At 50.5% G+C, this 71,563-nt stretch overlaps 1 protein-coding gene across 1 annotated transcript; it reads right to left on the reverse strand.

Annotated features, from left to right (window-relative positions):
* Positions 1 to 6,466: 6,466 nt before the first annotated feature.
* On the reverse strand, positions 6,467 to 58,393 carry TCERG1L (transcription elongation regulator 1 like; the record flags this gene model as incomplete). The annotated part of the gene is made up of 13 exons (XM_083866759.1): positions 6,467 to 7,343; positions 8,762 to 8,880; positions 11,319 to 11,408; positions 15,144 to 15,273; positions 15,751 to 15,820; positions 18,989 to 19,143; positions 21,362 to 21,450; positions 22,569 to 22,663; positions 27,627 to 27,752; positions 45,351 to 45,515; positions 55,511 to 55,691; positions 56,499 to 56,645; positions 58,115 to 58,393. 13 exons carry the CDS (start codon positions 58,391 to 58,393, stop codon positions 7,187 to 7,189), a joined length of 1,803 nt encoding a protein of 600 aa, XP_083722885.1. The 3' UTR covers positions 6,467 to 7,186.
* Positions 58,394 to 71,563: the final 13,170 nt, after the last annotated feature.

Here is a 71,563-nt window from a genome sequence, read left to right on the forward strand (position 1 = left end):
GGGACGGGTTTGGGATGAGCTGTGGGACACAGGGAGCTGCTGCAGGTTCAGCACAGCCCCACAGATGCTTTGGCACTGTTTGGAGTGCCAGCTAAAGGTGGCTCAGCTCATCATTACCTGTTAAATTTGGGAGTGATGTCACTGCATCCAAACATTCCTGGGATTTAGGGATTCCACTGGGTACAAACCCAGCACGGGGCTGGGGTGGTTCCCTTCCCAGCCCATTCCATAAAATCCATGCATTTAGCACAGCCAGGATAAAGGCTTGTTTATAGAAATAGGAGTAAAAGCCACGTACCAAAACATCTGCTGGTGTCACCACTGTCACAGGGGCTGTGACTCCCAGACTGCCAACGCACAATTCCCCAGGGCAGCAGAGTCACCACAGGAATTCCCCAGGGCAGCAGAGTCACCACAGGAATTCCCCAGGGCAGCAGAGTCACCACAGGAATTCCCAGGGGCAGCAGAGTCACCACAGGAATTCCCGAGGGCAGGACCCACCACAGGAATTCCCGGGGGCAGCTCGGGCTCCCCAGCAGGGTCTGTTTTCCTTGGCTCTCCCCCAGCCGGGAAGCAGCCCGGAGCTGAGCAGGATCGCTGCCGGTCCCCTCGGGCTGGGAGCAGCTGCAGGTTTCCCTGGCAACCCGCGGGATGCTCACATGGAAGTTTGGCCCTGGGTACCCCACCCGGGGCTGATCCCACAGTATGTCCCAGCCAAGGAATACTCTGACTTTTCTTGTTCCCTAAGATCCAGCTCCCATTGCTGGGAGAAGTCTGCTAAATACACGTCAAGGAGGAAAGAGAGGAGATTAGGAATGTAAAGCCTCGTGTTCCTGAGTGGAGGAACACTCCCCGCCTTGTCTGCTGCTTCAAAATCATCACATCAGAGAAAACCCCTCATCCTGCCCAGCCCCAGCAAGCTCCGGGTGGAAAACACCAAGGATTTATCAGCATCCAGGTTTTATCATGCACAGATAATCAGCAGCTCCTTGCACAGCCCAAGCTGCAGCTGACAGCTCCGAGAGGGAAAGGAAATCCTCCCTCCTGCCAGAACAAGCCTCACAACCTGGAATTCTGCCTCCAGCCCTGGGATCTCCAGCGCAGGAGGGACCTGGAGCTGCTGGGCCAGGCCAGAGGAGGCACCAAATGATCAGAGGATGGAGCAGCTCTGCTGGGAGAGCTGGGGGTGCTCACCTGCAGAGGAGAAGTTTGGGGTGACCTCATTGTGGCCTCACAGGGCCTGAAGGAGCCACAGGAAAAAGATGGAGAGACTTGGGACAAGGGATGGAGGGACAGGACATAAGGCATGGCTTCATAACCAGGATGAAAGGCATGGAGGAAGGTGGGCAGAGCTCTGGGAACAGGGGATTCAGGCAGTGGGAATCCCCCCAGAGCCCCCAGGGATGTGTGAGGGGCTCTGGCAGGAGCAGGAGGAGCCGGGTTTGTGGCTGGTGCTGGATGGGAACCCAGCACTCCCTGTCTGGGCTCTCTGCTGGCACTGTGCATCATCTCCCCGGCCATGCCCAGGGGATGAAGTAAACACCCTCACAGCTCTCCTTGGTTTGCTTTTGCCCAGGATCTCCCCTCAGGCAAAACTTTTCTCCAAGCAGAGGACAAGTGTGGAATATTTACACACAGAGAGAAAAGTGTTGGCCACATCCTTCTGATGTTGAACCCCAGTTCTGGAGCCACCACTCCCAATAAACAGAACAATTTCCAGAAAAGCCTGCCTCGTGCAGCTCATGGAAGCAGTCACCAGGAGAGCCCTGCTCTTCATTTCTGCACTGGAATTTGTACTTTCCTTTATTATTTTTAAATTAAAAGCCAAAGTGGATTTTTCCCCCTTTTTTTCCAAAAACTGCCCAAAGCAAAGACTTTAATTTTTAAGCACTTCACTGCTCTGCTTTCCCCAAAGCATCCCAGGGCAATGGAGTTCTTGGTGTAGCAATTTCAGAAGCTGACATGGAGCAAAATCTCTCTGTTCACTGCTGAGACCTCAGCAACAGAAAGCAGTGAGAGTGATTGGAAAGATTTACTCATTTTTAATTAGTGAGAAGGCAAAAGTCCATCAGTGCCTCACCTGGACTTCTCTCCTGTCAGTGCCAGAGAACAGAGACCATCAGTTCTGCAGTGCTGAGACCTTTCCTGGCTCTTCAACCACAGCCACTGACCACTGACTGAGCCAACACCCACCCAGGGACTGCAGCACCCAGAAATTCCCTTTATTTCCAGGAATTCCTTTTATTTCCAGAAATTCCCTTTATTTCCAGGGCAGCAGCCCCTTATCCATTTGGTGACCATTTTGGGCCTACCTTTGGTGCAGCCCTGGCCAGGCTCTTGTTCTTGACCTGGAACAGAGACTGGACAGAGCTAAGAGAATAAAGTAGAAATTTATTAAAAGGCCTTTAAGGACACATCTTGGGCAGGACAAGAACCTGGCCAGAGCTACACCCAAGGTGGACCCAAAATGGTCACGAAGTGGACACAAAATGAACACAAAAATGGATGGTCAGTCACAAGGTCTCACATTTTTATAAGTTTTGGTCCATTTGCGTATTGGGGTTTAATTGTCCAATTCCAGCTGCAGGTTGTGAGGTCCCATCCTTCTTGTTCCTCCCTTCAGCCACCCTTGTTTGTGCTTTTGGGCCTGAAAGTTGTCCTTGGTGTGCAGCAGGAAAAGGATTTGTTTTGTGTCCCTGCTCTGTGCAGAGCTGAGTGACACTGACTGTGAGCTCAGAGCTGCAGCCCTGGGCAGCACAGAACCTGAAATACAGGAAAGATAAAGCTTAAGGCATCACTTAAAGGCCTTTTAATAAATCTCTCCTTTATTCTGCAGCTCTGCCCAGTCTCTGTTCCAGGTTCAGCCTTCCAAGGCATCACCACAGCCCCAGGGATGGGCATTGCTCCCTGCACTCTCTGTGCTTATGCCCCTCTCTGGGAATCTCCCTCAGCTCTGCAGGAAGAGAATTCCCCCTGTGTTTGTAACATCTCAGCTCCACTGGATATTTTGGGGAATACAGGAGCAGCTTTTTTTCCACAATAAAACCATAAAAACACACAGCTGCAATTTGTGAGATCTGTGCAAGAAGATCCAGACACATCAACCTCCAGCTGACTGTGTCTGAATTATTAAATCAATATTTTATTCTTTTAGGAGGGAGAAAACAACACATCTGAGGGGGAAATTATTTTTAATACAAACAAAACACGGGCCTTGAAAGTCTGAGCCTACCGTGCCTACAATCACAGCCCCTCAGATGGAGAAGGTCTTTATTAAAAATGCTCTTTAAAGTTAAATATATTCTTGTTTTGCAGTCAGTGTCTGTTCCAAGCAGAAGCACAGCTTTTCTGTGATTCCAGGGAAGGGCTTTTCTCTTCAAAGGAAAAAAAAAAGGAGAAATATATTGAAAAAAAGATATTTTGTTTCATGGGGTAAAGCCTGGTCTAAGAACTGTCTGGTTTGGGATGGGAGGGAGCTCAAAGCCCATCCAGTGCCACCTCTGCCATGGCAGGGACACCTTCCCCTGTCCCAGGGTGCCCCTTGGACACTTCCAAGGATCCAGGGGCAGCCAGAGCTGCTCTGGGAATTTTGGTGGTCAATCCCCAGCTGGTGTCATTGGTTCAAACCAATGATGGCCAAACTGATTCCAACAGGTAAATGTGGAAAAATTAACTTGGAAAAGTTTCAGTGAGTTTTTCCAGCTCAGAAACTTCCCAGAAGAACTGGAGACTCCAGTGCCCTTGAAAAGCTGCCTGAAATGAGCACCTCAAACCAGCAGGAGAATTTACAAGGGTTTTTTTCTCTAAAGAAATAACAAGGTGAGAAAGAAGAGGAGTGTTTAGAGAATGTTCAGTGAACTGGGAAAGATTTCCTTGCCTTTTTTTATCAAACCCTTCATTTTTACCAGCAGCTAACTCCGAAATGATCAGCTACGGAAGGCACTGGGGGGAAGGAGATGATCTTTAAGGTCCCTTCCAAGCCAGACCATTCAATGATTTACCTTGAAAATTACCCTCAGAACTAAAGATTGCCAAATGATTCACTTATATTAAAAAAGGAGAAGGAAAAGGGATGTGATTGTGGTTTGCAGTGAAGGTGAGAGGACAGGATCAGCTCTGTAAAAAAAAAAAAAAAAGAAAAAAAACTAAAGCTTTGATTGTCTGCCAAAGCCAAATCCTGCTGAGCACCTGGATAAGGAAATACAAGGGATCAAAAAGCAGCTGTGGGCTCCTCCCTCCCTCACGGGAGAGGAGGGGAAATAAGTTCAATTTAGAGCAATTTTGACAAATGGGAAGCATCCAGGCAAGGCTGGACCCAGTTCACTGTCTGAGAGGAACTTCTCACAAACTCCTGAAAGGCTCCAAGGTCTCTCTCTGCAGAAAGGGGAAAACCCCATCCCCTTTGCAGGGAAAAAGATCATCTCTGCATTCCAGTTTCTCCCATTTCCCTTCTCAGTGTGGAGACTTTAAAAACAACAACCCCAAGACAAGCAAATGGAAGAAACCCACGGAAAACTGCCTGGAGCCAGGAGAGCTCCGAGAAAAGTGAATCCAGTGGGAAGAGCCAGGGGAGAGGCAACAATTCCCAGAGTCACCAGCAGTGCCGAGGAAATGCAATGTATGGACATTCCATTGACTCTGCGAGCATAAATCAGGTGAAATTGCTCACAGCAGCAAACCCAAAGCAGCTCGCTGTGAATCCAGGAGAGTCAATTCGGAGTCTCCTGGGAACTTTGCCATCATTTGTTTTCATTTCTCTGACTTCCCCTCATTTCTGCTCAGGATTAGCTCTCCCAGCAATGATCACAGCAATAGGGAAACCTGCTCCCAGGGCAGTGGGATGAAAGCAATATTTACCAAAGTAAACCCAAGCAAAGAAATCAAAATATGAAGAACTAAGTTTAAAAAAAAAAAAGTCACAAAGTACTTCAAAAAGAGAACCAAAATGGCTTTAACTCTTGCTCAACCACTAAAGAATCTGTAGCCTTTCTGGGAGGCTGAAAAGCAGAGACAAAAAAACATCCCAAATTCGCCAAAACCTCCCAAAATCATCTTTTGCACATCTTCACATTGCCCACATTGAGCACAATTTGTTCCCTAAAGATTTTGTATTTTACCTAAGTAAAGAAAAGCCACATGACATTATCACCTTTGATTTTTCCTCCTATTTATCTTGGGTTCAGACCAATATAATCCAGCCAAGGATATCAGCACACAAATTGCTGCTCACATTATCCCAGCAAAGTCATTATTAGCATTTTATTGGCACGTGAAGCCAAAATGAACCAGCTCAAGCCCTTGGCAGCCCATTCCACCTTAATTTAGCTTTTAATTACAACTCTCCTAATTTCCAGTGTCTTGTTCCTGGGGGAGACAAACCCCAAGCTCCATCTGGGCTCATTCTCCTCCCCAGTGATCCAACCAACCCCAAATGAAGCTGCTCTCCGTGTCCTGGCCTGGGTATCTGGGGAGGGTTCACGGCTGTCTCTCAATGCTCTTGGTTGAATTGAAAACCATTAAAAACATTCCACTCCTTGCAATGTTTTTCCACCTTGAAAACTGAAAAAAATGCAGATATCCAAAAGCCCCAGGGCACTTACCTGAGCAGGAGCACACCCAGGAGATCCCTCAGAGATGTGAAACCATGGAGCAGCTGATGGCAAACACGGAGCAGCTGCAGACTCCAGGGAAAGCAGCACCTGGACATGGCCTGGGTCAGCCCTTTTCCTTGTCCCTCCCCACCTCCACAGCCAGGAATTCCTTCCCAATATCCCACTAAATCTGCCCTCTGTCAATGGAAACCATTCCCCTTGTTCTGATACTCTGAATGATTCTCAGCTCATTTTTTCCAAGGCAGCAGAAAGTTCCTTTAACTCCTTGATGATAAAAATATCCAGCACGCACCTAAATAAAAATTACTGTGAGTTAGGGAAAGTATCCCACTCACTCCAAGCAAACAAAAATCTATGGATTTAAGGAGAAATAACTTAAAATTTGGGTCTCCTGAGGAAAAAAAATACAATCAGAGCATCTTTGGAGCAGCACAAAGACAGAGATGTCCTGACACTCCTCCACCCACAACATCCTACCTGTCTAGCCAGGGTGACTCTTTTGTTCCCAATAACCTCAGATTTCTCATGGATCTCACTAGAATTTACACACAAATCACGACTGGCAGGAGCCCCCTCTGGTTTCCCATTTCTCCAGTAAAACTCACCAGCTCTGTGATATTTTCCCCTTTGTCTTCTGGAATCCCAGAGTCTCCTGAGCTGGAAGGGACCCACAAGGATCAGTCCAACCCTTGCACAGACTCCCCAACAACCCCCAGCCCATCCCTGACAGCATTTTCCACTTGAGTTCTGGCAAAAAAAGGCTCTTCAAAAAGTTTTGTCCCCAAAATCCCCCTGGACACAGGCTTGAAATGCTCCTTAATTACAAAAGTTAAATATTTATTTATACAAATACGGTGAGAAAAATCTCATGCAGACTCTTCACACACAGGAACAGAACCCAAATCCGACTTGGGGCATGGCTTCACCACAGAACTGGGGTGGGAAGGTCAGGGGGACCCCGGCCACGGGGAGTTCTGGATTGGAGAGTTCTCCTATGGAACACGTGCCAAGATTTTCACACTCTTCACCAAGATTAACAATTAATAGCTGATTACTACTACTCAGAGGACTGGACAGAGACGGATGAGCAGCGGGAGCGGATCCTGCAGACCACCAGACCCCACACACTTGGTGGAAATGCAGAGTTCCTAAAATGTTGCTGGAGATAATTCCCCTAAAATGATGGAAATGCCTTGAGATTGCTCTGGATGGCATCTGCTTCTGCTTAATTATAAATCTGCATCGGAGTCATAACTTGTGTATATTACAAGTAATTTGCATAATTAAAACAATTAAGGGATCGACACATCATGGCAATTAGAAATGCATCAAACTGGGGATGTCGTACAAAAGAGAGCTTCAATATGAAACATTAATTCTTTGAGAACAAAATATCCTTCCCATTCCTGCAGAACAGCCTTCCCAAATCCTCTGGATGCTCCACAAGCTCCATTCAGAGGCAGTTTTCCCTCAGGATCTCCCACTCCTGGTGGTGCTGTTGGACCTCGAACGTTTTACCCTTCCTTGAAATCCCTTTCCTGGCCCCGTGTCCTTATTGCCAGTTGCAGCTGCTTTTATCTCATTTTCCGTAGCCTTATCCTGTTTTCTTTGTCCCTCTTCTTGAGAATAAGAATGAACTGGTTGAAGAAATGCTCCTGGTCCTTCTTTTTCTGGACGAGGCGGAAGCGCTGGTCCCGGCCGTACTTCTCCGCGAATTCCTTGAAGGTTGTCCTGTGGAAAAGGAGACATTGGGAGGCTGGGGCTGTGCCAAGCCACCCCCAGGCTCCTGGACCCACACCAAAAATCAGGGGATCTGGGAAGGTTTGACAGGAATGGGATGGAAAATGGCTCTGGGCACCTGGAGCAGCCTGCAATGAGCAAGGATTAACTCTGGGATTTAGACATGGATTGATGGTTGGCAGGAGGCTGCTCAGCCATTAACACAACGTTCACGACCAATGACAAGGAGTTTTTATTCGAACTCCTGCATACTTTGTATTTCCAAGGCAAGCACTCTCCTGGCATGGTTTTCTACCTTCATTGCCTTTCAGGCTGCACGCCCAGCTCCTTTCCCCAAGGTGACTCTTTGCTTTTTATTGGAAATATTTGGGATTTATTTCTCTCATTGTGTGCCTAAATCAAGGCAGGGAAAAGAGCTTCCTCAGTGCTTTGGTGTCACAGTCAGCTCCCAAAACCCTTCAGGAGTGAAATGCTCCTGGCCTCAGGGCCAGCACAGCTTTTCCCTTGGGGACTGGGAATGGCAATGCTGGAAGCAGAGTTTGGGTGGCACATCAGCCCAGAATATTCCTAATTTTGTTGTAAAATGTCTCTTGTAATTACAATTATTACAACCCCACGTGCTGTTTGGATCCATGTGCCTACACAGGTCATGCTGAATAATTATCTGCATATTTTATCAGAGAAAACAGTCATTTCTTTGTTCCAGCAATTTAACAATTTTTACAACATAAACCCCCTTATTTTCATGTATTTTACAAATGAGGAAGCACTGCCCTAAGCACTGCCACTGTGTGAGCCTGGATCCGTCACTTGAAAAACAAAGTTAAACATAAATTGTGCCTTGTGTGCTGTATTTTAATTTAATCACAGAATTGTAGAGTCACAGAAGGGTTTGGACTGGGAGAGAACTCACAGATCATCTTGTTCCAACCCCCTGCCACGGGCAGAGACACATTCCATGAATTTAATGGTGTGGCATTAACAGGAACTTGGTGAAATTATATTTCCCTTCCACCAAACACCAAGACTAAATACGGTTTCTGAGTAATTACACCTGCATGTGTAATATAGATGAGATTGAACACTGTGGTACTGATTTTCCATAAGTAATGTGTGTGCTATAATCACAGCATATACAGGAATAGAAAATAAATGTTCTGTGCAAAGTATTGCACATTCTGAGGGAAAGAGGGAGAGGGGAAGGGACAGAGAGAAGGAGAGATGGAGGGAGAGATGGAATATTTCCTCTCCCAGGAATACAACAAAAAAAAAATGGAAAATATCAGGGAAGAAATGCTATCCCAGCATTGGAACAGGGATCTTCCACTTGCTAGGAAGAATTCTGGGCTGAAAAGCTCAGCCTAAATGACAAAGCCAAGCTTTCCAGCCCTTCCTAAGGCAATGCCCACCTTGGGGATAACTTGGATTCTTCCAGAAGCTTCTTGAATTCTTCCTTGGCCAATAGCAACTTGTTCTTCTTCTCTTTGTACTCCTCCCTGACCCGGGTCTTGACAAACTGCTCGAAAATCTGGCCAGGGAAAGGGATACAGGACAAGGAGTTATTGACAAAGCCTTTGGGAACCTGCAGTCCTCATCTGCCCTCCCCACATGTCAAGGAGTTTTTATTCCATCACCTCCAAGGACTGGCCCTCTGTCCCGGCTGTAATTGGGTGTTTAATTAAAGGGTAGCAATGTTTTTATTAATCCCAGACTGGTTTGGGTTGGAAGGACCTTAAAGCTCAGCCAGTCCCACCTCTGCCATGGCCCACGGGCCCAGGTTGCTCCAAGGATGATAAAATGAGATTCCATAATTCCAAGAAATGTGTCTTGATTGACTCCTCATGGTCCAGGTGTTGTCCTTGCCCGTGCCCTGAAATAAATCCCAAACTCCCTGCTCAGGCTCTTTAGCAGCACTTTCCATCCTGGCAGCTCCTCATACATTTTCATTCCTGTATTTCCTTATTATTTTGTTTCACTTTTTTTTTTTTCCTTAGGAGGTGAAGTATTGGAAAGGGAGTAAATGAAGATGTATGTGCCCAGTCCTCTGGTAAATACCTACAGGAAGCTCTCTGGAGAACCAGGGGACAATATGGAATAAGTTCATTTTTCATCCTGTTTATTTAAAAAATGGACAATTCCATATTCAAAATGATTCCTTCTGCAGGACGACAAAAGACTTTTAAGGGAGAGAAATAACCATGGAACAGCAGCGTTCACCTTCTCTGCAAGATCCCTGCATCTCTCCTGCATTTTGTAGGCTCATCTGCAGACTTTGGTGGAAATTAATGCCCAAATTATCAAGGCAGCAGAACTCCACATCCCTTTGGAGCTCCCCAGGAAAAGCCAACCCTTGCAGAGAGCGCCCAGCCAGGCCCCAGGGCTCTGTCCAGTGGGGTCAGCACCAAATCCTGCCAGACTCCTGGGAAATGTCCCACACAATGAAAATCCAGCAGTGTCTCTAGAATACCCCCGTAATTCAGGGTAGACTTATGGCCATTTCCCTCCCTGCAGCCAGGTCTCCCAGGCTCAGGAGCTGTTCCTGCATCCCAAGGGATGGGAGCCTGTCCCTGTGATCAAACCTTGGAGCACTTGCTTCTCCAAGTGCTACATTATTAAGCACCAAATTAAGGAAGAGCCTAAAATTTTCATCTTCCTCTTAGAATTCTGTGGAAACTTTGAAACTTCCAGAAGAATATCCAGATTATGTTTTGACTTTGAACCACAGAATATCCTGAGTGGGAAGGCACCAACTCCCAGAGCCCCCCAAACCCCACCCTGTGCCTGGTGAGCATCACCCCCGAGGGGCAGAGCCAAACATGGGAGTCTCCACAGGGAAATCCTGATCTGGTGGAATTTTTTTCTCCTGCCAGGAGAACCTCTCCAGGATCCTGGTGAGTTTGGGAGGTGTTTACAGCCAGGGCCGGGCTTGGGGCACAGGTCACTCACTGGTGCAGTGCACCCCACACATTAACAAGTGTTCCCTTATTAGGGAAGAGTTTAAGCTTTATAAGGAAAAGGAACCAGAAACTTCGATGCTCTTCTCACCATAACTGGCCCAGTGCCAGCACAAAAGGGACCTGTTGGACCCTGGAAATGTAACTCCAGACCTGTAGCTATTTCTATTGGGCAGCAAGCCAAAAACCCCTCCTGGATCATTACAGACTTAAAAGAGAGCACAGAGTCTCTCAGGGCATTTTTGGGGTGTCTTGGCAGGTGCAAGGTGTGGGAAATATTAAAAGTGAGAAGGCTTTCAGAAAGCTGTGAGTGCAGTCCTCAGAAACAGAAAGAGCAGAAGAATTTAGAATTAGCTGTAACTGCAAAGTTTGAAAATAGGAAAAGTTACAACAGTACAGCAAGCAAGGACATAAAACAATAATCTGAGTTTTAGGCCAGGCTAGGATAGACCTTAAAGCTGCAGAGAAATACGCTCAGCAAGACAGTAAAAAGTTTTAAGCTTAATAATGGAATATTATTTATTGTTAATAGAAAGCATCCAAGCAAGCATTGTTTGAAGCAGGTGTCCCTGTGCTTTCAGTGACTGGCCAGAACAATGGTCTGTAAGCTTTAGTAATATGTTATTGGCTGGAAAACTTTTAAAATGCTCTGTAACAAAGAGATCTTTGGCTGCTGCTGGCAGACATGAGCTGTTGCCATCCCTCAGTTGTGTAAAACCCTGTTATGAGGCTGATGCTGCAGTAAAAACTCGAGGAATACCCAGCAGTAGTCCTGTCCTGTTCATGTCCAAACACCTCCCTGCACTCTGCACAGCTTTTATTCTTTTGTTTTGTACAATTTGTTTTTTTCGCTTTAATTAAAATCTTTTTGCTTTCCCAAACACCTCCGATCACACCATCTCGTTAATTTTTCATCAGCCATTTCTGAGAGGCTGCTGGCAACCCTCAGAGCGTGATGCACCTTCGTGGGGCTAAAACCACTCTGGCCTCACACAGAAACTCCTCCACTCACCTGCTTCCTCTCCTCGGGGTTGAGCAGGAGGTAGCGCGGGTCAAACACGATCTTGTGCAGCTCCTTCTCCCAGGTGGAGAACGCCGACACCTGGGGGCACAGGGGTCATCAGGATGGGGAAGGAGCTCATGTTCCCAGCAGTTCAGGGAGCTGAGGGACCCTGGGCAGGATTCCTGGGGTGGCTGAAGGTGGGTTTGAATCTCTGGCAGAGCTCTGGTGGCCCCCACACCACCACGATTGATTTGTTACTCTGGGAGATGCTCGCTCCCCATCCATGGTGGAAGGAACCTGCAGCAGGCAGGAAATGCCAATTTGTGGTGCTGTTTGTGCAGCAGAGGCAGCAATTCCCACGAGAGGGACAATTCTATCTCCAGAGCTGGAATTGTGGCCCAGCTGAGGCACACAGGGAAACCTGGCAGGGAACATCCTTAAAGCACCACATTCCCACAGCCACTAGGATGGGAACATCACACCCTGCAGGGCTCAATTGACAGGGAGTCATGGAATTGATGCCTTAAGCTTTAGTTTTCCTGTATTTCAGGTTCTGTGCTGCCCAGGGGGGCAGTTCTGAGCTCACAGTCAGTGTCACTCAGCTCTGCACAGAGCAGGGACACAAAACAAAGCATTTTCCTGCTGCACACCAAGGACAACTTTCAGGCCCAAAAGCACAAACAAGGGTGGCTGAAGGGAGGAACAAGAAGGATGGGACCTCACAACCTGCAGCTGGAATTGGACAATTAAACCCCAAGATGCAAATGGACCAAAACTTATAAAAGTGTGAGACCTCATGACCGGCCAACCATTTTGGATCCATTTTGGGTCCACCTTGGGTGTAGCCCTGGCCAGGCTCTTGTCCTGCCCAAGGTGTATCCTAAAGGCCTTTCAATAAATCTCTACTTTATTCTCCAGCTCTGTCCAGTCTCTCCAGGTCACCCTTCCCAAGGCTGATCAGAATCATGGAGCACTTTGGGTTGGAAGAGACCTCAAAGGCCACCCAGATCCATCTCCTGCCTGGGCAGGGACAATTCTCGTATTTCAGGACCTTCTAAACACGCCTGGTAATTTGTTGGCTACAGAAAAATCTGAGGGAAATAAAATATTCCAATCACTCCAACTAATTACAATAGAGTGAATTCACTAAAAAAAAACAAGGATGTGAAGTATAATTAAACAGTAATTAACACTCCAGCAGGAAAGCTCTGATGAAACAAAGTGGCTTTAAGTGGACTCATTTTCCTCTCAGAGGGGTTTGAGATTGGAAAATCCAAAGCTCAGGCTGCCTTTGGGGACTTGAGGCCATTGGAAAATCCAAAGCTCAGGCTGCCTTTGGGGATCTGAGGCCATTGGAAAATCCAAAGTTCAGGCTCCCTTTGGTGATCTGAGGCCATGTCCCCCCAACATCCCCTTCCCACATCCTGAGGTCCCCTCCCTGTGCCCCCCTTGTCCTGAGCTCTGTGATTTCCAGCTCCAGGAATCCTCTTTTCTCAGTGTCTGTGACACTCTCCTGGACATCAGCTTTGTTCCCAGCACAGAGCCCACTCTGAGCTCAAAGCTAATTAAGTTCAGACTAATTCATCACATAATCATTCCAGGTGATGATTTTGTGCTCAGCAATTATTACATGGCACATTTGGCAAGCATCACCTAAAATAACCTGGTATTTCTGGTTTAATTCCAGTTACTCACACACAAATCCCCCTCTCTCTCTCTAGGATTAAGAAAGGAAAACCCTGAGAAAAAACCACTCTGTGGAATCCTTTCAGAAATCCTGAGTGCAGCCCAGCAGGGAGAAGACTTTGCTGTAAATGCCACCTTAGAACGTGGATATTTTGAAGCTGGGTGGGAGAGGGAGCCAGGAAGAACCTTGAATGTTCCTCTTTCTCTTAGAATTTGGTGGAAACTTTGAAATTTTCAGAAGAATATCCAGATTACATTTTGACTCAGGAAAACTCACCCCAGACTTCAGAATAAAGAGTGCCTGTGTCTTGGAGCTCCCCCAACCCCCCTCTATTTTTAAAATGTTACAATAAATACTCTTCTGTTGACATAATTTCTGTAGGAAGCTGCAGAACTCCACTGGCAAACTCCATCTGCTTCGAGCTCTTTGTGATTCCATCTGGCAACTCCTTGAAGAGGAAAGGGCAGGGGATGGTCACTAAATAATCAGATTTAAATGGCATTAATGGTCTCCCTGTGCTTCAGCCGTGCCAAGCAGCTGCTGCTGAGCTGGACAGTTCAAAAATGCTCAGGGTAAAAGCAAAGTAACCTCTTCTCTTCCCATTTTTAAACATTAGCATATCCAAACAGTGAATTTCCCAAATTTCTTAATTTTAGGAGCAAATCTTACATAGAAACACCTGAGAATCCTGTTCTAGAACATCCTTAATCCTCCCAAATATTGACTTATTGCCCCCCGAGTTCCAATCTGCCAGCAAAGTCTTCACTCAGGGCTCATTTATGGCCCTTCTGCATTTCTGCAGCATAAATAACAAGCTGTATTAATAAAGCAGCTCTGGCGTGGGGATAATTCAATGCTAAGCTGCTGAAGCTCTAATTATCCCCCTTTAAAGTCTGCTGATTACTGGGATAAATTTTACAGGCTTTAGTGCCTGACAACAGCCACCTTGGGCTGTATTTCCTGCAGGAATGACATTCCCTTTATGGGATACACGTGGCAGTGTGGGGGGAGGCAGAAAATCTGCACCCACTGCTCATTTCACACCTCCCTGTCCCCACTGAGCCCAAACCTGGAGCGTTCCCTGCTCCTGCAGCCCAGCACTGCTGGAACCATCTCCAGAACATCCTTTCCCAAGGATCTGGACAAGCATTAAAGGCTCTATGCTGCCAGAGGGCAGGAATGGATGGGATTTTGGGCACCTGGGAGGGTGGGGAGGGGCTGGGATGGAATTCCCAGAACAGCTGTGGCTGCCCCTGGATCCCTGGCAGTGCCCAAGGCCAGGTTGGACACTGGGGCTTGGAGCAGCCTGGGACAGTGGGAGGTCCCTGCCATGGCAGGGGTGACACTGGGTGGGCTTTGAAATCCTTTCCAACCCAGCCCATCCCATGATTCCGTGATTTTGGGTGGCCAGTAAGTGAAATTGGCTCCCCAGTGCTGGAAGCCCTGGAGTTGGTGGTGATGGACACTCAGGAGCTCACCAGGACAAGCCTGAGGTGTGAGGTGCTGGCCAGGATACATCCCCTGCCCTTTGGGGTTCCTGGGATGGCTGTGCCCACAGCCCCACATCCTGCTGAGCCACCAACCCTGCTGGAAGAGCTTCTGGATATCCCTGGCTGTGTCTCTGGGAATTTGTCTGGAAAGGGCTCCCAGTTCCTACAGGGGCAGCAGGGAAATGCCACCAGCAGTGTTCCCAACCCCAGGGGGACACCAGCAATGTCCCCAACCCCAAGGGGACACCAGCAGTGTCCCCCAACTCTGGGGCTCAGGGACACCCACCCCAGCACTTATCCCATGTGGACCCAGTATCTTCTGAGCCTGAGAATTGCTGAGCTCTTCCCAAGGGAAACTTTTCAACAGTTTTCTTTTTTTCCCAAAACAACCTTGTGTAAACAATATTCCTTTCCCATAACAACAGGTGTTGTTTGCTATTTCTGTTACTGAGCCAATGGGAGAGGTGTCAGTCCTATGGACCAATAATGTGCCTTTAGCACAGTGTGTTATAAAAGGGCTGAATGAATTGTAAATTCATTCTGATTTCTACTGCCTCCTGACTGGAGTCAAGCATCTTTATTTTGTGTCCAATTGCAGCAATCCTGAGCCAGGGACAGCGGCAGAGTGTGCTGTGCCCTGGGAAGGGCCTTCCTTACCCCCCTCTCCAGCAGCATGTCCCTGAAGTGGGTGATCCTCTCCTCCAGGGGTGGTGAGATCCGGCTGGCCGAGCCTTCCTCCCCTCCCTGCTCCTCCTCAGCACCACCCTGGGCCTGGCACTCCTCTGTCCTGTGCAGGGCAAGACAGACAAGGGGTCAGCAATGCTGGGGGGATTTAATCCTTTAAATCCTCCCTGGGACATGCCAGGACAATATGACATCAATATGGACAATTTTGTATTTAAAATTATTCCTTCTGCAGGATGACAAAAGAATGAGAAGCATACATGGTGATAAAGGTCAGTAACAGCAGCACCCGGGGCTGGTTCTGCAAACCTGAGAGCAGGAAAAAATCTGCTGTGCTTCAGTGAGGAGAACCTTTTATCCAATGCCTTTGGAATAACCCTGGCAGCCTTGTTTGTAACCATGTCATAAAGGAAGAGTTCCCCAGATAAAAATGGGTGGGAAACAGAGGCTACAGAGAATCCTGGCTATGGTGAGGACTGGACACCTGGAGAATGGCCCCCATCCTTTACCCACCCAGAACAAAAACTGCATTGCCCTTCTTCCAACCATTAAATACAGAGAAGTAAACTTTAGTACTCACTTATTTCTCTTAGTCTTGATGCTCAGATCATCATTTTCATCCCCTGGACAAGAGCTAACACACTTGTCTGCTGAAAAGAAAGAAGTGATTATCAGATCTGAGTGAGATGAATGGGAATACAAATTCCTCAGATTGGCTTCTCTTCCCTCATCTTTGCTGCTCAGGTATTTCCTGGCTTCCACCTCCCACAGAGAGTGTTAAAAATAACAAGTATTTTATAAAATCTTCAGAATTGCCTTCATCCGAATGGAAGCGACAGCAATAAAGTGACCATTTCCAGTCAGCAAAATTCCCCATTTTTCATTCATGACATGATTGCTTTAAATCTTATTATTGTTCCACCTGATCCTCCCTTCCCTTCCAAATGCAACTGAAGACATTCCTGCAAAACCATTTCAGTGCTGACAGCCTGAAGTGTTCACTGGAGGTAATTCCCACCAGAGCTCCCCTCCTTCCCCATTTCTCCTCCTGGGATCAGTCAATCTCAGGGTGCTTTCCCAGGAATTCCAGCAGCACCTGGCACAGGAAATCCAACCACCTCTACCCTCCTGAGGCTGCAGAGCAGCTCCAAGGCCAGGTCACCCTGCTCTGGCCTGGGCACGGCTCCTTGAGGGACTCAGAGTTTGGATTTTCACTCACAGACTGAGACAAGGGGAGCAAATCCTGAATTATGAAATATTTTCTCTTCCCCTCTGCCAGCTGCAGTTCTCATCAAACCCCAAAGGACAGAGCACCAGAAGTCACATCCCTGCAGTATCTGCACTGGAGGGTCCCTAGCACACAGACTGGGAATATTCATGTGTTTCTGGGGGTGGGCTTCAGACTCTTGGCTGAGCCAAAGGGTCCAAAATACCTGTGGGAATTGAGTAAATTACATCATCCCTGGTTTCGGTAGGAATTCTACCAACTGCACCCAAAGCCAGGTTGGACATTGGGGCTTGGAGCAGCCTGGGACAGGGGAAGGTGTCCCTGTCATGGCAGGAGTGGCACTGGGTGGGATTTAAGGTCCCTTCCCACCCAACCATTCCGTGATTTGGTGACTCCATAATGTCAATTTTCTATTAATTAGCTGAAAAAGCTTCCTCAGCCTGAACACCCAGACAGACCCTGGAGCAATGAAGGAGGAGATCAGAGAAGATAAATGGCTCTGGGCCCTGGGAGGAGCTGCCCGTCCTCTCCAACCCCATGGAATGGCCTGATGGAAACCCATTAGGGAAGAGCCACAGCAATCTCCTGGAACAAACACTTGGTGGAGGAGGAGTAATTGAGAAATGAGTAATTTTCCATTTATGTCCAGATTTAAAAAGCACTTGATCCTGCAGCAGAGACAACCCAGAGCATCCCGTGGATAACTTTGCTTGACATCTCTTCTTTTTTTATTTATTTATTTTTAAGATGTTTGATTTGAAAATCCTAATTAAAACTCAGCAGCAGCCAGTCAGCTAAATAAATGTGGGAAGCATTGTTGGGAACACTCAGCTCGTTTGTGTTATTTATTTACTGGAGATTACAAGCTAAGAGAAGAGGTGACAAATAATCCCCCTCACCTCAGAGCTAATCTACACTAATTATAAGCTGCTCCAACACTGAGCAACCACAGGGCCCAATTATAGCAGGGAAGATTAAGACTGTTTAACAACAATGAAAGTCATAGCCATAAAAAAAAAAACAAAAACAGGAGCATGAATCAAATCTTTGTGGTCGAGAGAATAAATTAAAAGGATGGAACACAGCAAAAAAATATATTTTTCAAGTGGCACCTATCAGCCCGGACTTTAGACTCTTCTGTTAATTAATTACAGAGCAGGAACAATGATAGAGACCATGAACAATGACCCTCAGCTTTGTCTCTGGCCACCCCTTGGCAGGAATTCACTGAGCTTTCAATACATCCTGCAATTAAAAGCTCTGTTTTCCTCCTGAAGGATGAATTTCAGCAGATAGGCTTTGGAGAAATTAGATCCACAGCTAAAGTTCTTCAAATTATACAGAAATATAAATATACAAGCACCTGCTATGGAAATTCATGGAGAAAAATGTAATTACAGGCTGTGGTGATAAGGGGGACACAGACAGAGAACCCTCCCTGGAGCTGCCTTTTGCTGGCAGGAAAACTGATAATGGCTCACTTTTATCACCCTGCAGGCATGGGGGGTGGGGGTGGTTATTTGGGGCTTGCAGCAGCTATTTGGGGTTTGCAGTGGTTCATTAGGGGGCTTGCAGGGGTTCATTGGGGTTTGCAGGGGTTCACTGGGGTTTTGCAGTGGTTATCTGGGGGTTTGCAGTGGTTATCTGGGGTTTTGCAGTGGTTATCTGGGGGTTTGCAGTGGTTATTTTCTATTAATTAGCTGGAAAGGCTAATTTGGGGTTTGCAATGGTTATTTGGGGGTTTGCAGTGGTTAATTGAGGGTTTGCTTTGGTTAATTAGGGGTTAGCAGGGGTTCACTGGCAGCTGTCCCCGTGGATCAAGGCAGTGCCCATCCCTGCTGGCCTGGGGGGACAGGGCAGCCTGGCAGTGCCACCACCATGACCTAGCTATAAAACACAGCACTGGAAACAATCACAAAATCTCCCTTCTTCCCCCCTCGCCTTTCCTCCCTCCCCACTAAGGAACAAGCTGAAGGATGGTGGCTGTTCTTTCACCACCAAAACCAGAATATTAAGAATTCCAAGCAGCCAGCCAAGGCCAGGAGCAGCTCCCATGGCTGATGTCCCCAGTAAGGGACAGCACTCCTGGTAAAGGCAGTGTGAAGCCTCAGGAGCACTGGCAGGGGACAGAGCAACTCCCAGGAGCAGGGGAGCCTTTGCCCCAAAGCTCTCAGTGCCCACTGGAGATTCCCTGCTGGAATTTGCCCTCCTGCTCAACTTGGCTGGGTGATCCTCAGCCACGGCTCTGTGCTTCGGGAGCAGCTGAGTGATGCAGCAATGCATTCCTAATGTACACCCTGAACTCGGGCAATAAACCACACTGAGAGAGGTTTATCCATCACAGACCCATCTCCTGTGGGAAGCCACCTGCTCCTTCACAGCCAGAAAAGGAGGGGGCTCAATCCCCCAGCTCAGCATTCCAGGCAAAACCAGGATTTTGCAACCAACACCGATTTTTCCCTTCGTCACAAATCTCCCCAGGACACCCACTCTGATTCGAGACCTCAAACCTCCCCCGAGCATGCCCAGCTCCAGGTTCCAGGGGCTGCTGGAGTTCAGGGGGAGGGGAACAAGGCCAGGCTTTAGTTACTTGCTGCAGCCTCCAGCTTGCGCTTGTGCGGGGGGTCCTCGAGCAGCCGCTTGATGTCCCCGCGGTGCCTCAGGTCCAGCGGCCGCTCCCACACTGACAGCTGCATGGTGGGGTTGAAGAAGAACACCCGGTCATCTCCAGTCCAGACTACACACCTGCTCCAAGCGACAAAGCAGCCTCAGAGCCTGGCCAGCCACCAGGCACTGCAGCCCTGAGGGACACCCCAGGGACACCGCGGGGACACCCCAGCCTGGCCCTGCCCCGCCAGCCCTCCCCGGCACCCCAGGCAGGGAACTCTGTCCTCACCCCACACAGGGGCACAGGAAGGGCTGGAACAGCCCCAGAAAGCAGCAGGTGAAATATTCCATCAGGGAAGGGTGAAAGGAGCAGGTGAGCTCATGGTGCTCCCAGCAGGAACAGCTTCAGGAAAAGCCATTGTATGTTCTGTGCCTGGGAGCAGCAGGGGCAGGAGATGTGGGGCTGTGTGAGCCCTGCCCTGATGGCACAGGCTGGCACATGGCCTTGGGAGCCTCACTTGCTGTGCTGGGGGGAAAGGTGCAACCACAGCTTCCCTGTGCCACCCCCATGGCATCCCCACAGCATCCCTGTGCCAATCCCATGGGATCCCAAACACCATCCCAAAGACATTCCTGTGCCATCCCCATGCCATCCCAAATGCTATCCAATGACATCCCTATGGCATCCCCATAGCATCCTAATGGCATTCCTAATGATATCCCTGTGCCATCCCCATTGCATCCCAGCCATCCCCCACCTCCTGCCAAGTCCCCCCAGCCCAGCTCCCCACCCCACATCTTTAGGATGGAATTAGGGCTCTGTTCGGGATTTGCCAAACGTGGCCAAGCTCTGCAGCACCAGGCACAGCCCCTGGGCTTGGCCAGGGAAAATATGCAGGGCAGCAGCTCAGCTCCTTGTCCTGACATTCATTCGGAATCAGCAAAAATAATATGAAAATAACTACTGCACCACCCTTAATAGACATTCAAAAACCTGGAGGTGTATGTCCCTAAATTTATATGTAAATAAAACCCCAGAATTTCCATCTCAGGCCAGTGCCTCCTGAATCCCAATGAGAGCTGAACCCACTCTGACTGAGATACACACACACTGCTGGGAGGAAAATGTTGCTCTCTGAAGCAAAAATACCTGGAAGGAACAAATCTTGTAATTACAAGCTCAGGTGCTTAATTGTTATTAAAAGCAGGGAGTAAAGCTGGGTTTAAAAGGGTCTGGTCCAAGTAAAGAACTGGAAATAGGAAAAGTACTCCCTCACTGCAGAGTGTTGCCATAAAATAACCCAACACGCCCCGTGTAGGACAGGTAAGGGCCCATAAAATTGGCTGTACAAACCCATGGAAGTTTGGGCATCCTGGATTCAGTGACATGCTGAATGTCACTGACATATATCATGATGATAAATATCTTTAATAACCTTCCTAACTCATTATCTATGCAACTCTATATAATATATAGCACACATACTATAAATACTTCATGTTTCTTTTCATGAGAGGTTTTTTCTCTGAACTGGAATGATTTGGAAGGCTTATGGGATTGTGGGAAGCTCTGTTCTCCCAGAAACCCCAATCCAGCAGGCCCAAGCCCCTTCTGGAGAACATCACAGGATGGACAGGAACAGTCCCAAAACAAAGCTCCAGAAATACCACAGCTCTTCCAGAAGGAAGGGAAATCCAGGCACTTAGGTAAAGAGAAAGACAGACTTGGCTGGCAGGGTTAGATGGGATCCCTGGAAGTGTCCAAGGCCGGGCTGGATGGGGCTTGCAGCAAAGATCCCATGGGTGTCAGCCCCTAGGTACGAATTAATTATTATAGGGGGAAAGGTGATAAGATTCCTTCTGTCAACCACTCAGGCCAGAAAGCGCAGAAAGGTTTCTCTCTTTAATAAGCCACAAGAGCTTGACCCAGCTCCTGTTGTCACCTGCCTGGGAATGTGCTCAAGGCATGAGTACCATGAGCTACAAGCTGTGTCAGACACACCAGAAACAGCCCTGCAAGGCAGGCAGAGTCACTGAAAGAGACAGGATCTGGCCCTGGAAAGCAGCACCATTTCTTACAAATGCTGCTTCTCCTCTCTGCTCAAGCCAGGCACCACAGGAGCTGAGACACAGCAAGGCAGAGTCCACCCTGCAGACCCCCGGGCTCTGCTCCTGCTCGTGCCTCCCTCCCACATTCTCTCTCAGGCTGTGACTAACGAGGAGAAGCTCTGCCAGAAGCTGCAGCAGGGATCCAGCCATGCTGCTGAGCCCCCTGACAGTGCTTTCCCCATGTCCCAGCCCAGGAAGGCACTTTGGGCAAGGGGTGGCACTGGGGAAGGGCTCCTCAGTTCCTCACCATGGGGATCCTGGCACTGGGGTGGATGCCACAGGCTTGTTCCCACTGGAAGCGCTGTCAGCCTCACTCACGAGCTTGAAGGAGTGATCCTGGAGAGACACACAGAGGGATGAGTTAGCAAATAAAGCAGGTGCACAGAGCTGTTCATGGTGTACAGATCTTCCCTTAGCCTGGAAGGGGTCACCCTATGGCCAGAATTCCAGGAGAGGCTTTATGGACAGCCAGCTGCCTCTGGAACAGCCCAGAGAAGTGGGAATTATAGAAATGCCTCCCCACATAGAGCAGCATAAATGAAAAAGCAGCCAACACGTTCTGTCCACGCCAAGAGCTCCCATGGGAGAGTGGGGTGAGGGATAAATCCAAGTGTGGCACCACCCAGGGGAGGAATGAGCCTGGGAGCAGTGGGTGCTCCCCGAGCCCAGGGAGGCCCTGTGCCAGCACTGCTCCTTCAGCAGCTCCTCTGGGACTGCTCAGGGACATCCCCACTGCAGCACTGACTGATTGTCCCCCAGCTGCTCCTCTGTCCCCATCACACAGCAAAAAAATGTTTGGAGCTGCTGGAGAGAGTCCAGAGGAGGCACCAAATGATCCCAGGGCTGGAGCCCCTCTGGAGCCAGGCTGGGACACCTGGGGGTGCTCACCTGCAGAGGAGAAGCTCCAGGGAAAGCTCAGAGCCCCTGCCAGGGCCTAAGGGGGCTCCAGGAGAGCTGAAGAGGGACTGGGGACAAGGGATGGAGGGACAGGACACAGGGAATGGCTTCCCACTGCCAGAGGGCAGGGATGGATGGGATCTTGGGCAGGAATTGTTCCCTGGGAGGGTGGGCAGGCCCTGGCACAGGGTGCCCAGAGCAGCTGTGGCTGCCCCTGGATCCCTGGCAGTGCCCAAGGCCAGGTTGGACACTGGGGCTTGGAGCAGCCTGGGACAGTGGGAGGTGTCCCTGCCATGGCAGGGATGGCACTGGGTGGGCTTTCAGCTCCCTTCCAACCCAAAGTGCTCTGGGGTTCCATGGGGAGCAATCCAGCCCTTAGTGTCCCCCATATGCTCTGACAGTGCCACAGCTCCTGCACAGCTCCAAGATAAATTAAATTCATGGCTCTTTAAATTCCACAGCAGGGAAGGATCCTGAGTGTCCAGCACAGCTCTGGCCAGGCCAGTCCTGCCCTGGATTTGTGCAGCCTAGAGGTTCCAAGAGGCTCCAGGACAGACCTTGTCACTGTCACTGCCCGTGGAGACACTCTTCCTCTCCGTGTGCAGAATCAGCGTCGGGGGGCAGGAGGCTCTGCTCGATTCCTTGCCACGATCTGTGAGGGGAAAGGAGCTCTTTTAATGTGAAACAAACTCACAACAAGCCAAAACTACTGAAGAAATGCCAAACTGCTGCCTGTGGCTCTGAGCCTCCTCCTGCCACCTCCTCCTCCTTTATTCACTCATCCCCCTTGTGCCCAGGATGCAAACACCACATTTTAGTGGAACACATTCCTAGATCTCTTCATTGCACTGAGTGTGGTGCAGCAGCCCTTGTATTAGAGGGTAGAAATGAACTGAGATACAGATTCCTTGTTAAACACAGCAAAAATAGGTCCTGGTTTATTCCTCTTCATGACTTGGTCATCTTAACTCCCACCATTCACTGACTCTGGCTGCACCAAGCTCCTGCTGGAGGTTTCCCTTGCAGCCTCTGACTGCTGGTTATTTCCTGCTGAACTCTGACTGCAGGGATTGGTGTGCAGACTGTGACTGAAGGGATTGGGGTATTGGTGTGCAGACTGACTGCAGGCTTTACCCAGCCACACTGTGGCTGCAGGTTCCAACAACAGGCTCTGACTGCAGCCCCAGACTGACCTCACAGCACGGATTCTTTCTCCCCAGGATCCTTCTTCTTCATGATTCCTCCTCACCAGCTCACCCTCCCCTTTTATCTGACTCATCCTTATTGTATATAACTGTTACTCATCAGGGGCCAGGCTGTATTGGGTAATTAACAGGGCTGTTACTGATCAGGGGTGAGGTCACCTGTATTCCCTTCTCCTATGGGGTGTGGTGTCCTGCCTTCCCTGAGCTCCCATGGGACATCCCCAGGGACACATCCTTAGGAATATGGGCAGTGGTGGCAGGGCAGGGGTGGGTTCATGGCTGCTCTCCAGGATCTCAGAGGATTTTCCCAACCTAAAGCATTCCCAGATTATCTGATCCCCTTCCCCCTGGGTACTCCCAGCCACAACATTGTTCCCAGCCTGCAATCCTGCTGTGCTTGGGTAACCTCTGTGGGAATCCCCAGGGAATGCTGCATTGATTTCCACTGAAAGCAGGGAAATAACATTTCCCTCCTCTTCACAGACAGCTGTCTCCATCCTGAAATCCTAAACCCTGAAATGTCTGCTGCCTACAAAAAGCTTGTGTGGATGGCAGAGAGGCCTCAAGGGACAGCAGGGAAAGGCAAAAAGGACCAGGAGTGAGACAGAGACACAACCACCCCAACAAAGGAGGGTGCACAGAAGATGTTAAGAAATATGGAATTGTCTTAATTTGGGTTGGTTTTTTTTTTGTCTCCTTGTCCTCTTCAAACACAGATTTGGGGTGGGAGCCAAGGTGAGCTGGCCCATCCCTCCTGCAGCAGCGAGGACAAGGTGTGACTCCTCTGTACAATCCCCAGTACTGGAGGTGTCCCCAGTCCCTCCCACATGTCCTTGGCTGCCCTGGATCCTTGGCAGTGCCTCAGGCCAAGGCTTGGAGCAGCCAGGGACAGTGGAAGGTGTCCTTGCCCATGGCAGGGGGGAATGGGATGAGCTTCCAGCCCAAACCAGTCTGGATTCTGTGGTTCTGTGTGGCAGATTCTCCTCTAAATTCTACTCCAATTATTTAAAAATTACTCCGGGTACAGAGCAGGCCCCCATTTGACTCTACTTCCCTTGGAATATCTCAGAATAATAAAACATTAAATCCATGGCATTTTGCTCAGAAGATGGCTTTATAGGGAGCAAAAAAAGAAGATTTACAAACCAGAGCCATTAATTTCCACATTAAAGGAGCCAGGAGCAGGGAGCTGCTGATACACATCAAAAGGGGCTTGAAATTAATCTTCCTTCCCTGGCTGTCTGGTAATTTGGGAATCAAAGCTTTCCCAGGCACTTTGGTCCTCTGGCACTGTGAGGTCACAGTAGGCAGTGCCCACCTTGGCCTCCTCCTGCCTGGGTGCTGAGAAGGGAAGGACACAGGGCCAGCAGTGCCCCAGGAAGACCCTGAGAGGGCACAAGCAATGGCCAGAGGTGATGTTGGTGCTTTTATAGTCACCATTGGCTGTGGATTTGAGATGTATTTCATCTGAGTATGGGCATGGGGCACAAGGGCTTGAGAGACAGGAAAACATTCCCTGGCTTTGGAAGCTTTAATTCAAATCCTGGAATGGGTCAGATTGGAAGGGACACTAAAGCTCATCTCATCCCACCCCTGCCATGGCAGGGACACCTCCCACTGTCCCAGGCTGCTCCAAGCCCCAGTGTCCAACCTGGCTCTGGGCACTGCCAGGGATCCAGGGGCAGCCACAGCTGCTCTGGGCACCCTGTGCCAGGGCCTGCCCACAATCCCAGCCAGGAATACACAGATATCAGCTGGCAGATGGAAACTGAAATAGTAGACTCCAAACCACACTCTGGGAGCTCTGGTTTGTGTAAAGGAAAGTCCAACCCAGAGTAATTGCCTTGGTCATTAATCAATGAGGATGAGGTTGAGGCTCAGAGCAGGAAGGTGCTGGTGTGGGAACAGAGCCACTGCTCCTGAACCTCCCCCAGCTCCTGAGGGAAACACTCTGGGCTGCAACAGCCCAGGCAGGCTCTGTTTCTCTCCTAGAAAATCTCTTTCTCCTTTTCCCTCCTGGGAAATTTCTCTCTCCTTTTCCCTCCTGGGAAATCTCCCTCTCCTTTTCCCTCCTAGGAAACCTCCCTCTCAGCACCCTTCCAGCACAGCCAAGGCCCCAGGGAGACCCCTGGGTGCTGCATCCATGGGTGAGCTCCTGCTCAGGCAGCTCCTCAGGCATTCCCACATGGAATATGCTGCCACAGCATTCTGGGAAGTCAGCACATGGAAAAGAAGATGGAAATAAAAACTAAAAAAATAAAATTAAAAAAACCCAACAACGCAAAAAAAACCTCCCTCACGAAACCAACAAACAATAAAATAAAACAACAAAGGGAAGCCCTGGAAGCCCCTGTGCACTGCAGGAGCCATTCAGTTTTACACCTGCAGTTGAGCACTGAGTGTCTGCCCTAAGTGCAATGTAAAGAGGAATATAACCCGAGGTTGTTTCTCCCTCCCCAGGCTCAGGAACTCCAGATGAGGCCAGGGCAGGAGCACCCTGCACACACTGGAGTGGGGCTGGCTGTGCCACAGGGCCAAGGAGCCCCAGGGACCCCTCTGCTTCCCAAGGGGACCCTGCCAGCTCCTCTGCCATCCCTGGACAATGCCTTAAGTTTTATCTTTCATGTATTTCAGGTTCTGTGCTGCCCAGGGGGGCAGTTCTGAGCTCACAGTCAGTGTCACTCAGCTCTGCACACAGCAGGGACACAAAACAAATCCTTTCCTGCTGCACACCACGGACAACTTTCAGGCCCAAGAGCACAAACAAGGGTGGCTGAAGGGAGGAACAAGAAGGATGGGACCTCACAACCTGCAGCTGGAATTGGACAATTAAACCCCCAATATGCAAATGGACCAAAACTTACAAAGATGTAAGACCTCATGACTGGTTGTGCATTTTGGATCCATTTTGGGTCCACCTTGGGTGTAGCTCTGGCCAAGCTCTTGTCCTGCCCAAGGTGTATCCTAAAGACCTTTTAATAAATATTTACTTTATTCTCTGGCTCTGTCCAGTCTTTGTTCCAGGTCACCCTTCCCAAGGCACCATGGAGACCTTCCCTCCTCTGCCCGCACTGGGAGAGACCATCCCCTGGTGTTCACCTTCACTCAGAGTTATTCTTGGCTCATTAATGAACCTTTCCCCCATCTGAAGTGCACAAGCTGAGCTGCAGCCTGACAGTGAAGCCACCACGACACTTTTCCAACTCCTTTTTCAGCCCCAAACTCAGTAGCACAACCAGCACTGGTGAGTTCCTGCTGGGCTGCTGGAGGATGAGCAGGAGATGGAGATAAATGCTCCTGATTAAAGAGGCTTCTCCCGGGCTCCACGGCAGGTACAGGGACATGAATAATTCACAGCATGGCAAGGAAAGGTGAGGCAGCAAAACTGCCTTGGGTATAGCACAGAGGATGTTGGGTGTGATCACAAACATCTCATTAAAAGCAGAATTAGAGAGGTAGGGGAAGAGGGAAGATGGATTCATGCCATGAGGAGCTGTGGACAAGGCATAATAAAAATTTGTTTTGTAAAAATATGCAGAGGCCAAACCACCATTCATATCAAAATGGTTTAACATTTTGACTCTTAAATGCTCCAAGAACTGGATTTACTAAGTACACACATCCCACACAGAGGGGTTTATCCTCCTCCAGAAGAATGTCCACACATCAGTTCTGTCTCTCCCCACAACCTCATTGCTCTGGGGTTTGAGATCAGCCTAAAACCTTCCCTAGCTGATCTCCAGCTCCTCCTCTGGTGGCTCTTACTCAATCCAAGTGTGGGACCCCAGTTCTGATCCCATCAACCACATCCCTGCTCCAGGCACTGGGATCCCACTTTCCCCCTCAGCACTGCTGCAGGGACGCAGCTCCCACTCCAGCTCCTGCCCTCCCACACTGGTTTCCCCTTTAACTGCTTTGTTTGCTGCTCTGACCACACCTGTACCGTCTCACTCTTCTCATGAGACTGAAAATGGGATAAAAGTCTTCAAAACACCTCTCAGGAGCCCCATTTCTGGGTCAGAAAAAAAGTTTGTCCAGCAAAGTCCCACCCTTCCACTGTCCCAGGCTGCTCCAAGTCCCAATGTCCAGCCTGGCCAGGGCTGGGGCAGCCACAGCTCCCCTGGGTAACAAAGAGCAATCCCTGGGGTGAAGGAGCAGGCAGGTTATTCCTGCTCCCTAGGAATTCCTGGTGAATACCTTCTTTTCCCCAGAACAGTGTGGGAAGGTGCCCTGGGGTGCCTCAAAGGCAACGAGAGTGGCCCCAGGGCAGGTAAGGAAGCACCAGCCCAAGCCCAGCACAGCAAACCCAGCAAATCTGGGCATGCTCAGGGGTGCAGGACGGGGAGCACAGCCTGGCTGGAAGGACAGACACACATTCCATCTCAGAATCAGCACACACACAGCACCCACCTGCTCGAGCCTGATCCATCAGGTTGGTGGCCATAAGGGTGACGGCGGGCGCGGCCACGGCGGTGACACGGGTGACCTGTGCTGGCACCAAGGGGCCCACGGCAGGGTCCAGCCTGGAGGCAGAACCTGAGAGCAAACCACAAGGGAAGAGTGGAATTTTTCCTGTGGATGCTGACAGACAGGTCAGAGAAAGAGATTTTCAAATATCAGGCAGTCAGTGGGAAAGCCAGTCACATAACTTTCCCACACTGGCCTGTGATTGTGAGAAGGAATTAAAACTGTGAGAAGGAATTAAAACAATCTTTGCAGCTGGTGTTTTGAACTCTTTGCTTGCAAGATGTTTACAAAGGGGGTTGTTCCTGAGTAGTCTAGAAGGAAAGGTGTTGGTGTGAGCACCAATCATAATTTGGGACTGTCTATAAAAAATATGTGATGTTAATAAAGCATTTGCATTTTACCATTAAGATCTTGGAGCCTTGTATAATTATGCCAGCCATCCAGAATATAATAATGATATTTTCCCTAGAAAATCAAAATTCCCCTTAAAACCCTCAGCTTTTTCCCCAGCTCATGGCACTCGAGGCACTCAGTGCTCAGCACAGTGCTGCACTGGCAGCTGCACTTGGGGATCTTAGGGAGCCCTTCCAGCCTCAGTGATTCAGTGAATTCAGCTGCTGAGCACATCTCCTGCCCCCACTGCAGGGTTAAAACAAGGTTTGTGTTCAGCTCAATTCCTGGCCGTGATGCCCACGGATTGTCAGCCAACAAACAGCGCCAGAAACTTCAAATTAATGAAAATGTGGCCCTCAAAGTAAGATTTTGCCAGGATAGATCAATGTCCTCCCAGCAGGTCACAGCAAGATCAGTGTTCTCATTTTAAATAACACTCCTCTGGTTACCACTGTTACTCATCACAACTTCTTTGTGCCCCGCTCTATCCACGGGAAATTATTTTGCCAGTGCTTTAAAAGTGCAGCTTTATCCAGGGATTCACAGTCTGCTGGGACAAGGCCCAAACCAGATTATTCATGAGCATTATTCATGAGCAATGAGTAGCCCAGGGCTGCTACCAGAACCAGCCCAGGCCTCCCAGTCCTGCAGAATTCCTGAGGCCGAACCTGGAGCATTCATTTCCAATTAACTGGGCACAAGTTTTTCAGAAGCTGAGCCACACAAGGGCCACCCAACCCCATGCAGCTGTCCCCATGTCCCATTTACAGGCCACCATTGCCAACCTGTACACATCCCTGATTTAAGGCAGACTGGGAATAACACAATTCCCAACACAGTCCAAGCTGCAGGATTTTCTGCCCATTCCTTTCACCAGCCACTCATGGGCTGTCCAACAGTTCCCATCCCAACTTCTCCACGTTCTGGCGTAACAGGGATCATTTCTGAAGCCTTCAGGCTGTTGTAAGAGCCCACTCATACACTGTGAATGCTCTCATGGATCTGTGTCCCTACAATTCCACCAAAGGACATGGAATCCCAGCCTGGCTTGGGCTGGAAGGGACCTCAAAGCCCACCCAGCGCCACCCCTGCCATGGTAGGGACAACCTCCCACTGTCCCAGGCTGCTCCAAGCCCTGTCCTTGGATTCTGTGAATTCTCTACAGCCAAAACTGGCACAATTTCCATCACTTGCATAATTATCCCCTGCAATTGCAGCCAGCACTGGAGACGAGCTCTGCTCATTCCCCACCTCGGCTTCTGCCGCCTGCTCAAACGTGACTTGCCATTATATAATTTCAGCTGCTTCTTTATGTTGATTTATTATCCAATCCAGGAACAATATCAGTGCATCTTTTGATGTGATGGAAGCAATTATCCCACGGCTTCCATCCGCACCGGAGTCAAGTATATATAAATATATATTTATATACACATATATATGCATTTCATACATGCAGATGGGGTTCAACTGCTTATTTTAATTATAACTGCTGCTCACCAAATAAGCTGGAATGATTTAAGGCAATCTTAACCTTTAAGGAATAAATATTTATGCTTTGGAGCTCTTTGTGCTTATGAAGAGCAGTCTTTGCAATGGATGGCTCCGGAATACAAATAAAGCCTGGATGGAGTTGAATGTCACGATGCAATATCAGCCTCTGCTCTGAACTGAACATAACCTGGGCTGGAATTACACCTGAATGTGAACCCACACTCCAAGGGCTTCATGATTAAATTTAGGCCAATTTTAACTCCAAAACAATCCTGAGGAGGGGGAGGGAGGAGGAAAGTGTGGATGCTGGTCCTGGAGTGCACCACAGCTGGTTCAAGCCACGGAGAGCTCCTGCAGTGAAATTTCAGTTTGTGCCTTTCCCAACTAAGCCAAGGCACTTCCATCCTCACACTAAAGCTCAGCTCAGCAAGGGTTTAAGCCCAGCTTTTCCCAGTGTGATTCAAGGAGGGACGGGCTTTAAGGGCTCTCCTAGCCCAGACCATGCTGGGATTCTGTGTCTCTGTTTGAACACCAAATTACACAACTGGGATAAAGAAAAGCATTTCCCTGCAGAGGAATGTGCCCCAAAGGCCTGGAAGGAGCAGAAGATTGCAGGAGGAGGGGAGGGAGGCACTGATCCCTGCCCCAGCAGCTGGCAGTGAGCACGGCTGGGCTGCAGGGCAGGCACAGACAGCCACAGCCCACAATGCAGGACTGCCCTGCCCTGGGGACAGCCCTGGGGACAGCCCTGGGGACAGGGACCCAGAGGGAAAGGGACAGGGGTGACAGGGACTAGGAAAAGTGAGAGGGGTGAGCAGGGACAGGGTAAGTAGGGACTGGAGAGGTGAAAGGGACAGGGAAAGGTGAGCAGAGGCAGGAGAAGGTGACAGGGAAAGGTGAGAGGGACAAGGGTGAACAGGGACAGGGGTGAGCAGGGACTGGGAAAGGTGACAGGGACAGGAGAAGGTGAGAGGGGTGAGCAGGGACTGGGAAAGGTGAGAGGGACAGGAGTGAGCAGGGACTGGAGAATGTGAGCAGGCACAGGAGATGGTGACAGGGACACAGTGAGCAGGCACAGGAGGAGGAGGCAGGGACAGGGGAAGGTGACAGGGACAGGAGGAGGTGGGAAGGAGGGGAGGGTGCTCCGTGCCCAACACAGATTTATCCCCATCACTCCGTGTCTACCCTGTTTTCCAGCCCCTTCCTGGCCATCTCTGGCACTGAATTTAGAGTATTAAAATATCTGAGGTTTTCCTGGGCACTTCCCAGCCCCAGTGGATGTGAGGAATTCCTGGAACCCCCAGCCCTGTGCAGGGAGCTCCAGCAGCCAGTGAAAATCCCTGCCTGGTGCTGCAGGGAAACCACAGCTCCTGCTAAAAACCACTGCCAGCATTTCCCACTGAACGCATTCCTGCAGCCTCTCCACGGCTCCCATGGGATCTGGGCTTGAACTGAGAGAAAGACCCAGGGCCAGAGTTCAGAACTGTTGCCAGAGAGGATAATAACCTTAAGCACTGTGTGATGAGGGTGAGGCAGGTCGGGCAGAAGCATCAGCTCAAAGCTCCTGCCCGAGGTGAGCCCAGCCCAGCAGAGAAACCCAGCCTGGTGCTGGTGAGGGATGTGGCAAGCAGAGGAGACTGGGATGCAGGATGGTGTGGGGAGAAGGGATCACAATAAAACCACATCTCATCCAATTCTGGCACTGTTGGAACACCACTCTGGAGGAATTTGCCCATTCCCAGCCCCAGGGTGGGTGACACCAGCAGCAGCTGGGATCAGGAAATCAGAGTCACTTTGAAACCATCAAGTCCAACCAGCACCAGCACCATGGTCACCACTAAACCATGGCCCCAAATGCCACATCCACAGCACTCTGAAATCTCTCTAGAGGTGGTGATTCCCCCACTCCCTGCTCCAAAGCCTGAACTTCCCTAATCTCTGATCTAAACCTCCCCTTGCTGTCCTGTCCTGCCCCTTGAGAGGAGCCCCTGATGCCCATCCTGGTGCAACCAAAATGTCCCCAGGCACGGGGAGGAGGAGTTTGTGACATCCTGGGACACAAACAGGCACTCTAATGGGGGAGAGCACTGAAATCAGTAACTGCAGTCACAGCATCTAACAGGCAGGCCCAGAAATGCCCCCAGTCATTTTATTATTGCTGCTGTCACCTCCTGACCCCAGAAGGCTCTGGAGATCAGGGCCCAGGGACTTGCTTCATTTAGAAGCACAGTCCATCCTGATGAGATAATTTGGGGCAGTCCTGCCTATCTGCAAAGGATGAGAGAAGTCTCTTTGCTTGAAAAAAAGGAAGAATTGAGTAGCAATTAAAGAAAATCGACTTTTTACCAAGCAGGCAGCCTCCTTCAGCTCCGCTCAGCCTCTGAGCTCTGCTCCCACTTCCCCTCAAGGACATACCCTGCTCCTCCTCAAGGCAATTCCTGCTGGGTAAACATGAGGAGCCACCTCTGAGAAATCTTCCTTCCTTCCTCTGCTCCTTTGTAAGGCCCAAACACGTTCATTAAAAATATTCAGCACTTTCTGAATCCGATTATGCCCTTCCCCTCGCCTCAGAGCTGGGGACGTGTGGTGTTTCCTGAGCAGCAGCTGCCCTTGGCTGCCTGCACAGGGGTGGCACAGCTGGTACAGCTGGCGCAGCTGCTGCAGGGCTCAGCACAGCTGCCCTGCCCTCACTGCCACCCCACAGCCAGCCCCGGGCACAGGGGACTCCAGGCCATCACAGGGACTGGGAGAAGCAGGAGCTGCTTCTGGATTTTGGCACGGAAATGGCTTGAGGTTGTCTTTTTTTTTTTTTTTTTTACTTTAAAATTGATGGTGTAGAAGCCAAGTCACTCCACTGGATTCCATCAGATGAATAAATTGCCCTGAGAGGAGGTCAGAAAATCAGTGAAGGGTCTTGTGTCTTTGGTGAAATGAAAAGGAAAAGCACGAGGCACACAAGGATAACTGGAGAGGGATTCATGCACAGATAAATCAGTGTCCAGCAGAACAGAAATATGGACAGACACCACCAGTGTTCCATAGGATACTTCCAAAGGTGTTCCACAGGACACTCCCCAGCCTGGCAGTGTCCAAAGCCAGGGTTAGAGCAGCCTGGGACGGTGGCAGTGTCCCTGCCCATGGCACTGGATGAGACCTAAGGTCATCCCAAGCCATTCCACGACTCTGGATCTCCAGCAGATCCCAACCCCTCTGGCTCCCACCCTCCCAGCACAAGCAGGAGTTATATTCTTGTTCCTGCAGGATCATCTGGAGCCTTCATTTCAATATGCATTGCCATAACCACGTCAGGAACTGGTGAATGCTGGAGTAAATTGCTCATTGGAGCGGGAAGGGAAGACGGGAGATGGGAAGTCAGCAAGAATTCCTGTAAATCTGCAGAGTCAGGGCTAAGTGACAATGAGCACCTTCTGCAACGAGCTGCGCTGGGGGAAAATTTCCCTCTTCACTTTCTCTTAACAACCTGGTTCTCTGCAATTTCCACCAAATGAGCAGCGAAATGAGGGAAGGCACAGTGGCTTCAAAAGCACAGTGAAATCAAAACAAACCAATCCCCCCTAAAAATATATATAAAATTAAAAGCTGGAGGGGCACATCCAGCCATGACTGACAGTTCTGTCCTGTACTATGGATGTTTGAGATATCACTGTTAAAACCAGCCAGGGAAACTCCCTGGCCTGGTGGAGGAGGTGGGACACGACGACCTTTGGAAGTCCCCACAAACTTTTCAGTGATTCCATGACAGTGACAGCACCAGCAGAGCCCCAAACCTGCTGGGCTCACGGGGAATGAAATGCCCCTCAAAAGCCTGTGAAGAGTCCTGCTCCTCTCTGCCACCAGACAGGATAATCCCTGGAAGCCACAGCTCTGATTGCCCTTCAAAGCCCTGCAGCTGCACTGGGGAAACCTGCGGAGTCCCAGTTTAAAAATTCCTCAGAGGAATTATTTTATACAGGGTTTAGCATCCCCATTTTTTCCCTTTTGGGGGGAAATGGTTATTCAAGGCCCTCTGCCCACCCCAACAAACCCCTTGCCCAGCCCTGAGCTGGTGCTGCCCTTGTGATTCCAGGCAGGAATTCCCCCCTTTGTGCCAAATCCCAACATCGGCTTCAAGGGGGAAAAAAAAACCAACAAAATTCCAACTGAAAGAAGATCTCTGTGAGCAGTAGAAGCCAACAGAAAGCATTTCCCAACTTCTAATGAGATTCCTCAGCACGAGAGCTGTAAGAGCAGGACTCACCGTGACGGGATTGAACCCGACACGTTTAATAACAGAAATAGCAGGATTATTAAACCCCATTCAAGCCTTGCTTAGAAAAGCAAATGATGCAAATCCTGGCAGGCTCAGCTCGTGTCCCTGGGTGACTGCTGAGCTGAGCCCTGCTCCAGACTCTGCTGGGCTCACATCCCACAGCTCCAGGCTGGAGATACAACTCCTGCTGGAAGCTGTCTCTCCCTGCTTTTATTCTGAAACATAAACAGGGAGTGTTTGGACAAGGCTCTCAGGCATGGGGAGATTGCTGAGGTGCAGGAGCTGGGCTGGAGCCTTTGGGTCCCTTCCAGCTCAGCATGTTCTGTGATCTCAGAGTAAAGCTCACCTTCACTCACTGATTTTTAACTGCAGCAATGTGAAGCTGAACTGTGAGAGCTTTTCTGCCCAGGGAAAAGCAGAGAACTCCAGGGGTGGCTTCCCCTTGAGTTTGGTTTGTGCAAAGAGGGACTGGAGAGCAAAAGGCACCAGGATTTACACTGGGAAGAACAAACCATTCCTTTGGGGACACTGCTGGGATCATTTGGGATCATGACAAGTTCCTCTGGGTTGCTGAGCTGTTGTGGCAGGGTGGGAACAGACTCCTTCAGTGGGATCCATCACTTCCCAGCACAAACCAGTTATCACCATTTTATATCATCACAGCCCCTGCCTGAGATCTGCTGCTCCTCCTGCATCAACACCTCTCCAGTGAATATTCCCCTGGTGCTCAAAATTCTGCACTGACAATGAGGTATCAAGCTGGCTTTACTCATTAAAAAGAAATCTTGGCAGAACTGTGCCCAAAACTGAGACAAATCTCTGCACCTGAGAGATCCCGTTGCCAAATGACAGTGACAGTGACATTTTACACATTATAACCAGTGCTGAAACAAAAAATAACAAAAGCTTCCCTGTCTGAACCAGGCTGGAGAGGGCAAAGGCATGAGAGAAGACAGAAAGGAAGAGGGGAAATGATGAAAATTCTCCAGCAGGGAGAAATTCTCCTGGGCAGGACAGAGCCCATCATGTCCCTGAGGTGCCAGCAGGAGTGGGAAGAGCCTGGACATCTCCTGGATCTGCAGGACCACACAGGCTCAAAGCAAGGTCTCTGCCTCCCTCCCTCCCTCAGTTACCTCCACAATTGGGATCAGATCATTGCTAGGTAATAACTAATTAAGGAAGTCATTAATTCCCCTGCAAAGGAAAGGTTCACCATGCCCCCAAGCCAAAGGTCAGGGAGCTCTGTCCTTCCAAAGGCTCTGCAGCCTCCCAGAGCCCTGAAGGGCTGATCCCTGCACAGCAAACACAGAGGGAAATCAGAGACAACAAATCAAATCCGCTGTTCTTGATGCCTTAAGTTTTCTCTTTCCTGTATTTCAGGTTCTGTGCTGCCCAAGGGGGCAGTTCTGAGCTCACAGTCAGTGTCACTCAGCTCTGCACACAGCAGGGACACAAAACAAATCCTTTTCCTGCTGCACACCAAGGACAACTTTCAGGCCCAAGAGCACAAACAAGGGTGGCTGAAGGGAGGAACAAGAAGGATGGGACCTCACAACCTGCAGCTGAAATTGGACAATTAAACTCCAATATGCAAATGGACCAAAACTTACAAAGATGTAAGACCTCATGACTGGTTGTGCATTTTGTGACTATTTTGTGTCTACCTTGGGTGTAGCCCTGGTCAGGCTCTTGTCGTGCCCAAGGTGTATCCTAAAGGCCTTTTAATAAATCTTACTTTATTCTCCAGCTCTGTCCAGTCTCTGTTCCAGCTCAGCCTTCCCAAGGCATCAATTCAGAGGATCCCTCCCTCCCAATTCCATTATCAGCTGCGGAATTCCCTCTGCAGTAAACCCCAACCAGGGCACGGCCCAGGGCTCAGAGCAGTGACTGCAGAGGTTTTACAGCTGTGGTTCCTCAGTGTGCAAAACTCCACTGAGATCTCCCCAGGGGTGGGAAATAGAAAAAGCAGAAAACTCTCACTGCAGTGCGGATGCAGGCCTAGAGTTAAAGAGACACAAGAATGAGGATGTAGAACAATAAGAGTGTGGGTTTGTGCTGTGTAGAGTTAGGTTTTAGAAAAATATATTAAGTAAGACAATAGAAAAGTTTAATAATGAGGCTCAGTGCTTTCTTTATAGAAGAGGAAAGTCTCCTGGCAGTCCTGTCCCATTATTTGGAATATCAGATCCAACACCCAGGCCCCGCTGGCTCCTGCTGCATTACAGACCTTGATGGAGTCTCCAAATCGGGGGAAGAAAAGCTTGGATTGGATTTTTGGGCCGTTTCTGAGAGCGGCAGCTCCTGACCCCGGTGACCTCCCCGCACACAGGGACCTCCTGAGCAGGGAATGTGGCAGGATAAAAGACTCCTCCTGAATTATTCATGGAGCCATCACAGGAAATTGGAAACGAGGCTGGAGGTGCCCAAAGGCACAGCAGGGATCTGTGCTGAGTGTGGCTGGGCACACTGGGGGCTCCTGGGCTCTAACAGAGCTTTTCCAAGTCCAGGGAGGGGAGCTGGGACCACCCTGCACCCAAGGGTGCCATGGGGCCAGGGAGGCTCTGCCCACAGCAGGAGAAAAGGGGGTGATGGTGGTGATGAGGATGATGATGATCACCCCATATCCTTCATCTCCCACAGCCCTTCTCACTGCTCTATCCAGCCCCATTTCCCAACATTTTATGATTTTATGATTTTTTTTTTTTTTTCTTTTCCAGCCTCACACAAACTCCGGCAGCAAATTTCCATCTCCTCCCTGGAAGAGATGTAATTCTGAGAGAATAAACTGAATTATGCAGCACCAAACCCTCCCAGCTTGCCCTGGCTCCCTGTCCCAGCAGAGTCATTATTTCTGCATCAACCAGTCCTTTGTGTTTGGGAGGGCAATCTTCAAACACTCATTTCTGAGAGGATTTGAGTCAGAAATTAGGTTTGGAATTTTGAACCCAGCCAGGTAGAAATCAGGAATGTGGCTCTCATGCTCCATTTTTTACAATGGTTTCTGAGTCAGGTGTGAGGTCCCAGGTTCTGGACATGACACAGGGAACTCAGTGTGGAACAGGGGCTGCCAGCAGGGATTTTCTGGGAATGACAGAATCCCAGCCTCGTTTGTGTGGAAAGGATCTGAAATCCCATCCCATTCCACCTCTGCAGGGCAGGGATAGCTCTCACTGTCCCAGGCTGCTCCAACCTGGCCTTGGACGTCCAAGGATCCGGGGGGCAGCCACCAGCACCCCCAAATCCTTCTCCTTTTCCCCCTTCCACCATCGCCACGTCCTGCAAGTGCAATAAAATGCATGAAATTCCATTTAGCACCCTGGGGAAGCTCCTATGGCACACTCAGAGAGGGGAAAATGTAATTAATTTCCCTTATTTATATTCTGGCCAAGAAGGAAGATCCATTTTACCTCGTTACGTTTCTTTGTTCTTTAATGGGGCCTGACTGAGGAACAGGGGGAGTCACCCAGGAAACATCCACAGCTCCAAGGCAAAACTGGGTGCAAACACCAGGAACATCCCGGTGGATTTGGTTCCCACCTTCCAAAGGGACTGAACAGGAATGGCTGTTTGATTGAAGGAATAATAATAATAATAATAATAATAATAATAATAATAATAATGATTGAATAATAATTATAATAATTATTTTGGTAATAATAATGATTAAAATAGTAACATAAATAATAAATAACAATACATAATTAATAATTATAATAATGATAATAATACAAATCTTGAGCTCTCAGCCTTGCAGACCCCCCACATCATGCCATGGTGCCCTGGAATTTCTATTCCTTCATCACCAACTCCCAGTCAGGTATTTCTATATAAATTTTAGTTTCCAAGATGAAGTGTAGCAGCATTTTTGAATGATTCAAAGGATGCTTTGTGGCACAGGTTTTGCTCAGCTCTCAGTCCCTCTGGACAAAATATCCGGAGCAAACTGAGCCCTCAGCCTTCTCTGGTCCCCTTCTCTTGCAGGGAATGCTGAGATTATTCCCTTGCCTAACACACCATGCTCAGAATTAGAACAGGAGGTAAAAGACCCTGCAGATGCAAATCCTGAAAGTGGAGAAGAATCCACTGAGATTGTGGAATTTCCTCCATCAGGGGTAGGTCTGCACTGAGTTTACCCTACATCCAGCCCTGATTCAGGGCAAACATTGGGAATATATTAATTCAAATCCACTCTGCGGCTTCATTTTACAGCATCAAAATCAGTCCTCAAATTGCTGAAAAATAAAGTTGGCTGAACACATAAAAAATAATTCTATAAAATACTTTTTTTCCTCACTAATAAGAAAAACAAAAGCACACAAAGCAACTCCCATCTTCTAGAGGGGGTTCAGCAAGATTTGCTCCCTTGTCCCCCTCTCCAAGTCCCCCAGTATTCCTGCAGGAGTATTCCCCCAAGTAGCACACAAAAGCTGGGCCTGAACATCCACTAGGAATTATTTTGCATCCCAGCACCATTCCACTAAGCCTTGGCCACACCTGCAGAGCTCCTGATGGTTTAATTGCATAAATAAATTTAAGGACACAGCAGCAGCAGCCACCAAAACAAGGTGCTCCCTCAGCTCCGATTTAAAACCCCTGGAATTCTCACAGGAATTCTCATTCATTCATCTTCTCCCGGAGAGGGATGAGCAAAGACTCCTCTTGGAATTATCCTTCCAAGGCTTATTGCTTCATGTCACTCAGTTTGGTTTTTTCTGCTCAGGCTTATGCTCCATTTACAAGAAATACATCCAGTTTAGTGAGGGCTTTTTAAGCCACACAAATCTCCATTAATTCGAGTCTGCAACAGCAGAAAAAGAGCCCAATGTGCCCAGTGCAGCCCAGGTTCCTCAGGGGGACACAGGGAAAATGACAAATTCCTGTCTCAGTGTCACCCCTGCAGTGCCAACAGCCCCAGTGTCACCAGAGGACATGAAAAGGAGGAAACTCACCCCTCAGGTTGGAAGCGAGAAAAATAACAACTTTATTTTTGGATTCAGGGTTTAAATAGAGTTTGGATTTGATCAGTGATTGGGGGGATGAGGTTGACACCTCTCTGACCCCACTGGTCAAACCAGAAGTCCATCAATTTTTTTTCTGCCTGGAAAGGAATGTATTTACAAAACATCACTCTTTGTTTATCTTTGTTTATCTTACAATTCGTGAGAAAGCTCCAGCAGAAATGTAAACTAACAGAAGGCTGAAAAATCAGGGCAACAGCCCCAGCCTGCACACCTGGCTGGGGAAACCCCACCTGGCAGGGACTGAACAGAGGAGTTGCTGCTCCTGAGAGGGAAACCTGATTTAAACACTGCACAGCACCGCCCTGCCCACAGAAAAACCCAACCCAGGCCTTTAACAAGCAGTTACAGATACAGTAAATTAACTCTGACTTTCATGACATTTACCAAGAGCTGGGCACGACTGAGAGGATTTGGGTTGTTTGTCTTTTGTAACTGCCACTGGAGTATTGATGTTTTTTCTTTTGTCAATACGTGGCTATTACATCCCAGGCACTGAGAGCCTCTCCTGGAGCACACCATGGAAGCAGCTGCTGAACCACGAGCCTGGCCTCAGCAAGACTGAGCTGTGACCTTCTCCTGATGTCCAGCCTGACCCTCAGGTCCTGTCCCTGCTCCCCAGACATCTCAAAGCCTTGGGAATCCCCCTGTGATCCATAAATCCAGCCTGGTCCATGCAGACATTTGCATCAATGAACTCCCCATGGTTGCCTTGGCCCTCAGCATGGATGGTGCAGAAACGTGCAATATCCCAGAGCTGTGCCTGACCTCACCCTGCCCATCCTCCTCCTGCAGTTTGCCTTGATAACCCCAAAAACCCTGAATTTTCACACTCTAATGGCCATCATTTCTTAGAGGGCCTTTATTGGGCACTCCCAGCAGGGATTCACTGAGCAAGGAGGAGGGGATTGGTACCATTTCAATGGGTTTGGGCATTATTTGAACCCCTGTAGGAGCTCACCTTCTCTCTGGTGTGCCAGCACAGACAGGGAACCAAACGAGGATTTTGTGCTGACTATCAGCCTGGGTAGGAAGTTATCACTTTAATAACTATAAACATTCATTTACTTGCTTCGTTACCCAGCATTAGGGCTGGGCACATCATTTACAACGAGCTCGCTTAGAGGCACTCAGCATTCCCAGCCCAGCCTGTGCCAGTGCCAGACATTGGGACACCCAGCAAGGCCAGGGGGAAGCTTCCTCAGGAGAGGAACATCACATTCCTGCTTGGAATACTGGCTGCTCTCCCAAAATTGTTAGTCCCAGGACTTCTCTGCTGCTTCTCTGCCATACGCTCATTTCATCATTACAAGTTTTTCTAAATTTTTCTAAGCTCAGCACAGCTGACAGAATAATCCCACTGAGCACCACTGACTGCACCTCCCAGCCCTGTCTGCTCAGCCCTATTTCCAGGGATCCAGCTGGGATCCTCCACAGCATCCTGCAAAGAAGGGCTGCACATGGCTTTGAATTCCCTAAATATCTTGTGCCCTCTCAGAGCTTTGCTGCTGATTTTCCTAAATTGTTAGTTTTTGCTGACCTAGTACCTTGGAATTCTGGTGCAGAGAAGGGCTGGACTAATCTGAAGTGAGAAGTGCACAAGGGGAATTGCCATAAGGGGAATTGCCACTGCCACTGAGCAGGAACCACCCCAGTGCCCAGAGCTGCAGGAGCTCCCAAAGCTTTGCAATTCCCAAGGATTCCAGCTGTTAATTAATCTCATTAAGAGAAGGATTTTGGAGTTTGCACAGAGGTTGGACAAGGGTCTCAGCCCAGCTCTCCCAGTAATGAACTGGGAGGGAAGAGATTGGCCAGGAAACATCTGGGAAATGCTGGAACATCAAGGCCAGGTTGGACATTGGGGCTTGGAGCAGCCTGGGACAGTGGGAGGTGTCCCTGCCATGGCAGGGGTGGCACTGGGTGGGATTTGGGATCCCTCCTAACCAATCCATGCTGGAGTTCTGTGGTTCCCTGAGGACCTTAGGCTGAGCTCAAGGGTTTGATGGGAGTAACTCCAGGGTCCCATCACTTTCCCAGGTTCTGTAGCCTCTCTGGGACAGTTTCTGCCTCTTTGCTGGGAGGAGGAGGAGCTGTTTACTTCCATCCCCACCCTGACTGTGCTACCATCTCTAATTGTGCTCTGCAGCTCAATCAGCAGCCTCTGCTAATGAGGGACTGACAGACACAGGACAGAGCTTGGACACAAAGCTGGCACAAAGCTGGGCTTGACATACAGCATTAAGGTGCTGAGAGGAAAAAGGCTCAGTCACTTCCCAGCTGTTGTGTGGCAGCCTAAAACACCACATTTAAACCCTTAAATAATGCTGAGAGCCAGGGAACAGGTGGCAAATGGATTATATGGCAGATGGTGCCTTTTTTAATATTTGTGCTGGCTGCTAATTTACAGAGTCCATAACTACAGACTCATCTCTTACCTTCTTCACTCCTACCATCAAAAACCTGCATGTGAGGAAAACAAATACCCACTTCTTGATGCAGTAGCTGCAGAAGGGTATGAGAGCTTACCAGACACCCCATTCCTTAATTTCTGCAGGTAATTGCTGGTGTTTGCAAGGTTTAATACATTTAGGGTTTCCTTGAGACAGATTTCATAGCCTTGGCGTGGCACTGCTGGGAAATGCAGTTTCCTCCTCCAGCAGAGCACAGGAAGATGCAGCACAGTGAGGAGCTGCATCTCCACAAGCTCCTGTTTAGTCTTGATGTTAAACCTGGCACAAAATCCACACTCCCAGCCAGGCTGCCATGAAATATTTAAGGGAACATTTGCCTGCGAGATGCACGAGCAGCAGCACCAGGAGATGCAAAAGGAAGAAAGGCAATAAAAGCAATACTAACCCAAAATGGGGCTGAAATTGCACTGCTGGAACCTGCTCTGTTCACCTCACTGGTGTGGGAGCAGAGAGCACAGAAATGTGGGGCCAAGGCCCCTCTCACTGCACAGAGCCTGAGCTGGAGCCTTTCCAGCCATGGATCATTCCATGGACAGGCTCCTCAAGCTTCAACATTTTATTCCATATAAAACAGCATTTTATGTTGCTATTAAAGCCAGGACTTTCATGCTGCTTCTCCGCCATACGTTTATTTCATCGTTACAAGTTTTTCTAAGCTCAGCACAGACGACAGAATAATCCCCAAGAGCACCACTGACTGCACCAGGCAGCACCTCCCAGCCCTGTGTGCTCAGCCCCATTTCCAGGATCCAGCTGGGATCCTTCACAGCATCCTGCAGGAAAGGGCTGCACGTGGCTCTGAATTCCCTAAATATCCTGAGCTCTCTCAGAGCTTTGCTGCTGAATTTCCTTCACAAAATGTAAAAGAAATTGTATTAAAAATTGATTTTTTTAAAAAATGCCCGCTGCATTTTGCACACTCTCAGGTCCCCTAAATTCCTGGGGATTTGCTTCAAGGGAATTCCAAGGAATTTCCTCTGAGTATGGAAAAGCAGCAGAGCCTGGATCCTCACCTTCCCTATGTCCTCCCCACATTGTGTTACCACCCTGATACTCCCAAAGGTGATAATTAGGCTGCCAGGAATTAACTGTAAGGCTGCAAAACTCACCATAATCAAAGGTCTAAACCATTAAATATTCACTCCTAAGGCTATTGATGGAGCAAATTCCTGGGACTGGAGACACAGGGCTGCGCAAGGTAGGAACAGGACACTGATTTCTTACAGAATCAATTAACAGGGGATAATCAATCAACTGAGATAATCACACACACACAATGTTCAGCCTCCCAGGCACCAATAAACATGGAGATTGAGGTTGGAAATAACTTAATTTGAGGGGTTTTAAGTTCATTGCTGCTGTGTGCCTACGGCCTTTCATAAACTTTAGACAAGGGGAACGTGGGAAAGTTGTTAACCTCAAAGTCTCAGGTCATTAACCCCGGGGTCACAGGTCATTAACCCTGGGGTCACTTTTTAGGTCACACCTTGATCAGGAAAAACACCCTTGATCCCTCACAGGGAGGAATTTCTTCCCTATCTCCATCTAATCCTGCAGTTCAAAGCATCCCTCTGTCCCATCACATCTGGCCACAGCATTATCCCAAACAGTGGGTGTGGGGTACAGCCCAGGCTGGACTTAGGGTTTCTACACCTGCTTTTCCCCTGATTTCACTCAGCCCTTCCAGAGCCCTCAGCCCTTTTGGCCAGCTCTGGACCTGCCCAGCCCAAGGACACCACAGAGGGGTCCCTGCCCCCAGGGCACCCCAAGGCTCCTTCCCACCCCACCAGGGCAGCTGTGCCTCAGGCTGGTGGTGTCAAAATCCAACCCCAACCCCCTTCATCCTCTCCTCCTCCAGAACAGTAAAATGAACCCTATAAAACTGTTTTATGGCAGTTCTGCCAGGCCCCAGCCTTCCCCCCAGAGATGGGGATAATAGGGGAAAACGGGGAGCTGAGTGTCAGGGTCACTGCTCACGGGTCAGGAATTCTCAGGCTTGCTTTCCCAGAAATCTGCTCCCCACTCAGCAGGAGAGGAGTTCAACATGAGTGACTGATAAGGGGATGATAATGATTACTGAGGCAAAGCACAGGGACAATTTTGAGACAACTCTCCTGGCCTGGCATGTTTGTTGTCACAGAACCCAGGAGGTTCTGGAGGGACAGAGACTCCTGCAATGAAAACACCAGCCCTGCCCAGCTCCTCCCCACACTCCATCGAGAATGTGTCTCAAATGAAATCTACTTTTCAAGGAAATCCTGGAAAAGGAAATCAGGTAAATCCTATTTTTCAGGTAATTCTATTTTTCATGCTTTTTTTTCCCTCCTTGGGTTCCTCCTCTAAAATATTCCTAAACAGGCAAAATGTTTTCCAGGAGTCAACCAGGATATTCCATGGGAAGCAGCACCAGCTCCCTGCCCCATGGCAGCAGGAATTCTGCTTTCTGCTCTAAGTTCAGCCTTTTCTGGACAAAGTACAAAAGATTTTCAGTCATTCTACAGAACCTCTAAGGTTGGAAAACAACTCCAGGACCATCATATCCAAGCTGTGTCCCATTCCCATGCTGTCCCCAGCCCAGAGCTCTCAGTGTCACCTCCAGGAATTCCTGGGACACCTCCAGGGATGGGCACTCCAAACCTCCCTGGGCACTTCCAAGGCCTGAGCACCCTTTCCATGGGGAAATTCCTGCTGCTGTCCAGCCTGAGCCTCCCCTGGCCCAGCCTGAGGCCGTTCCCTCTCCTCCTGTCCCTGTTCCCTGGGAGCAGAGCCCGACCCCCCTGGCTGTCCCCTCCTGTCAGGGACTTGTGCAGAGCCACAAGGGCCCCCCTGAGCCTCCTTTTCCTGCACCTTCACCCCTCTGGCTCAGTTTGCTGTTCCCAGCCCTGGTCCCACAGCCCTGCTCACACCCCTGGGGTTTCTCAGTGCCTGCACTGGCAGCTGGGCAGGAACCAGAATCCCTGGGATCCATTTCTCATTAAACCTGTCCCACAAACACCCAACCAGAACTGCCCCTTCTGCAGAATCCAACCTCCCTGTGCCCTGCTGTGCTACACTTCAATTGCCAAAAATGATCGGAAAACGCACTCTCATTTGCATTTTTAACTTAATTGGCAGATAACTGTTCTAAAAATAGCCCCAAGCATCCCAAGTGCTGTGACAAACACTGCCCTAAAGACTCCCAACCAGCCAGAGCTGCCCAGGCAGACAGGGATGCCCCAGCACCTCCTCAGCTGCCACCTTCAGAAAAGTTTCACTCAACACCCAGAAAAGAGAGAATTTTCTCAACACCCAGAAAAGAGAGATTTTTCCATTTTTCCAGGCAGCAACCCCACCTCAGCCTCTGGGAAAAGACCCAGGCTATGCTCTCCCAACACATTTGTGACTCTAAAATTGCACAGAATCTGCTCAGGGCTTCATCAAATCTTATCCCACGTTGGGCAGACTCCATGTGAGTGCCCATTTCAGCCCAGCTGTGCTGGCTTGGTGCACAGAAGGTTTTCCCACAGAATGCCCTGAGGTGAGATGATGCTGTTTTACATCACAACGACACAGACTTCAAACCTCAGAAGGCTGAAAATGACTCTTTTATTTTTGGGATGTGTCTCCCTTATATACTATTCTACACAGACCAATTTGATTGGTGAAACAAAGACAAACCTCTTCACTCACATTGGTCAGACCAGAGGAACATCAAGAAGGAGTCCCTCTCAGGAAAAGGAATGAAAAAACATAGTACACTTTACAAAAACATTTCTCCTGTTTACAGAAAATTCCCTGGGAAACGAATTTCAGAAAACCAAAACATCTCAGGCACAGAACCAGGGCTACAGTGAGGAACCAGCTCAGTTCATCCAGTGCCCCTCGATGTCACAGGGCAGAGCTCTGAACACACCCCTGACACACAGGACGCCTCCAAACTGCTCCAGAACCCCCAGATTTCACCCCAGCAGAGCCTCCTGTGCCCAATATCCACCGACACTCCCAGACAACCCCCCAGAGCTGCCCCAGAGCAGAGCCTTACCTGGGAAGGGCGAGGCCAGGAGCGGCACCTTGATGGGGCACAGGGTGAGGAGGTGACAGGGCTGCAGGCTGGGTCCTGGGGGGCCCTGGGGGGCCTCAGGCTCCAGGGACACCAGGGCCAGGCTCTGCGTGCCACCCATGGCTTTAAGGCTGTTCTGGCAACCACCTGTGGGAGAGAGACACAAGGGTGAGCTGGAGAGAGAAGGTTTGGAGGAAATGGGGTGCTCAGCACTCTGAATTGGGACACAAGTGGAGCAAGGTGCAGCACGTCCCAGCTGGGCATGGCTGTCCCCTCAGAGAGACACCAGGGCCTGGGCAGGTGTTGTGTGGAGTGTTTCTGTTTGTTGTGTTCAGTTCTGGGCTCCAGAGTTCAGCAATCACAGAACCACAGAATTATTTACACTGGGAAGGACCTGCAGGGTCATCGAGTCTAAATCCTGACCCATCCCCACCCTGTCCCCAGCCCAGAGCTCTCAGTGCCACCTCCAGGAATTCCTGGGACACCTCCAGGGATGGGCACTCCAAACCTCCCTGGGCACTTCCAAGGCCTGAGCACCCTTTCCATGGGGAAATTCCTGCTGCTGTCCTCCCTGAGGCTCCCCTGGCCCAGCCTGAGGCCGCTCCCTCTCCTCCTGTCCCTGTTCCCTGGGAGCAGAGACAAAGGAAGAAAGTCAAGGAGCCACTGGAGAGGGTCCAGCAGAGGCCACAGAGGTCATTTTTGGGGCTGCAGCATCCCTGAGCTGAGCAGAGCCTGTGGGAGCTGGGCCTGGCCAGTCTGGAGAAGGGAAGGCTCCGAGGGGATCCCATCAATCCACACAAATCTCCCCAAGGGCCGGCAGAGGACGGTGCCAGGCTCTGCTCAGCGGTGCCAGAGACGGGACAAGGAGCAATGGCCAGAAACTAAACCCCAGCGAGTTCCAGCCCAACATGAGAGAGATGGAGGGGCAGAGCCCTGGAGCAGCTGCCCAGGGAGGGGCTGGGCTCTCCCTCTCCAGAGACGTTCCAAACCCTCCTGGACACGTTCCCGTGTCACCTGCTGCAGGTGACCCTGCCTGGGCAGGGGCCTGAACTGGATCATCTCCAGGGGTCCCCTCCAGCCCAGCTGTTCTGTGACTGAGATATTCCAAAGAACTCCCAGAGCCCCTTTGCTAATCGTGGTTCCAAAGCCCCAGCTCGTGGCTGGAGCATTTTTAGCCATTAAACCCCACAGATGTGAACACATCACCAGGACCCAGAGGGACAAGGCAGCAGTGACTCACACACAAACTGTGCAGAGTTATTAAATTTAAATGAAAAAACTTCATAAAAAAGTCAAATATTTGAGCACAAGGAACACAATTATTCTCAGCTTTCCTAAGTGTAACCATCTGATGCCAAATCTGAATTTATTCCTTGCTATATTAAGCACCCACTGCTCCCTCACCTGCCTGCCTGCTCTCCTGTGTCCTGCACACAAATCCCTGAGTTTGACAAGCTCTGCATCTCATCTCCTTCATCCCAAAATCTCAGCAGGACACTTAATGGAATCCCTGGGGCTGTAAAAGCCCTCCCAGCCCATGGAATCCTCCTGTGCCCCATCCCCACCCTGTCCCCAGCCCAGACTCTGAGTGCCACCTCCAGGAATTCCTGGGACACCTCCAGAGATGGGCACTCCCTGGGCAACCCCTGCCAATGGAACTGAGGAATGTCCCAAACCAAAGCTCAGACACCCTTCAGCCCCTGCACCATTCACCCCCCAGCCTGACAGTGGCAGGGAAGACCTTCAGAGCTCAATCTTGGCTAATTATGTTAAATAAACAAGAACAGAAGTCATAAAACTCTGGAGGAGCAAAGCAAATCTGACAAACAGCAGCTGTTTCTCCCTCCACGCTGAGCTCGGGATTCAAAAATTAAGCAATCATCAGCTTATTACAGCATCCAGCAAAGCTCTCAGATCCTGCAGGCAGTGGGAGACAACTGTGGCTCCACAATCCCCCTCTGATCCCACTCCTTTCTGCAGGCCTTTCTCACTCTGAGGTTTCTCTTTCCCAGCAGGGAAAACAGGGAATGGGTGTTTGGGAAGGGTGACTGTGGGCTGGGGGATGCAGCTCCCCTACAACAGCTCCAGGTGGGAGAATCACAGCAGGGGCCTTGGATGAGATCACAGGATCAGGGAATGGTCTCCCAGCCTTGTCCCAGCCCTTTACAAACAATTATTTCCCAATAAAACAAGGCCTGCGTAAGCAAAACAGAAGTTTAATATTTTCACTGCACATTATTTCTACAGTCATTATTCCTCCATGCCAAGGAACACCTGCAGATGCACTGAGCAACAGGCACACAGGCCAAAAAAAAAAAACAAAAACAAAAACAAAAACAAAAACAAAAAAAAAAAAAAAAAAAAAAAAAAAACAAAAAAAAAAAAAAAAAAAAATTGAAGTTTTGATCATTCAGCAACAGAGAAATGAAAACAGATTTTTCTGCCAGACCAACAGTGAAAATTAATAAATAAATAAATAAATAAGCATCAGTGTCCAGCCAATCCAAGAGCTAACTACAAGCCCATTGTTGATTCACCTGGGAAGTCGAACAACCCTTCAGTGAGGTCAAACACCTGCCCTGCAAGAGCCTGTGCTCATTCCCAATTCCAGCTGTCTGCTGCTGGGAAAAACCCACCAAACATCTCCTGCAGCTCCTGTGGAAAGTAATGCTGTCTGCAAACACGACTGTTCTGTGCCTTCCTGCAGGGCACACGAGCAGAGAGCTTGTTTACTTCTCATTTGATTCTTTTCTTCTGGAGAGGAGGATGTGATTTCCCCACAGAGGGCAGGAAAACAGGAAAATAATGTGAGCCTGGGCTGCCTGGCCAGCCGGAGCCTGCGATGAGCAGCGCTCCTGGAGCTGGGCTTCCTTATTAAACTTTCATCAATGCCCTTATGAAACTTTCATCACTCAGTTGAAAGGGAGGTTTGGGTGGTTTCCCTTCCTTTGATGAAGTTCCCTCTCCTTCTCTCCTGCTGAATAATTCCACGGAGGAAGGGCCATCCCTGTGGTTTCAGGGCAGGGGCCAGCGGGGTCCTGCTCTGCCCCAGCTCAACAACACCCCACAGCTCATTCTCCCAAACACAGCACAAAGCCACTGCGAGCTGGCCCAGCACTCCCTGAGAGCCGGGGGCTTCCAGCCGCGCTGTTCTCCTCACAAACAAACCAGATCGTGCTGAGAGTTTTCTTCAAAAAGCCCTTGAAAGGGTTTTAGAGTTACCATTAATCACCCCCGCATTTACAGCGGGGATTTCAAAAGTCAAACGCCAGGAAAAGAGGAGTGAAATACCATCACTGATATTCCAGTGAGGGGGGAAAGGCAGGGTTTTTCTCTAGCAACGGTGTTTTCCCCAGATCTGTTTTTGCCAGGTCATGGTACACCCTGGCAGGGTCGTGAAATCTTGTCCTCTGAATCCCAGAGTCACTGAGGCTGGAAAACCCCTCCCAGCCCATGGAGTCCCAGCTGTGCCCCATCCCCACCTTGTCCCCAGCTCAGAGCTCTCAGTGCCACCCCCAGGAATTCCTGGGACACCTCCAGGGATGGGCACTCCAAACCTCCCTGGGCACTTCCAGTGTTCCTGTCCCAAAGCTCATCATCATCATCAGCCCCTGCCACCAGTCCTGCTGTACCAGGAGCTCCCAAAGTCTCCTGGAGGGAACTGTGTGCCTGCATCCAGCCCAGCCCCTCGCAGCCCCTCCCAGCCCAGCTAATGGCTTTAAGCAGAATTTTCTGTATTTTTAAGAGGATTTTCTGTATATTCTGCATCTTTAAGCTCTGAAGTCTTTAAGTAAAATTTTCAGTATTTTTAAGTCGGATTCTCTTCATCTTTAAGCTCAGATGTCTTCAGGCAGAATTTTCACTATTTTTAAGTGGGATTCTCTGCATTTTTAAGCTCTGGCACTTCAGGCAGAATTCACTGTCCCTTCCTTTGACCTCAGCTGCAGATGGAGCCCAATGGTGCCACTGTCACTCTCAAAGCCCTTCTGAATGCAGCCAGATGTTCCCAGGTGTGCCAAATAATCTGCTGCTCGATGGTCACTGAGAGCGTTTGTGCTTTACAACTCCTTGGCAGTGGCCTGAGAGGACCTGGCACCTCCTCCTGGGACTGAGCTGGGCTTCTGTGAGCCTGAGCTGAGCCTGGCTCAAATCTGAGCAGGGGGCACCTCCCCAGAGACCCCAAAGGGCCCAGGCAGGGGCAGTGACACGTGTGCGGGGGAAGTTTCTGCAGGAGGGAGGTGATGTGGTGACATGTGTGAGACACGAGGCTGTGTGCAGGTAACAGTGGGGAAATTAGGATTTCTGGAGAGCTTTCACCTCATGTGGAATAAAAGTCTCCTTTCTCAACCTGAGCCTCTGTCTGTGTTTAGAATTCCTAAAAAACTCTAAAAACCCGAATATGCTGCAAAAGGAAACACAGGGATATCCCACTGCAAAAGGAATCAAACACAGGGATATCCCACAAAGGGACACAAACACAGGAATGTCCCACTGCAAAGAGAATCAAACACAGGAATATCCCATACAGGGATGTCGCCCTAATCCTTAGCCTTCTGATGATTATTTACATATTTTCCTTTGGAGTCTCTCAAAACAATGTAGATTGTTTTCATTCCTCTCGGTGATGGACTTCTGAATTGACCACTGGGGTCAGAGAGGTGTTCCTCTCATCTGCCAATCCCCAACCAAATTCCTAATACTATAAAAACCCTAAATCATAATAAACTGCCTTCTTTTTCCTGCTTCTACCTGACGGGTGAGTGTGGTTCTTTTCGTGTCCCTAACTGCGACACAGGGAATCAAACACAGGGATATCCCACACAGGGAATCAAACACAGTGATATCCCACTGCAAAAGGAAACACGGGGATAGCTCTGCAAAAGGAAACAAACACAGGGATATCCTACAAAGGAAAACAAACACACCAATAGCCCTGGAAAAGAAAAACAAACACAGCAATAGCCCTGGAAAGGGAAATAAATACACCAATAGCCCTCGAAAAGAAAATAAACATGCCAATAGCCCTGGAAAGGGAAACAAACACAGCAATAGTCCTGGAAAGGGAAACAAATACGCCAATAGCCCTGCAAAGACAAACACACTCTCTGCAAAGGGAAAACAAACACACCGATAGCCCTGGAAAGGGAAACACACTAAGGGATGTCCCTGCTTTCCTGATGTCCCTGCTTTCCTGATGTCCCTGCTTTCCGAGGGAGGACACAGCTGCTGGCAGTGCCATTGTAACCCGCAGTGATTTCCAGGAACAGCCCCGCTCACTTTGCTGCTCCTCTGCAATAAATACAAATCCCTGGCTGCTCACAGACAGCCCTGCCCTGGAAGCACCGGGAGAGCCGGATTGATTCACCAAGAGCTCTCGGGGTCAGGCAGGACCATGTTATGGAAAGGTCAGAACCGCCAGCCTTACTCATAAAGACATTGCTCGAGGGTTTATTTCTGTAATTTAAGCGGGAAAACAAACTTCGCTCAAAGCTTCCCTTGATTTGGGCAGATAACAGGAAAAGCACCAAAGAAACACAGACTTAATGAGCAAAACAAAAACTTTGTGAAGGCTGCGGTTAAAGCCGAGCATTGCCAGACCCAATAAAGCACGGCTTGGCAGTGCTTGAATGCTCCACAAACAAAGAGGTTTGATGGCTTTTCGGGGACATGAATGGGGTCCTGCTGTGCCATTCTCTGTCCCCAAACAGGGAGCCCCAGCACAGGCGCTGAAATACAAGATAATCCAATTTGGGAAGCCAAAACCTGAGTGCTTGTAAATGGAGATATGCTTCAAACACAGAGCCCGTGCTTAGGAAATACAGGGGTCAGAGGTCCTGGCTCGTGTATTCCATGAGAAAATAGAACCCAAATATAACAGAGCGCAGCCCTATTTAATTCATAAACTTAATTACATAGGAATTAGCTAGGTAATTAATTTTATGAATTAAGGTAATAATTTGCTAGGAATTGCCCAGCAAACCGGACCTGTGTTTGGGGGTGTACCTGCACTGCCTTGGCTCTGTAAAGGGACTGGGGTAAGGAGAAGGTAAAGACATGGATGAGAAGGATGGAAATGTTCATCTCCTTGGGATGCCCCACACAACATCCTTGTCTCTCAGCAGGAGACACATGGAATGAGATTTTAGGAAATGGGTTTGTAGAGGATTCCCAAAGCCTGACAGAAGGCTCACACAGTCTTGTCCATCTGTGTGCAAACCCTGAGATAAAATATCCTGACTGAGAAAGGCCATGGGACAGGACAGACATTGCTGAGAGAGAAATGGAACTGGAAACAAGTTTCAAATGATGGCCTTGCAAACAGACTGGATGCTCTGGAGAAACAGGACTGTGAAAGGTGCACTGTAGTAGGACCCACGAGGGGTAATTTTAGATGATTGGCTTTAAGGCATCAACAGCATTGTGTGGCAAAAGCTGACAGGCCAAGAAAGGCTTATAATGGATTGTAATTAGGAAATAGTTTGGGTTCTGATTGTGATGGTGTGAGTTGTAACATCTGCACTGTCTCACCCTTCACAGGAGACTGAAAATGGAATAAAAGTCTTTACAACACCTCTCGATTGCCCCATGTGTGGGTCAGAAAAAGGGATAATCTGACACAGGATGAGCTGTAAGGTCCACTCCAACCCCAACCATCCCACGATTCCACAGAAACCTTCCCAAAAGCAGGCAGCAGAACACCCCCTTGGCCAGGGAGCACTGGTGGTGATAGTGCTGAGAGCCAGGAGTGCCAAAGTACCCCAGCACAGCTCCAAATGACATCAGCCAATGTCCTGTGCCACAGGGCTCCAGCTTCCACCTCATGGGCTCCTGCCAGTGCTCCCTCACCCCATCCCAGCTCACAGAGCCGTGCAGGACACTCCCAGATGGATGAAAGCCTGAGTCCTACACCATTTTTATCTCAAATAGGAAGATCTCTCTCTCTCTTTTTTTTTTTTTTTTTTTTTTTCCTGTAGCTACACTGTGCATTGCTCTAATTAAGCTCCTTGATTTGTCCTTCCCCTTTCTATATGAGTGGATCCATTTTGTCAGATTATCCCTTTATTCTGACCCACAGATGGGGCAACTGAGAGGTGTTTTAAAAACTTTTATTCCATTTTCAGTCTCATGTGAAGGGCAAGACAGTGCAGATGTTACAACTCACACTATCACAATCAGAACCCAAACTATTTCCTAATTACAATCCATTATAAGCCTTTCTTGGCCTGCCAGCTTTTGCCACACAATGCTGTTGATGCCTTAAAGCCAATCATCTAAAATTACCCCTCGTGGGTCCTACTACAGTGCACCTTTCACAGTCCTGTTTCTCCAGAGCATCCAGTCTGTTTGCAAGGCCATCATTTGAAACTTGTTTCCAGTTCCATTTCTCTCTCAGCAATGTCTGTCCTATCCCATGGCCTTTCTAAGTCAGCATTTCTTATCTCAAGGTTTGCATACAGATGTACATTATGCTGGCCTCTTGTCAGGCTTTGGGAATTCTCCACAAATCCATTTCCCACAGATCCACTGCTGTTTCTTAATCCTCAAGTATTTTTTAGGATTCCAGAAAAAGATATCTGAAGTTCATTGACAGCTTCCTATAGTCCTGTGACTTCTCCCAGTTAGCATCTCTATCCTGAAAGAAACCCCAGAGAACACAAGCTTCTGCAAAGGTGTTCTAATGGTTTTGCTCAAGGGACAAGGTTTGCTCAGGTGGCACAGGGCACCTGGCCAGCCCTGAGCACAGAAATACTGATCCTTCTGTCACAGCAATATTGGTCTTTCCCTCACAGAAACATGGAAATTCCTTCCTCCCCAGACAGCAGCCAGGTCTCAGTGCCAGGGCAAAGGCCACCCTTCCCCTCAGAAACACAACACAGAGAACATCAATTCATGGTTTGCACTTTGTGAGAGGACAAAAACTGCTGCTTCTCCCAGTAAATATCACCTCAGAGTAGCTGGAGCTGCAGCTGTTAAATTATGCACATTAGCCTCGGCCAGCCTCACTTCGTGCTCACTCCTTTATCTGAGGAAGGCTGCAGCTCCATTGAGAAAACAATTATATCATTACTGATAACTGGGGAAGGCAGAGCAGCTCCCGAAATGAATCCCGTGCAGAAACCTGATTAACTTCCCCTTTATCCCACTTAGCTGAGCAATTTGCTCCCAGGATTTTTATTACTCTTCACATTAAGTGCAGATATTACATAGGAAATACTTCCAGTGCTGACAGAGCACCTGGAGAAGCAGCTCCTGGTTGTGGCTGCAGGACAGGGATGGGGCCACCCTGCAGGAATGGCCACATGTCCCCCATGAGCTCTGGAGTCCTTCTTCAACATCTCAAGAAGGATAGGAAGGAATTCTTGACTGGCTCCGGCACAGGGTGCCCAGAGCAGCTGTGGATCCCTGGCACCCCTGGCAGTGCCCAAGGCCAGGCTGGAGCAGCCTGGGACAGTGGGAGGTGTCCCTGCCATGGCAGGGATGATACTGGGTGGGATTTGAGGTCCCTTTCCCACCGAAACCATTCCAGGATTCAGCGATCCCATTATTTAGAGATGGCTGGGGGGGTTGAGCTCCTCCCTGCACTTTCTCCCACCCCCAGGGAGCTCAGCTGGCAGCCAGCCCTGAAGCTGCTGCTGGAGAAGAGCAGGCTCCAGCTGAGCTGGGCTCCTGAGCAAACAGCCATGGGCACATGCACTGTGCAGAGGGAGGAAACCCTTCCCCTCCTGGGCTCCCTGCAGCCCACAGAGGTGGCACCAGGCTGGCAGTGTCCCTGTTCTGCCTAGCACTGCCCCTGAGCTGCTCCCAAGAAGGCTCTTGCCTCGCATCTGCCATTCTGCATGTAATAAAATAGGCTGGTGCACGTTAAAAACACTGAAATATTTTAAAACACTGAAGTCTTTTAAAGGTACAGGAACAGGAGGGGCTGGGGCTGCCCTCCCTCAGCAGCACACACATCCTGTGATTGCCCAGGCATGCAGCTGCTTTTATGTGTAATAAATACCAATAAATCCTCTAATAAATATAAGTGAATTAATACCAGGGTTTCCCAACAGCAGTGGCTTCTCCAGCTGAGCCCTGGGCAGTGCTTGGCAGGAGGAGAGGACAGCTGAGCCACAGCTCTGCCAAAACACCAAAATATAGACCCAGCCTGAAGGGGCCAACCTGTGCCAGGATATTCCCTGCTAATTAATCAGGCTGGCAAATGAGCCCAGGATCTCCTCCAGCACAGTCTGAGCTTCAGCACTGATGGCAAACACAACGTCCTGGGCTCTGCACAGCTCTGAAATACAAACTGCTTCTGGGGAGAGCCCACGGAAAGGGGAGCTCTGCTCTCAGCACCTTGCCTCTGAGGAAGGCAGGAACAACTGGCAGCAGTTGTCCTAATTCCCAGTTTATTCTTAACTCTTATTCTTAAACTAATCCCCCGTTTAAGAGTGTATTTAGGGGCTGAAACATCAGTGGCACTTTTCTCCTCAACCTCCTGCTATTTTAATTGACTCCTGCAGCAACAAAACAGAGATCCAGCCCTGCTGGAATGCATGGTCTGCTCTTGTCCAAGGATAAATATTCTTTTCCAGGTATAAATCTTAGTTACCCAAAGCATCACGGAATATTTACACAGTTAATATTTATATTTATAACTTTTAGCTCTTCTGTTCAGTTATGCAGATTGATGGAATGTATTTCACAAATGACTGAGCCTTAATGAGATGATGGATCCACTGCTCCTCTCTCCTCCTGGCTGTCTACACAGACCCCACCAAACTCTGAAAAAGAGCAGCCAGCAGAATCCTGCACGGACTGTGCCACGGAATCACAGAAGCTTTGAGGCTGTCAGCGATTTCTTGTCTGAAAAATAAACTCAGTGGGTGGGTAGTGCTTGGTCCCTTCCTTGCAGAGGTCACCAGGCAGCTACAGAACAGCCTGGCACAATCTGCTACAATTCCACAGGGCCTTTTCTTCCTCTCAGAGCCATTCAGAGGCTGAACTGCACTTGGCCATTAAGGTTGTGCTCCAGCAAGGGATCTGCAGCTGAATGGAAGCAAACCTTTGCATTGGAGAGCGCTGCCTCTCTGGGGGATGTACTGAGGGAAAACCACTGAGAAACAGACAAGCATTTAATGACTGATGTTCTTATTTACCTGGGATGAGCTGAGGGGCCAGGACGAGCGTGGGCAGTGGCCTGGAGGCAGCAGCTGGCCTGGCTACAGCCATGGCCACTTGACTGCTCAGCAGAAGAGGCTTCTCAGCCCCCTGGAACAGCCTGGACTCCTCAGGCTGGAGCCAGGCCGAGTCCAGGGCAAAGGCATTGTTCAAGTAGATCTGTCCAACAAAGAGAGAGAAAAAATGTTACAGTGTGAGATCCAAATTTCAGAAATACGAGTGAGAATGAAGCGTCTTTAACTCGGTATTTCAACAGGCAGAGCCTGAGCTGGGGACAGACTTCCCAAGGCAGGGGGGTTTCTGCTCCCTCAGTGCTGAGGCTGAAGTGAAGTGACCACTCAAAAATTAATTGGCTTTGACTCATCAGCTGCTGCAGCAGCACGGGAGGCAAGGAATCCCTGAGGCAGCCTTGTCCTGGCACAGCCACCCCAAGGGACCCCGTGGGCACCAGGGACTGCAGCCACATCCCCAAAACTGGGACAGGGGGGTGAGGGACAGAGGGGGGGGCAGAGGTACAAAAGCAGCTGACGGACAGGGGCACACACCCAGGTGTTCAGCACTCAGCTGGCAAAGGGGCAGATGTGGGGAGCAGAGGTGGGGTGGGAACAGGGGACCCCGAGGCTCACCCTGGCACCAGGAATGTGGTGACACCACTGTGCCAGCACTGGACTGGGGCACCCCTTTGGAGAGAAAACCAGGGAGAAAGGGAAGATGGAAATCCCCCATAATCACATCTTGTAGGAAAATGAAGACATTCCACTCAAAGGAATAAATATTAAAGACATTTTAGCGTTATTAAAACTCGGGAACAGCGAAGCTGTAAGTGCTGCTCCATCACCTGCCCCTTCCAGCATTCCTCCTCCTCAGGGTTTTCCTGACAAACACTGGCCCTTTCCTGACAAACACCCTTCACCCAGAGTACCTGATGTCCCCAAAACCCCTCGGGCACGCCGGGCTCACACTTACTTTGCAGCTGGGCAGCCTCTTGTCAATCCAGCCCTTCCCGGCGTGAGGCGGCACCGTGGCCGTGTACACGGGCGGCAGCACGGGGACAAACTCCACGCTGGAAGAAGGGGGAAATCCTACCACCGGGGAGTGAGCTCCAAATATCCACTTCGGAGGGGAAAAAAAGAAAAAAAAACCAAACACACACATGAGGAGGAGTTAAGAAAAAAAAAAAATTTACCCTGAGTAACTGATGTTTTTTGTGATTTCCTAATGACAGGACGAGCAGGGAAAATGTCAGGAAAGTCCTTCCAGCCCGACGAGGTTGGTTCGGGAAGCCCCAGAGCAGCAGCCTGGAGCAGAGCAGCACTGGCAGTGGCTTTCTCTGCTCGCACCGAACCTCCCAGCACCAGCAGGTGCCTGCAAACGCGCCCAGAGAACCAAAGGAAACGGCAGAATTTTTTTTTTTTTTTTTTTTTTTTTTTGTCCTCAACTTAAATTCGCTCGGCCAATGGGTTCCCGCAGCAAAACCACCTCTTGCAGGTTCGCCGAGCGGTCTCCCGCTGGGGAATAATTGATGTTCCCGTTTCATTAGAGCAGCACCGACTGTTTTCTCCCGAGCCACAAGAGACGCTCGAGCTCGGCAAGGCTGGAAATCATCACACGGAACCGAGCGGACGCCACAGCGCTCGCGGCTCGCGTTTATTTTTACTTCTGTCTACCCAAAAACACGAAAGCCGAGGCAAAACTGCGCGCACGGCTCCGAGCCCTGGGCTGTGAGGGGCGAAGAGGCGGCTGAAGGCTCCGCCGCCGCCAGCAGCCTCACGGCCGCAGTTAATAATTGAAATATTCATCAGGGAGAGCGCTGGCGCGACACGCTGCTTCCAGTGACACGGCTCAAAACTTTCGTCTTTATAAATATTCACTGAACGCTCCTCGGCGATGCTGCCCCGGCTGCCGGAGCATCGCTCCCGTTCTGGCGGCACCTGCGGGAGAGCGCATCCTGCAGCCAGCGGGGAGCCCAGCCCTGCCGGAGAGACCCCCAGCCCCTCGGGCAGCCCCTGTGCCCCCGCAGAAATCCCCGCCGCACCTTCCCAGAGCCGCGCTCCAACACGCGCGGGGCCGCGACCGAGCCCGCGGGGAGAGGAGCATCGGGAAAGGGGATGGACAGCCTGGGAAGGGGGTGCAGAGCCCGGGGAATGGGAGATGGAGAGCCTGGGAAGGGGTGACGGAGAGCTTGGGAAGGGGGGATGGAGAGCTTGGGAAGGGGGGATGCAGCACCCAGGGAAGCGGGGACAGGGATGCAGAGCTGGGGAAGAGGGGATGCAGAACCTAAAGAAGGGGGGATGCAGAGCCTGGGGAAGGGGGATACAGAGCCTGGGGAAGGGGAGATGCAGGGCTTGGAAGGAGGGTGATGCAGAGCTCGGGGAAGGGAGATGTAGAACCCGGGAAAAGAGGGATGCAGCTCCCGGGAAAGGAGGGATGCAGAGCTCGGGAAGGGGAGGATGCCGAGCTCGGAAAGGAGGGTGCAGAGCCCGAGGAGCCCCCCGCGGGTCTGTCCCACCGCGGGCGGGGGTCTCGGCGCCGGGCAGCGGCTCCGGCAAAGTTGTGTCCCCGCACGGCGGCTCCGCCCTTACCTGGCCGTGCAGCAGCGGCTCCGCGGGCAGCAGCGGCAGCAGCGGGGGCTCCGCGGGGCCTCTCCAGCCCGGCCCGGGCCGCACCAGCGCGGGGGGCGGCAGCAGCAGCGGCGGCGGAGGAGGAGGAGGAGGGGGGGGGGGAGCCCCGGCGGCGGCGGCAGCGCCCACCCGGAGCAGCCCCGCGGCCGCGGGCAGCACCCAGGCCCAGGGGGGAGCGGGGGGCTCGGCGGGCGGCGGCCACAGCAGCGGCGGAGGGCGCGGGGCGGCGGCCGGGAGCATCCTCCTGCATGGCCCGGGCCGGGCCCGGGGCCGGGAGCGCCGCGCTCCGCTCGCCTCCGCCGCCCGGCGCAACTCGGAGCCCGCGGCACGGCGGGCAGGCTCCGCCCGGCGCGGGGGGAGCGGGGCGGGGGCGCGGAGGGGCCGCCCCGGGGAGGGGAGGGATGCTGGAGGGACGGACGGACGGACGGACTGACAGAGAGAGGGGGAGCCGGAGCAGCCCCCGGTGCAGCCCCCGCTGGGAGCGCGGCTCTGCCGGGGTTCGCTTCGGGGATTTTTCGGCGTCATCCCGAAAATGATGCAGCCCCTGCCCGCGGGGGGATAGCTGGGCTGCGCCGACACCCCCAAGTTCCCTGAGCTCCCCTCAGCACTATAACCCCTCAGAGGTCCCCAACCTCCTCGCCATCCTCCAGAAGCCTTAACACCCCAAACCTTCCCGAGCCCCCCAGTGCCCCCCTTCCCCAGGCCGGGCAAGTGCCGCGGCGTCAGAGTAGCAGAGAGTTCAGGTATCCCACGGCTGGGATAAAATGGATTTAAACTGCCAGAGGACAGGGTTAGGTGAGATATTGGGAAGGAATTTCATCTCTATGAGAGGGGGGACACGGTGCCCAGAGCAGCTGTGGCTGCCCCTGGATCCCTGGCAGTGCCCAAGGCCAGGTTGGACACTTGGAGCAGCCTGGGACAGTGGGAGGCGTCCCTGCCATGGCTGGGGTGGCACTGGGTGGGATTTAGTGTCCCTTCCAACTCAGACCAGTCTGGGATTCTGTGAATTTCCTGGCAGAGAAGAGGAGAGGAGGCTGGTGCCACTGCTGCTGCCTGAGAGCTGCTCCCTTGTCCAGCCTTGCCCAGGCCTCCCCAGGTTTAACCCGTAGGTTTATCACTAACAACCTGTAGATTTATCCCTTATAACCCGTGGGTTTGTCCCTTTCAACCTCTGGGCTTATTCCTTATAACCCATGGGTTTGTCCCTTACAACCTGTGGGTTCATCCCTTATAACCTGTGGGATTTTTCCCTTACAACCCTTGGGTTTATTCCCTTAAAACCTCTAGGTTGCTCCCGTATAACCTGTGGGTTTTTTCCCTTACAACCTGTGGATTTATCCCTTACAACCTCTGGGTTTATCCCTTACAACCCGTGGGTTTATCCCTTATAACCTGTGGGTTTATCCCTTACAACCCATGAGTTTATCCCTTACAACCTGTCCATTTATCCTTCACAACCCACGGGTTTATCCCTTACAACCTGTCCATTTATCCCTCCCAACCCATGAGTTTATCCCTTACAACCTGTCCGTTTATCCCTCCCAACCCGTGGGTTTGTTTCTCCTGCCGTCTCCTCCCTGCTGTGAAATGAAGGAGCTGAGCAAGCCTCTGCTGACGGCATCACTGCTTCCAGCAGCTCCAGCAAAAAATTAAAGGAATGAATAACGTCAAAATGGGCCAAGCCTGAATTCACAGAACACACAAACGTTTCAGCTTCACAGTTTAAAATCGTTGCACAGGAGTTTTGATTCCCCTGGCAACAAATAACCTTAGTAAAGGTAATACCCAAGAAGTTTTGGAATCAAATGATGATGATCTGTGGCTAAACATGAGATCAGGGAAACACACAGCTTATAATTACCCTGAGAGATACTGGGAAATGGAGAGTGGAGCAATGCACACGGTGACAGAGATCAGATGAACGGAGGATTGCTGCTAAATGTTTTAGTGTGTGGCTGTTTGTAGAACTCAAAACCACATCCTGGTAATTGGGGCTGAGCGGAGGGACAGAAACACAATGACAAAATCAACAGCAAAAAAAAACAACAAACAGAAAAAGAGCTGTTTCCTATGAAGTGCAGTGGTGCCCAAGGAGCTGGGTTAGAATGCAATGTGGGAAAAAGGCACCTGAGAGTTCATCAGTGTCACCTCTGGTGCACACCTTGGCCCTTGAATACTGCAGAGGGCACTTTAGGCAGCCAAAAAGCCAATTCAGCACTGAAACAAAAGGTTTAGACCCATCATCGTCATTTTTAAGTCTGAAAAATGAGTCTGAGCACTCCAAAGAGACATGCCTTTTGTTAATATCTACATTATGGATTTCTCTCCCTGAGGACATTCTTAACCACTTCTCCTCCTGCTGGAGTTGTCTGGTGAGATGATATCAGGTAATGACCAAACTCTCTGATGCTGAATGATTGAAGGAAGGGGTGCTGTGGGTTAGGACCATCCATGGGATCCATTTAATTTGGAGTGGTGCCCACAGACAGCCCAGATCCTGCACCACACCCCAAAGGTGTCCCATGGAATACCTGGAGTGCACCTGCGGCACCTTTGAGCCTCTGATGGTGCCAACACCACCCAGAATCCCGGCACAACCCCATGGATCACACAATTCTCAGGGAATGAATCCCTGAGAATTCTCAGGGAGAGAGGAAGGGTGGCCACATCCAGGTTCCCCTCTGGAGGCACCACCCCGACCCCATCCCTGGGGCAGGGCAGCATCCGGAGTTGCTGTTCCTGCCAGGCAGGGCTGGCACAGCACAGATGACAAATCACCCTGCTGGGGCTCTGAGGGGATTATTCTGGGGAGTCTCCCCAGCCCAGCCTGTCCCGGGTTAATCCTGATCCCTGCCTCGCTCCTTTGCTCCCAGCAGCGCTGAGGAGCGGAGATTCCAGAAGGGACAAAGCCGAACTGCCCCACACTGTGCGATCCAGGGAAATAAGTTCCGGGATCGCCCCGAGCCAGGGATTTCCCTGTCCCCATGTCTCCCGTTCCAGCACAGGAGCTGCTTTATTCTCCTGCCTAGCTCACTGGAATCTGGGATAAATTCCCTCTTTTTGCTTTTGGGATTAACGCCCAAATCCCAGACCACAGCAGGTTCTCATGGGGTTTGGGCGTTCCTATAGTATTTTGGAGTTCCCATGGGATTTTGGGAATCCCATGGGATTTTTGGGGTTCCCATGGGATTTTGGAGCTCCCATGAGATTTTTGGGGTTCCCATGGGGTTTTGGGGCTCCCATGGGATTTTGGAGCTCCCATGGGGTTTTTGGGGCTCCTGTGGGGTTCCATGGCTGCTGAGGGTGTCCATGGTAAGTGCTGGAGCAGCTCCCACTGCTCCTCCCAGCTCAAGTCAAGCCTGCACTGAGCAGAGCCCCAGGCAAACACAGCAAACGAAGGACTGACATAAAATGACTCCTTGTTTCAGCTCCTGGCACGTGAAATACCCGGTTTTTGATGGGATTTTTTTGCTGAATTCCATTGATTTCCATGAGCCTTGTTACAAACCCATTAAGAGATGTCAAAAAAAAAAAAAAAAAAAAAAAAAAAAAAAAAAAAAAAAAAGAGAGAGAGAGAGGAGTTAAATGAAGAGTAGCTTCAGTGCAATAAAAATCCCAGCAGGAATACTTGTGTGAAGCAGGATTTCAGCCTCCCCAGGAGCCCCTTTTCAGTCTCTGGGATGGTGGGAACTGCTGTGGGCTCCTCAGGAGGCTCTCCCAGCTCTCTGGCAGGAGGTGACCTCTGGCAGACTGGGTGGAGAAAAGGAGGGAGCAGCATTCCTCCTGTAAAATTCCCTCTGTAGAATATCCATTTCCTTTCTACTGGACTCAATCAATTTGTTTTCTGGTATTTATACAATATTCACAAGCTGGTTTTATCCAAAGTCGGAGTTATTGATACCAAAACTTCAAACTCTGGTAATTTAGGAAGGAAGAACAAATGAGGGCTCACTGTCCTTCAGTTCCTGGTCAGCTGAAAGCAGAACCAGAGGGCACAGGAAGATACAGAATCCCAGCCTGGTTTGGGTCAGGAAGGACCCCAAATCCCACCCAGTGCCACCCCTGCCATGGCAGGGACACCTCCCACTGTCCCAGGCTGCTCCAAGCCCCAATGTCCAACCTGGCCTTGGGCACTGCCAGGGATCCAGGGGCAGCCAAAGCCTCTTGGGGTAACATTTGAATTCATTCACTCAGATCCTGAATTTCCTCTAATCCCATTGGAAGCAGAATTCAGAGACACTTTTCTCCTTTAAAACCAGCGCAGATGCAGGGTAAGGCTTGGCAGGGTTTGCACACACAAAGATCACTTCAGGTAGCTGTGAGAAGAAACAGAAAACATTCAAACCAAGAGAAATACAAAAAATAAAAAAACTGCATCTTTTGTGTGTACTTGAGAGAGAGACGAGAGAGGCTGGAAACATTCTCTTTGTGAATTGGAGAATAAAGAGCACAGTCAATCCGGGGAGGGTTTGCTTTGTACCAGCTCCTTGGAACACACCTCCAGTGCAGGGATTTAACCCTTCTGGGAGTCAGCCCCAGTGCCACTGCACAGCAGCAGGAAGATAAAAGGGAACGGGATAAAGGTATCTGCCTCTGCCCCCCTTTGTGCCAGAGCTCTCCTGGGAGCACACACAGCTCTCTTGGATCCAGCCACCCCTTTAAAAGCCCCCTGAAAAGTTTCCATGCTCAGCTGGGGGCTGAGCAATCAGTAGACCGGTACAGCTCAGCTCCCCTCTACATCCAGAAAAAGGGGGAGGGTGGTTAAAGCCACCCTCAATGGAATTCCAACCCACTTGGGGTTCACAAAATACACCTGGTGATGCCAGGGATGTGGGATCTCCCCCAAACACCGGCACTGCTGGTGCCAGTGACCCTGGCACAGGGTGCCCAGAGCAGCTGTGGCTGCCCCTGGATCCCTGGCAGTGCCCAAGACCAGGTTGGACATTGGGGCTTGGAGCAGCCTGGGACAGTGGGAGGTGTCCCTGCCATGGCAGGGGTGGCACTGGGTGGGTTTTGAGGACCCTTCCAACACAAACCAGTCTGGGGCTCTCTCATTCCGTGGATCTGCTGCCTTGGGGCTGCTCCACAAGGTGTCCCCAGGGCTGAAACTTCTCCTTCCCACAGGAGACACTCCTGGCAGGCACTGCTGACCACAGTAGTAAGAGACAAATCTCCTCCTTCCCTCCCACCTCTCCAGAGCCAGCAGATTGTCTGGAGGACTCTGTGGATCTCCAAGGAGACATTGCAGAAACACAGCATTCTCAGACTTGCACCTCTGAGCCCTCCAGAACAGCCAGACACAAGTGTGGCATCGAGGGTTTGAGGAGAGGGTTTGCAGCTGCTCCAGCCCCGGCTGTTTCCAGGGGTGCTTCTCTCATTTACATTCTTCAGCCATCTCTGAAAGCCTGGAGAGCTGGTCCTCTGCACCACCACTCATCTCATAAGCATTCCAGGAACCTCAGGGAGCTAAGGAAGAAATTCTGAGCATTGCAGCTTCTCCGTGGAGTCAGATCAATGAGTTCACTCCAAATAACTTGTCTGGAAATTAACTCTTTCGTGAATTTCAGCAGAATATTTGTGTGAGGAGCTCCAGACATCCTGCTGTTCCCAGCATGGACAGGGACTGCTGGTCCTTGAGGAATGGTCATGTTGTCACAATCCTGGGATCACTGAGCTTGGACAAGGCCACCAGGACCATGGAATCCCCCTGTGTCCCATCCCCACCCTGTCCCCAGCCCAGAGCTCTCAGTGTCACCTCCAGGAATTCCTGGGACACCTCCAGGGATGGGCACTCCAACCCTCCCTGGGCACTTCCAAGGCCTGAGCACCCTTTCCAGGGGGAAATTCCTGCTGCTGTCCAGCCTGAGCCTCCCCTGGCCCAGCCTGAGGCCGTTCCCTCTCCTCCTGTCCCTGTTCCCTGGGAGCAGAGCCCGACCCCCCCTGGCTGTCCCCTCCTGTCAGGGACTTGTGCAGAGCCACAAGGTCCCCCCTGAGCCTCCTTTTCTCCAGGCTCAGCCCCTTTCCCAGCTCCCTCAGGAATTCTCCAGCCCCTCCAGAGCTGCCCCAGGATCCCAGACCCAGGCTCAGGAATGTAATCCATGAGTGCAGGGGGAGGATTCCTGGGCACTGGTGTCTCACACGGGGGAATCGTCACCACATCTGCATTTCCTCCGTTATCCCAAGGTACAACACACGGCTTGGGCTCCTTAATTAGGTGTTTTTACCTCCCCACATTAACGCGATTATGTCAAAGCTGATTGCAAGTTTTAAACTTCACTTTATCAGCCGAGCAATTACAGTTTTATGGGCTTTATCCTCTTTGCAGTAACTTTAATACACTTTTGTTTCCTAATTATTTGCCTTCCCAGATTATTGCCGTTAAGTAACATCAGCATTACTCCGGGCTCGGGCCGCAGACACGGCCCCAAATCACAGCCAACCTTCCTCCAGAGCCGCTGCGGGAACCCAATGTGGCGACAGCGGCGTCGAGTTACAAAAAAAGGTACCAAGAGCTAATGGCTCCATCTGGAGCCCTTCCCATTTCATTTCCCCGGCACTGAAGGCCCGGAATGGCTGCACAGCTGAGATGGGCTCTGCTCCCTTCCCGCTGGAGCATCCCCAGGACGGAGCTTCCCCGCCTCTCCTCGCTGCAGCCACTTTTCCTCCCCGCCTAATTACCCATTGCAGGGATGATGTTCCTGTGCGCTCGCCTCTGCCTTAGCCCATTTATCCCAGCCCGGCCCCTTCTCCTGCAACCCAGGCTTGGCAAACCCTGGAGCACAGCTGGAATTTGCCTTTTGACTCCCCGTGATCCGGACCTTTCCTGGTCCTGGAGGGGCTGGTGAGCTCCGGGATGAGGTGCGGGACACAGGACACAGGGACAGGGACACGGGGACACGGGGACAGGGACACGGGGACAGGGACACAGGGGACACAGAACACAGGGAGAGGGGCACGGGGACACAGGGACAGGGGACACAGGGACATGAGGACACGGGACACAGGGACATGAGGACACGGGGAGGACACAGGGACACAAGAACATGGGGACAGCAACACAGGGACACGGCACAGGGACATGGAGACAACACAGGGACACAGGGACAGGGACACAGGGAGGACAAGGGGACTTAGAGAGGACATGGGGACACAGGAACACAGGATCATGGGGACACAGGAACACGGGGACACAGGAACATGGGGAGGACATGGGGACGTGGGACACAGACACAGGGACATGGGGACACAGGGAGGACATAGGGACATGGGAACAGGACACAGGGGACACAAGGAGCACACAGGGACATGGACACAGGGACACAGGGGACACAGGGACATGAGGACACAGGGAGGACACAGGGACATGGGGACAGGACACAGGGACACAGACAGGGACATGGGGACACAGGGAAGACACAGGGACAGGACATAGGGACACAGGGACATGGACACGGAGACACAGGGGACACGGGGACACAGCCACTCCCCTACCCCAGCCCAGGGCTGCACACCTGGGCAGTGCTCAGCCATCCGTTGAGGGATTCAGCAGGACACAAAACTCTTCTGGAAACAAACACATCCAAATCCCAGCTCCAGGCTGTTGTGGGGCTGGGCAGAGTCTGAGCCGGGCACAGGAAACGTGTCCACTGCAGCTGCAGCTCTGCCAGGAGGAGAAAGAACTCTCAGCCTGCAGAGGAGAAGCTCCATGGAGAGCTCAGAGCCCCTGCCAGGGCCTGAAGGGGCTCCAGGAGAGCTGGAGAGGGACTGGGGACAAGGGATGGAGGGACAGGACACAGGGAATGGCTTCCCACTGCCAGAGGGCAGGGCTGGATGGAAGATTGGGCAGGAACTGTTCCCTGGGAGGGTGGGCAGGCCCTGGCACAGGGTGCCCAGAGCAGCTGTGGCTGCCCCTGGATCCCTGGAAGTTCCAAGCCCTGTGGCAGGGGCTGGAATGAGATGATGTTTAAGGTCCATTCCAACCTAAACCATCCTCTGATTCTGTGATTTTTAAAAAACAATTACTGCCTTTTTTTTTCTTTTTTTTTTTTTTTTCCCTTTAGGAACTACCCTTAAAGCCACTAAAAAGTCACCCTTACTGCTCAGCAAAGGCTCATGATTGACCTCAAGCATTGGATTCTCTAGACCCGAACACTGCAAATTGAAGACAGAGGCTTTTCAACAAGAAAAACAACCCCCAGACCAGCCCCACGCCTGGTGTGACAGACTTGTTCCTTCCCTCTCCAAATGGAACAGCTGGGGACGGGGAGAGCTGCCTGCTTTGGGCTTCAGCTTTAAGGAGGACTAATAATGACTGAAATCCTCCCTTCCTATTAGAAAATTCCTCTGCTCTGTTTAATTTAAAAATACCCTGAGCAACTGCTGGTAGTGCCTTTCTACTAGAGAGGAAAAAAAAAAAACCCAACTCAGTTTCTTTTTAGGATATTTTTGAGCAGATGAAAATTGAAAGAAAAAAGAAGTGTTTCAATGCAGGCAAAGCTCAATCGACAAGCGAAGTCCTAAAGGGAAAAGGGATCAATTCCAGAGGGTCCTGCTGGCAGATGACAATTCCATCTGCCACAGGAATTCTTCTTGGTAATGAAGTTCTGTGTCTCTTGTTGTGACCCTCGAGAAAGTGGGGGGAAGGTCCCTGAGGTACTACAGTCTTTTGTGGGCTCTTTTAAGCTTTGGCTTGAGCTTTTTTCTTGGTTTCTTTAAGGTTTTTCATGGGGGTTTTTTTTCAGAGAAAACTCAATATAAAAAATACCCAAACATTTAAACCACAGCGGGGTTTAGTTCCCCAAAACACTCAGGTGTCACCATGAGGGGCAGTTCCTGTACCTGCCCAGGCTGAGGTGAAGCTCAGCCTGCCCCAGGCAGGACCAGGGGACCAGGAGGTGCTGCTGCCCTGCTGGGAAGGTGCAAGGCTTTGTGCCAGGGCTCAGAATGCTGCTCAGAGACAGGAGAGGAAACCCCCAGCACATCAAATGACAGGAGAACACCACCAGTGCTCCTGTGACAGGGAAATGTGGCATTTCAGGCAGCTCCTCTTAAAACCAGTGCCATTAATGCATTATCAAGCTCTCCAGTTTGCTCAGGTTCTGTAGCACAAACTGCCACGAGCACAGAACATTTCATGCTTTCATCTCCCAGAAATAATTTGACAGTACTTGAGGATTTGATCGCTCTGATTACATTATTATTGTTTGTTGAATACCAATAAAAGCTTTGAAAAAAACACTTCTCACTGCCTGCTGCAGCAGCAGATGTGCCACCATGGGCCATGAGCAGGAGGATTTCCCACCAGTTCCTTGAGCCCCCAGTGCTCCACTGCTGGTCCTGGTGGGGCCAGTCTGTCCCTGGAGCAGCTGATCCTGATGGATCCTGTGATGGAGCATCCCAGATCAGCCTGGGGCTTCACAGCTCTTCACTCTGTTCCTCCAGACTTACAGAATTATGGGTATGGAATGGGTTGGGTTGGAAGGACCTTAAATCCCCTCTAGATCCACCTTGCCATGGCAGGGACACCTCCCACTGTCCCAGGCTGCTCCAAGCCCCAGTGTCCAGCCTGGCCTTGGGCACTGCCAGGGATCCAGGGGCAGCCACAGCTGCTCTGGGCACCCTGTGCCAGGGCCTGCCCACCCTCCCAGGGAATAATTCCTGTCCAATATCCCATCCAGCCCTGCCCTCTGGCAGTGGGAAGCCATTCCCTGTGTCCTGTCCCTCCATCCCTTGTCCCCAGTCCCTCTTCAGCTCTTCTGGAGCCCCTCTAGATGGCAGGGGCTCTGAGCCATCTCTGGAGCTTCTCCTCTGCAGGCTGAACTCCATTCTCGAGCAGCACACAGAGTTGGGATCTGCTGGACCCAAGCACTGTGGAAAATGTGTCCAGCACTGCTGTCCCCAAACACAGAGCAGTGCTGGGTGAGGACCCAGCTGCCCAGGCCAGTCAGAGACCCTGCCCTCACTCCTGCCCCAAAGAGAAGTGCTAAACTCCGAAGGAGTTCACAAGACTTTACCAAACACATTTTTCCCTGCTGATCTGTGCCACCCTGCAGGAGCCAGGCAAGCCTGGCCAGCCCAGCCCAGGATCCAGAGCTGTCCAGCCCAGAATAACTCTCCAAGTGCAGCCAGGGCCCAGCAGCCCCCCATGGTCCCCACCAAACCCATCCCTCCTCCCCAAACAGTCCCCATTTGCTGTGAGGAGGCTGCAGGCTGAGGCACAAGGCGTGGGATCACTCTCATTATTTCCTTCCTCGTAGCATTAATTTCGCTCCCTAATCCAAACAGGGCTTTGCGCAGTTATTAAAGCAGTTTTAATCCAATCAAACATAAACAGCACGGATCAAAGGAGGCCCCAGAGGCGCAGGAACGCTCGGGTAAAGTTCAGCACTGCAAATGCCAAGGCTGCTCCTGCTCACACAGCCAACCCAAGGTGGGGCTCTGCAGGACGTGCGTGCCCCCTTGTCACCCGTGTCCTCACGCCATCCATGCCATTAGAGTGCCTGGCTGATCACCAGGGAGTGCATCCCAATTAATTTAATTAGCAGGCAATAACATTACATCACGCTATGAGAACGCTGTAACGCGATTTCAGATTAAATCCTGAATTACTGTAGAGCACAGCCAGTCCTGAATGGAATCAGGGAAAGCTGCTCTTCTCCCCTGCCTTCTGAGCAGGCACAGGCTGGAAATCAGAATTCATCAGGTGAATTTATGGATTTCGTGAAATCCAGAGGTGTTGATTAATCCAACACTGTGGGCTTCTTGAATCATTGAGTGATTGAATCATTGACTGGTGAGATACCAGTGCTTGGAATTGGACATGAGAGCCCTCCCCAGGCCTGGGTATGTGCTCGGCCCTCCCTTGGTTCATCCATCCCACACGGATGATCAGAGTTGATCCAAGTCCTAAGGGGTGACCAGATCCCCAGAACCTGGCCACCTGACACCACTCCAGCATTTCAGCTCTTTTCCCACCCAGGGAGTTTTGCTGGAGCTCACCACCCAGTTCTCAGAAGAAACTGGGAATCCCCTCCCAGCTCTCAGTGAGGTGCCCACAGCCAAATCAGACCTTCCTTTCCTGTCACACTGGTCCCTTTAAAATCCTGCTCTGCCCTACTGGAGAATCCCAAAGCTCCCTTTTAGGCCAGCCACACTGCCCTGGGGAAGAGCCCGTGGTGCTCTGGGAACAATTCCCTGTCAGCCCCAATCCTTGGGAATGCAGTGATGGGATTGGCTTGGGCCAGGTCCTGCAGGAAGGGCAGGGGGACCCAGCCATGGGATGTGGGCAGGACAGGGACAGAACATGGCACAGCAGCAGGAGACTGGGAAAATGCTGCTCCTGTGATTCCACTGGAGCTTTCCCAGTGCTCCTCATCCTTCTGTGGGTGTCTGTGCACCCTCAGGGCACCCAGCAGGGCTGAGCTCCTGTCCCCAGCTCTGTGACCCTCTGAGGGGCAGTTTCTGTAATTGCCCCCAGATCTCTCAGGTGTCACTGCGAGGGGCAGTTTCCATAAGAAAAGAAGTTTCTGCAGACCCCTGCTGGGACAGCTTCAATCCCAGCCAAAATCCCCCAGAGCCCTGCTGAGCTCCTCTGCTGGGGAACATCCCACATACACTGGGCATGCCAGGGCTTCAGACTGCCTGGAGCACAGCACACACTGCACTCCAAGGAGGCTTTTCCTACCTCCTTCATTCATTGGATCCACCAATGAGGCTCTCTGGGAGCTCTATAGGGAAGTGTTCTACAGTGAGGGTGGGGAGGCCCTGGCACAGGGTGCCCAGGGAAGTTGTGGCTGCCCCTGGATTTTGCAGCAGCCCTCTTGTTAGAGGGTGGACATGAACTGAGACACAGACTCCTTATTTATCACAGCAAGAAAAGGGTCCTGGTTTGTTCTTCTTTACAGCTCAGCCATCCTGACTCCAAACATTCACTGACTCTGGCTGCAGCAAGCTCCTGCTGCTCCTCCTCCTCCTTGCAGCCTCTGACTGCTGGTTATTTCCTGCTGAACTCTGTCTGCAGGGATTGGTGTGCAGACTGTGACTGCAGGGATTGGGGTATTGGTGTGCAGACTGACTGCAGGCTTTTACCCAGCCAGACTGTGTCTGCAGGTTCCAACAACAGGCTCTGACTGCAGCCCCAGACTGACCTCACAGCACGGATTCTCTCTCCCCAGGATCCTTCTTCTTCATGATCCTCTCCTTCATGCTCCTCAAGGTTCCTCCTTCATGATCCCCCTCACCAGCTCACCCACTCTCTTTTATCACACTTGATTGGATATTGCTGTTACTCATCAGGGGTCAGGCTGTATTTGTTCATTAACACAGCTCTTACTTATCAGGGGTGAGGTCACCTGCATTCCCTTCTCCTACACCTGGATCCCTGGCAGTGTCCAAGGCCAGTTTGGAAACTGGGACTGGAGCAGCCTGGGACAGTGGCAGGTGTCCCTGCCCTTCTTGGGTGGGCTTTGAGGTCCCTTCCCACCCAAACTAGTCCATAATTCTACAACAGCTCTGGTGGGGCAGCAGAGCAGAAAAGTGTCCATTGACCACCCTGAACAATCCCCTACTTCCTTGTTTTAAAATGTTGAGTTTAAAGAGAAATTCATCCTTCTTTCCTTTGAAATTTTCTTCTGATCTCTGTGTAGGAATATTTCAGGGGTTGCACTGCACCAACTGGAAAGTAATCACATAAAGCTCCTGTCAGAATTTCTTAGTGCTCCAGCTAATGAAAGGACAAATAAAATACCAGCATTATTGCCAACCTTTGAAAGTTGCCTTTCTGAGGAGTCCTTTTTAAGTGCTAATTAATCAAATCAGTGATATTTTTCCAGGGTCAGTGACTCATTACTGCTGCACTCACTGGAAGTGAAGAAGGCTGAAATATTAAACTAAATAGATCATAATTCTTCCATAGATGGTCAAGCTGTGTTTGAGGCAGGAGCAGCATTCTCTTGAGTCAAACCCATTCTGAATCACTTTTTTCTCCCTTTCTCCCTCCTTTTGATGGCACTACAGAGGCAGGAGATGACATTAGGAGAATTACTCCATTGACATCCGACCAGCACTTGACTGGTGCACAGGAGCAGCTCCAGGGCCACCCTTCCCTGCCTCCAACCGCACAGGAGCCTGGTGGGAGGAAAGTCACCACACTGTCACCGAGGCTCACCTCTGAATTCAAACCTGGGTGGGACTGCACAGCTGTGGAAGTCACAGCTGGATTCAAGGCTGGCAGCAGAAATTGGCTTTTTCCTTGCATGGAAAATAGGGAATAGGTGAAATCTCATTCCCTCCACCCTGGCACCCTTCCAGGTTTTCAAATTGTGTATCCAGAAAGGAGTGCTGGAAAAAGGGTGTCAAGAGGAAATGCAAAGAGGTCAATGATAGGAAGAGGCAGAGAGAGGGGGCTGATGA

Source organism: Zosterops lateralis, assembly GCF_965231275.1.
Source record: "Zosterops lateralis genome assembly, chromosome: 8".
Classification (NCBI taxonomy): Eukaryota; Metazoa; Chordata; class Aves; order Passeriformes; family Zosteropidae; genus Zosterops; species Zosterops lateralis.